Below are 72,089 nucleotides of genomic sequence, written 5' to 3' on the forward strand. Positions count from 1 at the left end.
AGTAAGTCCTCATATAGCTCCCACTTATAAGTCAGAACATTTGGCATTTGGTTTTCAGTTCCTGCATTAGTTCACTTAGGATAATGGCCTGCAGCTCTATTCATGTGGTTGCAAAGAACATGGTCTTGTTATTTTTTCTGGGTACGTAGTACTCCATGGTGTTTATGTATCTCATTTCCTTTAACAGTCTATTGTTGATTGGCATTTAGGTTGATTCCATGTCTTTGAATAACAGTACTTTTAGCCATAGATATGTAAATTCACACATCTTTCAGCAGAAAATAGATAGCAAAGAGCAAATATTGGATATACTGACCATGTAGTCAAAGAAACTACTAGACTGGAGGAGCCTTTTTCTCTCTGAAGTTTAAGGGTATGATAAAGCAATCTAAAGTACAAGAGAAAATACCTTTTTGAAATCCAATTTTGTTTTGACTATAAAATATATGTGTAACTCAGGACCATATATATTGTATATGCTAAAACCAAAAAACAAAAAAGGAGGGGACAGAGAAAACATTCACGCATTACGAAATTGTAAATTGTTCTAATTCCTTAAAAACAAAATAATTTCTTTGCAATATACTAATTGAGAAGCTTCTGGATTATGTATATGTTTGTTAATGTTTTCAGTCAGTTTGGTCTTGGTCTTTTCTACTCATTGCTTCATAAATATTAAGCATACAAAAGATTACCATTTGAAAGTACCTCATAAACAAAATTACTGATTTTATCTAGGAGTAAGAAAAATATATCTTTCTTATCAATCTTTAAAACAAATTAATACATGATGCCCTGAATCTTTAGAGTTGTCTGGTTTCTTTTATAACATTTATAAAAATTAAATTGAAATAACCTTCATGTTTTCTGATTGGGAAGATATATTATTCTACCTCAAGAGTAAGCCAGCCTGTAATCCCAGCACTTTGGGAGGCCAAGCTGGGAGGATCACAAGGTCAGGAGTTCAAGAACAGCCTGGCCAATATGGTGAAACCCCGTCTCTACTAAAAATACAAAAATTAGCCAGGTGTGGTGGCAGGAGCCTGTAATCCCAGCTACTTGGGAGGCTGAAAGAAGAGAATCGCTTGAACCCAGGAGGCGGAAGTTGCAGTGAGCTGAGATTGCACCACTGCACTCCAGCCTGGGCAACATAGGAAGATTCCAAATCAAAAAAAAAAAAAAAGAAAAAAAAGAAAAAGAGTAAACCATTATTATTTGAATATAAATCACAGGAAGTATATCTGTATAGGCACTATTTCTATCTATAAAGACCAATGGCCAGTATCTTTTTATTATCATTGCATTCTGAGTTCTTGCTACCTTAGACAATTTGTGATATATGAGAAGATATTCTCCACTGACATTAATCATTTTGTGTCCCACAGGAAAAAACAGGCTCCTCATTGTAGAACACACATTGCTATAGGAATGGAATATGCTTAAACATGTTCAGAAAAGTGAAACTGCCTATATAAGTAAAAGGTAAAAATAACAAATAAAAACTAAAAACCAATGTCTTCCTGGCAAAAAGAATCATTAACTTGGTAACAGGAATATATGAAAAGTAAGACAAAGTATTACACAAAAGGGAAGCATTATAATTAAATTGCAATAGGTTTAGAAACTATATAATTTACTAAATTCACATGCTCTTCATATTTTAGGAAAAAGTATTAATTACAGAAGTATTTTGTTTTAAATTTTAAAACTATTTTATCTCTGTGTCATTAAAATTTCCTCATTTTTTTCTCATGTACCATTTAAATGCAATATAGAATCTGTCTCCAGGCATAAACATTTAAATAGGTGTCTAGTCACTACCTAATTTTTTTTGTCTCAGAATATTTCAGTGCTATTTAAGCTCATCTTCTAATTTCCCTGTTGGGTTTGAAATAATGATACAAGATGATGTAAATTCTACAATGAGAAATAAAGTCAGTGGGCCATAAGAACCATCAAAAAGCAGCACACTAAAATTGTCACCACAAATATGTTTAGGTTCCATCGTGTTTTACTTTCTTTATTCTACTTTGGATTCCCGTGATTTTGTGTCTTTATCTGACTCGACTGTTATTGGCAGTCCTCAGAGATCCCACTGTTTATACCATGGACCTAGTCTTCACTCAATCTGACAAGTGTTATGAAACTGGGATTAGAGCAAACAACCCAGGTCCCAGGGTTCAAAAGCTCTAATTTGCTAAGTTTCTCTTAAATACTGATTTGCCTTTTGTCTTTTCTGGAAAAAGGTAGTAAATAACTACACACATAAAAACCCACACTCATAGGGCTGGGTGCAGTGACTCACGCCTGTAATCACAGCACTTAGGGAGACTTAGGTGAGAATATTGCTTGAGTCACTTTGGGAGACTGTGGTGGGAGGATCACTTGAATGTAGAAGTTCAAGACCAGACTAGGCAAAACAGTGAGACCCTGTCTCTACAAAAAATAAAAACTTAGCCAGGTGTGGTTGTGTGTGCCCATACTCTCAGCTATGACTGGGGAGGCTGAGGTGAGAGGATCACTTGAGCATGGGAGGTTGAGGCTACAGTAAGCCGAGATCACGACACTGCACACCTGAGTGACAGAGTGAGACTCTGTCTCAAAAAACAAAGAAACAAACTCATACTCATCTATTGCCTATTCAATCATTCATACATTTAATATAATTGACTGAGTGCCAAATATATATGTGGCACTGTAAAGCTAGTCAAGTACTTTGAGAAAACACAGAAGCAATGTTATTGTCCTCACAGAACTTATAGTTTAGTAGGCATAGATTTAATACAAGTACAGTACTTATCTTCATTAATTATGTAAATTTACCAACTTGCTCTGGAGACCTACCTTAAATCTTAAACTGAACTTTCACAGCTGACTCTTTCTGGGAATTTGCCCAGTTGTGCACTATGGCCATCTGCATGCTAAGGTAACAAGGGAATGTCAAGTATGACCATAATAGAACTAAGGGAGAGTGACAAATCTCAGTATTTCTATAGCAGAAGGACAATATAGCTATAACCTACGAGCTGGAGACTGCTTGTCAAGTTCTATGATCCGCAAAAATGCCCCAGTAATTATGGGAACAGAAGAAAAACTTTCTGTTCTTCTCAGCTGAGACTCTTTAAGACCTTCCACAGAGTCTTTTGCTAGTAGTCCATTTATTTTATAGGTACAGTTAGCAAGACAATCTTTCCCTACATGACAGAGTTGGGTACATAGGAAAGTTAGCTCTGGGGTATTATTGAAACCACAGTATTTTGATGGCAGATCTCATATAGCATTCAGGAAACCAAAGCTCAGCTTTCTTTGATTGTTTTCAACAATAGTTATATGGCCCAGAAAATGTGCAAAATAATCCTCAAAGCAGAACATTAAGGTATTTCAATGTAGAATTGAAATATTTTAAAAAATTTATTAGACCTCATATTTTTAGAACAGTTTTAGGTTCACAGCAAAATTGAGAGAAAAAAAAAATTTTTTTCCATACGTCCCCTACTCCACACACAGTCATCCCCATTACCCACATAGTCCATCAGAGGGGTATGTTTGTTAGCACTGATAAACCTATCTTGACACATCATTATTTCCCAGAGTCCATAGTTTACCTCGGGGTTCACTCTTGATATTGTACATTCTACGGACTTGGACAAAAGTATAATGACATGTATCCACCATTACAGTATTTTACAGAGTGCTTTCATTGCCCAGAACATCCTGTGACCCCTCCTATCCCTTCCTCCCCACAATTCCTGGTAACCACTGATATTTTTACAGTCACCTTAATTTTGGCTTTTCCAGAGTATTAATTAAATGGTTGGAAACATCCAGTACGTAGCCTTTTTAACTGGCTTCTTTTATTTAGAAACAAGCAGTTTAGTTTCACCCATGTATTTTCATGGCTTGATAGTTCGTTTTTTTTAGTACTGAATAACATTCCATTGTCAGGATGTGCCACAGTTTATCCATTTCCCTATTGAAGCACATCTTGGTTGCTTTCAAGTTTTGGCAATTATTAATAAAGCTTCTATAAATGATATTGTGCAATTTTTTGCATGAACATAAGTGTTCAACTTTGGGTAAATACCAAGAAGCTCAATTGCTGGATTGTATAGTAAGAGTATGTTACGTTTTGTAAGAAATTGTGAAATTTTCTTTCAACATGGCTGTGCCATTTTGTGCTACCACCAGCAGTGAATCAGAGCTCCTGTCGAACCATGTCCTTACTACAATGTGGTGCTATCAGTGTCGTGGATTTTGATTATTCTAATAGGTACGTGGTGTCTCATTATTATTTCAATTTGCATTTCTCTGATGATTTATTATGTGGAACATCTTTTCAAATACTTATTTATGATCTGTATACCTTCTTTGGCAATGTTTGTGTTCAAATTTCTTGCTAATTTTTAAATGTTTGTTAGTTTTCTCATTGTTATGTTTTTTAAAAGTTTTTGTATATTTTTGATAACAATTATTTATTGGATACATCTTTTGAAAATATTTTCTCCTAATCTGTGGCCTATCATTTTATTCTTTGGCAGTATCTTTTGCAGAAAAAAAAGTCACTTTAATTTTAATGAAGTCCAGCCTACCAATCCATTTTTCATGGATCATGATTTTTGTGTTGTATCTAAAAAATCATCTCCAAAAGCAAGGTTGCCTAAATTTTCTCCTATGTTATCTTCTCAGAGTTTTACAGTTTCATGTTTTACATTTAGATTTGCAATTATTTTTTAGATAATTTTTGTGAAGGTTATAAAGTCTGCATCTAGATTTTTTTTTTTTTGCATGCAGCTGTCCAGTTGTTCCAACATCATTTATTAAAAAGACTTTCTCCATTGCATTGCCTTTCTTCTTTTATCAAAGATCAGTTGACTATATTTATGTAGGTCTATTTCTGGCTCTTTATTCTTTCCTGTTGATATACTTATCTATTATTTTGCTGATACAGCACTGTTTACATTAGCATAGCTTTATGCTAAATCTTAAGGTAGGGTAGTATCAGCCCTTCAACTTTGTTCTTAATATTATGTCAGTTATTCTTTTGCCCAAACATATAAACTTTAGAATCAGTTTGTGTGTGTGTATATATGTATGTATGCGTGTATATATGTATGTATGCATATATATATGTATGTATATTTGTGTGTGTGTATATCTATATATCTTGCCAAAATCCCATTACTGAGATACATTCAAAAGAAAACAAATTATGCCAAAAACATACATGCACTAGCTCATCGCAGCATGACTCACAACAGCAAAGACACGGAATAAACCTAGGTGCCCATCAAGTGTAGATTGAATAAAGGAAATGTGGCATGTATACACCATGGAATACAACAATAAAAAAGAATAAAATCATGTCCTTTGCAGCAACATGGAGGCAGCTGGAGGCCATTGTCCTAAGTAAATTAGCATAGGAACAGAAAACCAAATGCAGCATGTTCTCACTTATAAGTGAGAGCTAAAAGTTGGGTACTCACGGACATGAAGATGACAAGAGAAACTGAGGACTACTAGAGGAAGGAGAGAGGGAGGGGGCAGGGGTTGAAAAACTAACTATTGTGTGCTATGCTCAGTACCTGGGTGATGGGATTATTCATACACCAAACATCAGCATCACACAAAATTCCCCCAAATCCAAAATAAATGTTGAAAAACATAGCATAAAAAATAACTTGCTGAGACTCTGGTTTAGATTGCATTGAAGCTATAGATTAAGTTTGAAAGAACTGCCATCTTGACAATACTGAGTCTTTCTCTCTATGAACATGGAATAATTCTCCATTTAGTTTGACTTTTTTCTACGTTTTGTCATTTTTCTCATTTGTTAGATTTATATCTGTGTATTTCATTTTCAGGAGTGTTTTGTAAACAGTATTGTGTTTTTAATTTCAAATTCCATTTGTTCATTGCTGGTACATAGAAAAGCTATTGACTTTTATATTTTAACCCTGTATCCTTACAACCTTGCTATAATCATTTATTAGTTCCAGGAGTTTTTGTCAATTATTTCAGATTTTCTGCATAGGCAATCATGTCGGCTGCAAAGAAAGACAGTTTTTTTTTCTTCCTTTTCAATATGTATCCTCTTCCTTTTATTGTCTTGTCTTATTGCATTAGTGTGTACTTCCAGTATGATGTTGACAAGCAATGGTAAGAGGGTACATCCTTCCTTTGTTCTTGATCTTAGTGGCAAAACTTGTAGTTTCTTACCAAAAAGAAGCATGTTAGTCGCAGGATTTTTGTATTCTTTATCAAGTTGAAGAAGTTTCCCTATATTCCTATTTTACTGTTTTTTTTTCTTTAATTTGATTTTAGGTTGAGGAGTATATGAGCAGGTTTGTTACACAGGTAAATTTGTGTCACAGCAGTTTGCTTTACAGATTATTTCATCACCAAGATACTAGGCCTATACCCAATAGTTATTTTTTCTAATCCTCTCCCTCCTCCCAACCTTCACCCTCAGGTATGCCCCAGTGTCTGTTGTTCTCCTTTTTAGTGTAAATGTGTTCTCATCATTTAGCTCCCACTTATAAGTGAGAACACACAGTATTTGTTGTTTTGTTCCTGCATTAGTTTGCTATGGATAATGACCTCCAGCTCCATCCATGTTCCTGTAAATGCTGTGATCTCATTCTTTTTTTTTTTTGGCTGCATAGTATTCCATCATGTATACATACTATTTTTTCTTTTTCTTTTTTATTATACTTTAAGTTCTAGGGTACATGTGCATAATGTGCAGGTTTGTTACATAGGTATACATGTGCCATGTTGGTGTGCTGTACCCATTAACTCATCATTTACATTAGGTATATCTCCTAATGCTATCCCTTTCCCACTCCATCCCACAGTAGGCCCCGGTGAGTGATGTTCCCCTTCCTGTGTCCAAGTGATCTCATTGTTCAACTCCCACCTATGAGTGAGAACATGTGGTGTTTGGTTTTCTGTTCTTGCGATAGTTTGCTGAGCATGATGGTTTCCAGCTGCATCTATGTCCCTATAAAGGACATGAACTGATCCTTCTTTACAGCTGCATAGTATTTCTTGGTGTATATGTGCCACATTTTCTTCATCCAGTCTGTCACTGATGGACATTTGGGTTGATTCCAAGTCTTTGCTATTGTGAATAGTGCCACAATAAACATACGTGTGCATGTGTCTTTATAGCAGCATGATTTATAATCCTTTGGGTATATACCCAGTAATGGGATGGCTGGGTCAAATGGTATTTCTAGTTCTAGATCCTTGAGGAATCGCCACACTGTTTTCCACAATGGTTGAACTAGTTTACAGTCCCACCAACAGTGTAAAACTGTTCCTATTTCTCCACATCCTCTCCAGCACCTGTTGTTGCCTGACTTTTTAATGATTGCCATTCTAACTGGTGTGAGATTGTATCTCATAAGGTTTTGATTTGCATTTCTCTGATGACCAGTGATGATGAATATTTTTTCAGGTGTCTGTTGGCTGCATAAACATCTTCTTTTGAGAAGTGTCTGTTCATATCCTTTGCCCACTTTTTGATGGTGTTGTTTGTTTTTTTCTTGTAAATTTGTTTTGAGTTCTTTGTAGGTTCTGGATATTAGCCCTTTGTCAGATGAGTAGATTGCAAAAATTGTCTCCCATTCTGTAGGTTGCCTGTTCACTCTGATGGTAGTTTCTTTTGCTGTGCAGAAGCTCTTTAATTTAATTAGATCCCATTTGTCAATTTTTGCTTTTGCTGCCATTGCTTTTGGTGTTTTAGACATGAAGTCCTTGCCCATGCCTATGTCCTGAATGGTATTGCCTAGGTTTTCTTCTAGGGTTTTTATGGTGTTAGTTCTAACATTTAAGTCTCTAATCCATCTTGAATTAATTTTTGTATAAGGAGTAAGGAAGGGATCCAGTTTCAGCTTTCTACTTATGGGGAGCCAGTTTTCCCAGCACCATTTATTAAGTAGGGACTCCTTTCCCCATTTCTTGTTTTTGTCAGGTTTGTCAAAGATCAGATGGTTGATGTGTGGTATTATTTCTGAGGACTCTGTTCTGTTCCATTGGTCTATATCTCTGTTTTGGTACCAGTACCATGCTGTTTTGGTTACTGTAGCCTTGTAGTATAGTTTGAAGTCAGGTAGTGTGATGCCTCCAGCTTTGTTCTTTTGGCTTAGGATTGTCTTGGTAATGCGGGCTCTGTTTTGGTTCCATATGTAGTTTGAATATGATATGCCCGGGTGAAGGGGTTTGGGGGTACTTATTCTGTTTGGCGTTCTCTAAACTTCCTATATCTGTGTTTTGGTGTCTGACATTAATTTGGGGAAGTTTTCAGAAATTATTGTTTAAAACATTATTTCTTTCTCTCTTTTTTCTTATTATGTTATGCACATTACCTGTATATTACATCTTTTGTAGTTTCCCATGGTTATTGCATATTCTGGGCATTTTAAAGTCTTTTTTTCTCTTTCCTTTTCAGCTTTGGAGGTTTCTATTGAGATATCCTCATTCTCAGAGATTCTTTCTTCCTCTATGTCCACTTTACCAGTTAATCCATTAAAGGTATTCTTCATTTGTGTTACAGTGTTTTTGATCTCTAACTTTTTTTTTTCGAATTTCCATCTCTCTGCTTACATTGCCCATTTGTTCTTGTGTTCTGTCTCCTATATCTATAAGAGTCTTCAGCATATTAATTATAGTTGTTTTAAAATCCCAATCTGATCATTCCAATATCTCTGCCATATCTGTCTCATTCTGAGGAGACTGCTGTCTCCTCCAATTGTATTTTTTGCCTTTTAGTATACCTGGTAATTTTTTCTATGTAGCCAGACATGATGTGTTGGGTAAAAGATACTGCTGTAAATAGAACTTTAGTAATGTGCTGGTAAAGAGTGTAGGGAGGGAAAGCATTCTACAGTCCTATGATTAGGTTTCAGTCTTTTAGTAAGTGTGTGTCTCAGGACTGTAAACTTCTCAAGTGCTTCTCAATCTGCTCCCTTTACCCCTTAATGACTAGAGTGGGCTTGAGTTTAGTATTTTTCTTCTTACAAGTGGAAGGCTACAGCCAGCTGGAATTAAATATTTCCCTTTTCCCAGATAAGTTAGCTCTAGTTAAATACTGTCTCCTGAGGGCAAACCTTGCTTAGGAAATAATTATCTGACATATTTCAAGATGGTTCCTTTTCTCTTCCGACCGCAGGAGTCATGGGGGGATTTTTCTCAACTACTCACTATGAGAACTCAGTAGTTTTCCAGGATAATAAAACTCACAAAATTGTATAGGCTCCCCTATGACTAGGTCTACCGGAAGCTTTTATCTATCATATTTGTTCACACTAAATTTCCAGCAATTAGTCGATTACAGTTCCGTTTTTCCTACCCCAGCATTTGTTCCCATGTAAGTTTCAGCTCATGAGTCGGTACTCCAATAAGCCATGACTCTCTGTCTTTGCCTATTTGTCTTTCCAATCCTGGGGCCACTGGTTTGCCCTGACTTCTCACTTCTCTTACAGATCCAAGAAGAGTTGATTTTTCAGTTCGTTCATCTCTACATGTATTAGGCTGGAGTGGTGACATCCAAGCTCCTTACGTCTTGGACCAGAAACTGGGAGAATATAATTTTTTTCTTTCTTTCTTTCTTTCTTTCTTTCTTTTTAACAAATCTTTAAAGAGTGGAAAATGAAAGTATTAGCATAGTGAATTCACTAAACTATTTGTATTAAAACAAAAAAGGGTGACATATTTGAATTTTTTTTTTTTTTTTTTTTTTTTTTTTTTTTTTTTTTTTTTGTGAGACAGAGTCTTACTCTGTCGCCAGGCTGGAGTGCAGGTGGCAATCTTGGCACACTGCAACCTCCACCTCCAGGGTTCAAGCGACTCTCCTGCCTTAGCCTCCCGAGTGTCTGGGACCAGAGGCCCGCACCACCATGCCCAGCTAACTTTTCCTATTTTAGTAGAGACAGGGTTTCACCATGTTGGCCAGGATGGTCTCTATCTCCTGACCATGTGATCCGCCTGCCTTGGCTTCTCAAAGTGCTGGGATCACAGGTATAAGCCACCGCACCAGCCCTTTGAAATACTATTTTAAAACAAGAGCAATACATTGTTAAACTCAAAATTAACATTCGAGGCGGTGAGAAAAGGATACAGGGGTTGAGGATTAAGGATGGAGTAGAGGGAAACTGTAGATGATAGAGCTCAGTTCCTGATAAACGCAAAATGTACCAAAGTCAAGTACTATGATGAAATCTATTTTGTCAGAATCATTGTGATTCTGATATCAACTCCTCTGAATAACCACACTCAAATTTATCTCTTTTGCTCTTGTCTTCTTCCTAAGGCCCACCTCTAACACACAAATGCACTTCTCTGAGCTTCCCCTCCTCTTGCCAAAATACTTGATAACCACTCTCATAATTCCCTTTTTGCTTCCAGGCTGATGATAATGGTCTACAATCATGTTAATATTATTATCCCAATGTTTGGAAACAAGAAAGCATGGAGTGTTGAAGAATAACAGGTAACAATTTGAGAGCAGAAGGAATGAAGGTGCCTATGAAGATACGTGCATCCACAGCAAGTGCATTGTATTTGCTGGCACACACTTCAAAAATAAGCTTTGCTATGCCCTGATATGTTGTAGGCCACATTTCTTTTCAGTATTGACTTCAATTATTTTTATTAAAATGCAGATTAAATATTAAGTTACATATAACTTGCTTATCCTTATATGTCCTACATAATATAAAACCAAATGATCGAGGAATTAATATAAAATGAAAATAACTATTGAACTACATTCTCTGTTAATGAAGTCACTATGTGGTAAAACGACCATGTAATATAAAAATCAAAAATAGAATGCTCAAATCTTAAGTTTTTTTCTGATTATCTTTTAAATATGGGTTACTATAATTTTGACAAATTAGTGAATCCTTTTAAATTTTGTGTAATGAAAGCTAGTAATAGTTCAAGAACTAATAAAAGGACATTTTTTTCCTAAAGAAAACACAATCAAACAATTTCTGCCACTGAATATACTAAAAGAAATTAAGATCACTATAAAACTAGCTGATAGATTTTTTTCCTGAAGTAGAGACTTTTTTCTTATTATATATGTTTGTATAAAAATGTTACTTTTTTAAAGTAAGATTGAACATATATTAAAAATATGATTGAATCATTGTTGAAATTTGCCTCAAAAATTCACAGAAGTGGAATTAAAGGTCACAATTTTCTTTTTAGTTTGAGATGTTACAATATGACTTTAAATTGAATCAAGAGGTCTAGTTTAAGTACTTTTGGAGACCTTATCACGTCCACTGAATCATAATAAATACTACCCTCATGGCTAAAACTCTGTCTCAAGCCATGAATAAAAACAGGAAAAAAGTATCTTTCACCAGTTATTGCTCCCAGGGAATTGGTCTTTACCCAAATCATTTTACTTTCTTGGACTTTTTCTTTTCTCACCCTATCTCTTACCAAAATGTTATACTTCAAGACAAAGATTGTCCCCCCAAAATAACTTAATACTCTATGTATGTCCGGAATAAAATTAATAAAACTTGAAAAAAATATAAAGGGTGTGCCAAATTAAACAATATAAGACAATTTGGGTGTGCAAATCTCACATGGTTAGGATATTTTTCCAAGCACAATTTCACTGTATTCATTCTGCTTTATTCTGATTTAGAATAATTCATCTTACCTCTATTACTGAGACACTGGCATATGTTTTAAGGCAAAGTAGATCCTTATACATATAATAACTTGTCTTTTTTTACAGCAGTGTAAAAATTAAAGTGTAGTTCAGAGACCTATTTTTCAGGAAATCCACTGGTCAAAAATATTTTAATAATCAAAAAAGGTATTATCTGTGTTTTAACTCTCAAACTTTCTTTATTATACAGTGTAGTTTTTCACAAGCTACACGGTGTGTGGTGTCTTAAAAGAAGAAATGGTGAAGCAGATTAGAAAAATCAACTGTTATGTATTAAGCCAGGCATCAAGGAGATTTACACAAATGTAAAATGATGCACTCTTCCCACTCAAGTTTTTATTTGGGAAATATAGTTACTGCTCAAAAAAGTATGTTATTTTTGTAAACAAAATGGATTTATTATTGACTTTCTTGAGTGAACAAACATATAACTATTTTTAAAGGATCTTAATTTATTAATCATTTTCATTATGGTAAATATCAATGTATTTAACCCACATGATCATAGGGTCTTTGGGATCCTCAATAATTTTAAAGAATAAGAAGCTCTGGGAAGTCTCCAAATCAAGAAGTTTGAGAACTGCTGCCATAGAAGCATTTCATGTAAGCCTTCCCCGGCTTGCACGTTCTACTTTACCCTTCTAGGTTTAGGTTGCATTTTCAATCTTCTTGTGATACTTTAAGAAGCATGTTTATTCTATAAAGTCCATAAGTTTTACTCACTGGCTCTGGGTTAAACCACTTTTGTTACCAATTTGACTGGTATACCTTGATATGTTTTTGGTTAGGCACCAGGGCTTTAAGTCTCAAAAGGTTAAGTAGATCTGTTGACATCTCTAAGACACAATATGTTATCCATAAAGCAACTACAGCAGTACTGTTAAAACATGCAACAGATCATATCTTTCTTCTGTCCAGAACCTTGCTTTAGAATCAAAGGCAAAATGTCTACAATGACCACAAGAGCCCTACATGCACCGGTTCTAATGACCTCTCTGAAAACTTCTCTTACTACTCACCACGTTTACCCCTCCTTCTCCATCTACAATGCCTTCTCCTCTGTTGTGCCTTGAACATGCCAGGTTTGCTGTTACCTTGGGGCCTTTGTTCCTGCTGTTCTTTGTCTAGAATGGTCTTTCACAAGATAGCCACATGGCTGGCTCCTCACTTCCTCAAATGATTATTCAAAAGTCACTTTCTTAAAGAGGTCTTCCCTACATACCCCCTCATAAATTTTAACCTCCAAGACACTTTATACTCCTTTCTCTTTTTTATTTTGTTCTTGTTAGTAGTTATCTCTATCTAATATTTAATGCATTTTTATTTATTTTGTTTATTGTTAAAGCTCCACGATATAAAAAATTTTTCTTCTGTCCACAATAATTTTTAAATATATATCATCTTTTACTGTTTATTATTGCTGTGGTTATTTCTTGATATTAACTAGATCCAAAACAAGGCTGTTAATTTGAAGAACAAGGCTGTTCGTAACCAGCAGATGGCAGTACACATGGAAGGTTGAGAAGCATCTGGAGAAAAGACATAAACAATAGGAATAGAACAGAAGTTCTGAAAAAAGTCCTAAGAGTCTGGGTCCTGCACTTAGTCTAAGAAGAGACTGTGGTGCGCTCACTGGAATGTGGAGAAGGGAAGGAATGCCAAGAAGGCTCCAGGAGTCCAGTCCAAAGAAGGCACTGGCTTGCCTTTCAGGCCTTTTAAAAAGCAATGTCTTGATTTCTTTTTCAGGTAGTTTATTTTTAGTGTATAGGAATGCTCTCCCCAAAATAAAATGAAATAAAATATTTAGGAATAAATTTAACCAGGGAAATAAAATATATGTACACAGAAAACCATAAAACATTGATGAAAACATTGAAGTCACAAGTAAGCAGAACGATATCCTGTGTTCATGGGTTGGAAGACTTTTCAATATTGTTAAAATGTCCATTCTACCCAAAGTGACCAACAGATTCAATGCAATCTCTACCAAAATTTCAATGGCATTTTTCACAGTAATAGAAAAGACAATCTTAAGATTCACTACATATAGAACCACATAAGACTCTGACTAGCCAAAGCAACCCTGAATGAAAAGAGCAAAACTGGAGGCATCATACTACCTAATTTCAAAATCTACTACAAAGCACTAGTAATCAAAACAGTATGGCACTGCCATAAAAAGAGACATATAGGTCAATGAAACAAAATAGAAAGGTCAGAAATAAACCCAGGCATGTACAGTCAATTAATTTTAAACAAGGGCAGCAAGAAGACACTATGGAGAAAGGACAGTCTTTTCAATAAATGGCATAGGAAAAAATGGATATCCACATGCAAAAGAATTAAATTGGACCCTTATCTTTTAAAAAATCAACTGGAAATGGGTTAAAGACTTCAACATTAGATCTGAAACTGTATTTTCTAGAAGGAAAATAGCATAAGAGAAAAGCTTCTTGACATTGGTCTTGGCAATGATTTTTCAGATATGACACCAAAAGCACAGGTAAGAAAAGCAAAAATAAACAAATAGAACTACATCAAAAAAAGAAAAGCTTCTCCAGGGCAAATGAAACACTAAACAAAATGAAATGGCTTGAGTTGGGAAAAAAATATTTGTGAACCATATATCTGATAAGGGGTTAATATAAAAATATGTAAAGAACTCACACAGCTCAATAGCATATAATAGAAATAACTATAACAATAACCTCCTTAAAAATGAGCAGAGGACCTGAATAGACATTTTTCCAAAGAAGACATAGAAATGACCAACAGGTATTATATAAAAAGGTGCTCAACATCACTAATCATCAGAGAAATGCAAATAAAAATCACAATGAGATATCATCTCACACCTGTCAGGATGGCTTTTTATAGAAAAGACAGGAAATAACAAGCGTTGGTGAGGGCATCAAGGAAAAGAAACCCTGTACACTGTTGGTGGGAAAGTTGATTTGTGCAACCATTATGGAAAAAAGTATGGAAATCCTAAATAAATTAAACATGAAGCTACCATATGACCCAGTAATCCCTTTTCTAGGTATATACTCAAAGGAGTAAAGGCACCGCCTGGTAAAGGTATTTGCATTTCCATATTAGTTACAGCAATTATTCACAGTAGTCAAGATCTGAAAACAACTGAAGTATCTGTTGACAGATTAATGAATTAAAAAATTATGTATATACAACTGAATATTATTCAGCCTCAAAAAAGAAGACCTTGCCAGTTGTAACAACATGGATGAACCTAGAGGATATTACGTTAAGTAGAATAAGCCAAACACAGAAAAAAAAAATCCATGTTCTCACTTATATGTGGAATCTTAAAAATAATTGAAGACATAGAAACAGAGAATAGAATGGTGGTTACCAGGGGTGGGTTGGAGGAAGGGAGAAATAGGAAAATATAGGTTAAAGAGTACAAACTTGCAGTTATGTAGGATGAATAAATTTAGAGATCTAATATACAATTTGAGGACTATAGTTAAAAATATTGCATCATATACTGACAATTTTCCAAAAGAGTAGGTTTTAGATACACTTGCCACAAAAAAAGTAATTATATGCTGATAGATATGTTAATTTGTTTGACTGTAGTGATCACTTCATTATGTGTATGTATATCAGGATAATTATACCAAAACATCATGTTGTGCACCTTAAATGTATGCAATAAAAATAATTGAATAAAGGCAAAATCTTGGACCAGAAATTTCAGAAATCTAAAGTTCCCTTGAAGAACTGTAAGCTGCTGAAAAATATCACAAACCAAACCGAAACAAAACAAAAGAAAAAACAGGTTTCAGAATATCAGTATATGTCACTCAGAAACCCAAGTGCTTATCATAAAGGATCAGGGGGAAAAAAGCAAGTGCCAATGATGGAAGAAGGAAAAAGTGAAGTGTATGAAATCCTTAGTATTCCCAAGTTATGGGGAAATTAAATCGTATCCAGGCATGAAAAAGAGCCACACTGATGGCAAAAGTTACATCACTTGGTAGCTATCTGGCAGCATTTGAATACTGATCTGAAATCTTGTTCCTGCCTCTTCTGGCACTGAGGGTAGCCAGTATGGGGTTTCGGCGTGGATACTTACAGTTCTTGCGATAGAATAGTCTCATTTCTTCTTCTTACCTTTCTCCAGCCTGTACAACCCAGGAGTCTACATTTCATAGTTTTCTACATCAAAGACTACGTGGGTTGACTGTTTACTTCATTACCTTCAATTTTCTGTCATCTTCCTTCTCTATATCCTCCTTCAGATAACTGTTACCAATTCTCCTCCCTTTCTCTTTAGCTTTCTTATGTATCTTTTCAAAGTCCTTGGACAATTTAATCACCTGCATGAAACCCTGAAGAAGGTCTCTAATATTGTCCTAAAATCTGAACATCTTATCCTATATTATACATTTATGTTATCAGTACTACACAGTTTGTCTGAATTTTAAAGGCAATTATACTTGTAAAATGCTAAAGATCCCACATTTATGCTTTAACATCCACACTTCTGTGATTCTGGTAGAAGTATTCACCCCAGATTCATTTTCACCCTTAGAGAATATGATACTGCTTCCGTTATCTTCCCTTTGGCATGCCATGCAATAAAGCATCTGATATTTATAGCAATGCCCTTTTTCTTTCTACATACAAAGTGCCTTTAGCTGAGAATTTTGATCCTTGTTCTATGGAACACTGGGTTCTCAGTAGCATTTCTAAATTGAGGAATCAGACTGTTAAACCTTTCTCTATTACCCATGTTCAATGTCACCTTTCAGACTGCTTTTCAGCATGAAAGATTTTTGCCACCTGTCCTCCTGACTGCTGCCAAGTCTAGAATATTAGCTGCTGCTTTCCATTGGGCCCTTTTCCTTGTCCAACACTTTACCTTGCCTATTTTTCTTGGGCTGACCTGCAGCATTCAGCCAAAAAGCCATGATTGTAACCTCTTCAAATGTGGTTTGAATCAAGCATTACAAGTACCAATGTAACTAAAAAGCCTGTGAGTAATCTTAAGTCCTTGTTAAATTAAATGACTATGCATTTGTCTTTGATAAATGATTTTGACCTTGGGTATAATCACTGTACAAACTGACTTTTGGAACAGGGCTCAATCATACCTCCTACACACACGCACACACACACACACACACACACACACACACACACACACACACACCCCTATCTACAGGTGCTGAAGGAGTTTGATTTTTTTTTTTTTTTTTTTTACAGTGAAGCCTTATAGACTCTTTCCACATTATTTGTCTCAGAATCCTTTACTTAGCTTTTAGCACAACATTTAGCTTTTGATACAACTTGTGGTCTTCCACTGCAGTTATATTCTCTGTGATTTTAAAATTTACCCCCTGAAATGTTTCTACAAATACTCAAGTGTAGTCTTCCATCTCTGTGTCCCTTATGACAACACAGTTTCCATTACTCTAATTCAATAGCAGTTCATTAAGTTGATCTTCAGTGCTTGTATATAGCATGAGTTTGACTGAACCTCTTTGGATTATTCCACTCTAGTTGTGTATACAGCCACTGTTTGGTGTCATTCTTCCTCCTCACAAGAGCAGCACAATGAATCCCAGCTCCAAGAAGCCTACCTCAGATGGCAATAAAAAGACTGACAGCTCCATGATGTCATTATATGGTGCCTTGTCCAGTCATTTGATGCTTGCAATGGCAGGCAAAGACCCTGGCAAAACACATTTGGAAGGTTAAATATAATGTCCTATATCTATCCCTATGGTAGACTGAGCAGAACCACCGTTTTGTGACTTCAATACAGAAAAATCTCAAAAAGTAATATATTTTAGATAACTTTCCTAAATTACAAATGTATTTTGCCTCAAACAACCTTTCTACATGACCAATGAATGACAACTCCTTCTTAGCAAGGTTCTGAAAGGCTATGTGGGAGGATTTCAAGACAAATGTCATGTGAGGAAGTAACTAAGTAAGAATGTACAAAAAAAGTAATGGATTTCCTCAAGTCATTTTAGATTTTCACAATGGGACAAGGAAGCCACATTTTTAAAAAGCAAATATAAAAAGCATAAATGTTACTTATCTGATTTCCTGGAAATTCGAAATATTTACAATAAAACATATTTTGAGCAGGTAGCAATTGGAAAATGATTAGCACTCAGCCTGTAGTAGTGGCTATAGGTGCAAAAGCTTTATCTGAACATGTAAAAATCCTCAGCAATGAATCACGTGTATATTTCCATGTCTGTCAGGTTTAGGGCAATTTAAAAAGAAAAGTTTTTAATAAAGGAGTTATTTGTTTTTCTATTCAGAGAGATAAATAAAAGTAAGGACTCCTTTCAGAGAGATATAAAACAAAGCCATGTCTTAAAAACATAGCAACTAGGAAAAGCTTTCAGCTAGTGACCTATGGACAAAAGGAAGAAGCTGAAGTGGGAGGTATCCATCTACTGTCTAGTGCCCTCAGAGAGGATATTCCAGAAAGATCTCTATGAAAAAAGGGAATCATCCCAAATTTGAGTGAAATGGATCAAACATTATTAGACTTGGGAAGAATTAGAATAATGATCTATAATAAATTTCTATTTCTTTTGGGGTAAAAATCTAAGTACCTAATACTAGATCCAACACATAATAAGAGACTCAATAACTATTTTTTGAATAGAGGAAAGAAGAAAAAATTAGAGAGGTACCAAGAAAATATCTCTTTCAAGAATACACAAACATTCTGTGAAATCACTAAAATTTCAGGTAGGTCAGAAGTAATCAACCTGGACTACAGATGTGTCATTGTTTAAAATCATTATAACACAAAGAAGAACCTGAAAAGTATAATAAACACAAAATTAGGCATTATAGAGGAAACTCCCTTAGATTTCCTCTCTGGCCATAGCCCTACTCCCACTACCAGAGATGAAAGTTACCATTACCATCATTTACTTATGCATTTTTCTACATAAATTTGTAGTATAAGTAATATATACTATTACTTCAAATGTTTCAAAACATCTATATAAATTATATACTCTGCAATCTTTTGCAAATTATGTTTACTTTTGAGATCACACTGATAAAATTCCTCCACATTAATAACGGTAGTATATTATTAGTTCATATGTTTTCATGACTATAAAATATTGTATTGTATAAAAATACCACAATCCAATTATTCATTGTCCTATTTCTAGTTGGAGGCCATTGCAAATCACGCAGCTATGAAAAGTTATAATTGATAAGTCATGTAAAAACTATATTTTCTTTATGGTGTTTGCCTTTAAAAATATAAATCTATTCCTACACCATTAAAGGGGGGTCTTAAATTTATTTTTCAAGGTACTCTTCTAAGAATTTGGAAGGTGTCCTTTTTGCATTAGTGGCTTTATCTACCTGGATTTGAGTTTTTTTGTATGGTGTAAGGGGAAAAATGCAGTTTTATCATAAAAGAAATAACTGTATCTTGTCATCATTAAGTATAATGTTTTATAGGTTTTGGCACATACAATTTATCAGGTTAATTTAAATATTTATATTATTGGTGCACTGCTTTTCCATTGCTGCTCTAACAAAGTACCACAAATTAAGTGGCTTAAGATAACAAAAATGTATTCTCTCACAGCTCCAGTGGCTAAGAGTCTGAAATAAAGGTTTTGGCAGGCACATGCTTTCAATGAAACCTGTAGGAGAGAATATTCCCTTGCCTCTTTCAGCCGCTGATGTTTCTCAGCAATCCTTAGGATTCCTTGACTTGTAGGTACATCATTCCAATCTCTGCCTCAATCATCATATGACTGTTTTCTCTCTGTGTGTCTCTGTTTCTGTGTTTCTTTTCCTCTTCTTACAAGGACATCTGTTATACTGCATTAATGGCCTACCCTTCTCCAGTAGGATCTCATCTGAACCTTTATAATTACATTTGCAATAACCTTATTTCCAAATTAAGTTCATATTCTGAGATACTGGGAGTTAGGACTTCAAAATACTATGATTTGGGGAAATAAATATTTAACTTGTAAGTTTTAGTTTACTGAAGAAAATGAACCCTTTGACTCTTTTTTTTGGAGACGGAGTCTCACTGTCACCCAGGCCAAAGTACAGTGTCGCGATCTCAGCTCACTGCAACCTCTGCCTCCCAGGTTCAAGCAGTTCTCCTGTCTCAGCCTCCCGAGTAGCTGAAACTACAGGTGCATGCTGCCATGCCCAGCTAATGTTTTTTTGTATTTTAATAGAGACGGGGTTTCACCATGTTGCCCAGGCAGGTTGCAAACTCCTGAGCTCAGGCAGTCCTCCCGCCTCGGCCTCCCAAAGTGCTGGCATTACAGGTGTGAGCTACTGTGCCCAGCCAAATCTTTAACTCTTAGTGTGAAACACTGGATGACTCAGATATCTTGGCTGCACTCACCAGAGCAGGTGGGCGCACACCCCAGCAACATGGTCAATCCGCATGGCGGCTCCTGGTGTCATGATTTGCATGTACCTCCTTGGCAGATTCTGGCCCTGAGCATGAGAGCAGGACAGGGAATGAGGAAAATGATCTAAAGATCTGAGTTACTGAGGAGAGGTTGGCCCTGGCTGCCACTGGTACCATGTCATCTGGTGCATGTCATCTGGGGGCAATGGGGATCAACCTGCCTCACCTGCCACTGTTGGCTTCCACACACACCATTTGAAGGCCTGCCCCACTTGCTACCATCAGTCTCTGCACATGTTGTCTGGGGCCCTGGGAATCTACTTACTCCATCTGCAATAACCTGTGCCTACATGCACCATCCAGGGTTCTGATGACAAGCCCACCCTGCCCACAGCTGACATTGCCAGGCCTACAAATGTCATGCAGAGCCTGAGGACAAGCTTGCCATGACCACTACATTCTGAACACAAATGTGCCATCTGGGGGCCTGAGCATCAACCCACTGCCACTGGTGCCCATACCACACCCTTGGGAGGTCTGAAGAGAGGCCCACTCCACCTGCTGGCACCTACACAAATCTTATGGGGGCCTAGGAATTGACTCACGCCACTTGCTGCCACTGCCACTAACATACACCCTCCGGGTGTCTGAGGACAGGGTTGCCATGTCCACTGTCATCACTGCCATCACCTGTGCTTAACACCTGGGACCTGAGGACAAGTCCACCTCACCCACTACTTCCTGTGCCCAATCATATTGTTTGGAGGTCTGGGAATTAATCCTACCCATCTGCCACAGTCTGCACCTCCACACATCATCAGGGCCTGAGGCAAGCCCATACTACCTGCTAATGCTGCCACCAGCTTTCACACACAGCATCTGGGGACACAAAGACTGACTCATTCTGTCCACTCTTGCTGGTGCCTATACAAACCATTCAGGAGCCTGAGAACAGGCCTACCTCACCCACTGTCACTGGCACCTGAGCAGAACATTTGGGAGCCTGGTGATTGATCCACCCTACCTGCCACTATAAGCATCTGCACATGCCATCTGGAGGCCTGAGGACAGGCCTTCCTTGCTCACCACTGCTATCGCTGGTGCCCAATTGCCAGCCTGCCTGGCATTCCCATCCCCAGCAAAGTCTAACAATGGCCTCCTCTAACAACTGCAGTGCAAGCCACTGAGGAACTCACAGACACCAATCATGCTGATTACTGCTGAAGAAATCATATGGATACTACACTATAGCCTCCACACAGAATCAAAGCCAAAACACCCTACCCAACCAACACTATAAACCCATCTATGAAAAAAAAAATTTTCCCGAGAAAGCCAATCCATAAACAATGAGAGAAGCAATTGTTACATTAGATGCACAAATATCTACAGAAGGACACCAAAAACATGAAAAAGCAAGGAAACATAACACTTCCAAAAGAACACAATAATTCACCAGTAACAAATTTCTTCCAAAAAGGAAATTTATGAAATGTCTGAAAAATAAATCAAAATAATAATATTAAAGACACTCAGTGAGATACAAGAGAATACAGATTAAAAAATGCAAATAATCAGAAAACTAACTTATGATATGAATAAGAAATTTAACAGAAGTTATTTTTTAGAAAACAAAAACACAGAAATCCTGGAACTAAATAATTCAATAAATAAAATAAAAATACAATTGAGTGCTTCAACAATAGACTAGATCAAGCAGAAAGACTTTCTAAACTTCCTGACAGGCATTTTGAAATAATCCAGCAAGACCAAAAAGAAAGGAAAAAAAAAAGAATGTGGAAAGCCTATACAACATATAGGATACCATAAAGCACCCAAATGTTTGAATTCTGAGATTTACAGAAGGAGAAGAGATAATTTAAAGCACAGAAAATCTATTTAATAAAATTGGAGCTGAAAACTTCCCAAGTCTTGGAAGACATTCAGATACAGGAAACTCAAATGTCCCCCAATAGATTCAACTCGAAAACATCTTCTCTAAGGCACAGAAGTCAAACTTCCAAAAGTCAAAGAAAAAGAAAGAATTTTTAAAACAGCAAGAGAAAAGATTCGAGTCACATATAAGGGAATCTCTACCATACTAACACTGGATTTCTCAGTAAAAACTTTATAGGTCCAGAGAGGATGAGATGATATATTCAAAGTGCTGAAAAAAAAAATTGCTCGTCAAGAATACTATATCCAATAAAGTTGTCCTTCAAAAGTGAAAGAGAAATAAAGCCTTTTCCAAACAAATAATAAAAGTGGAGGGAATCCATTACCATTAGACTAGCTCTACAAGAAATTCTTGAAGGAGACCTACATCTGAAAGCGAAAGAATAATATCTACCATCACGAAAACACAAGAAAGTATAAAACTCACTGGCAGAGAAAAGACACAAATGAAAAAGAGAAAAGAACCAAATGTTACCATCACAGAAAATACACTCACAATGAGAGAGAAAGAAAAAAATGAAAGGATATATAAAATAGACAGAAAACAATTAACAAAATGTCAGGAATAAGTCCTCACCTATCAATAGTAAGCTTGAAGGTAAATGGATTGAATCCCCCATCTAAAACATATAAATGGAATTAAAAGATAAAAACCATAGTTCAACTCTGTGCTGCCTACAATAACTCACTTCATCTCCAAAGACACATATAGACTTGAAAGTGAAGGGATGGATAAAACATTCCACAGAAATGGAAACCCAAAGTGAGCAGGAGTAGCTATACTTATATCAGAAAAACAAACAAACAAACAAACAAACAAACAAACAAAAAAAAAAAAACAGACAAATTACCAACTGTAAAAAGAGACAAAGTCATTATATAATGATAAATGAATCAATTCAGCAAGGGGATATAAGAATTCTAAATATATATGCACCTAACAACAGAACACCCATATAAATAAAGCTAATATTATATCTGAAGGGAGAGAGAGACTCCAATATGATAATAGTTGGGGATTTCAACACCACATTCTTAACATAGGACAGATTATTCAGACAGAAAATTAACAAAGAAACATTGGATTTAAACTGTATTTTAGACCAAATGGACCTAACAGACACTTACAGAGCATTTCATCCAACAACTACAGAATACACATTCTTCTCATTAGCACATGGAACATTTTCCAAGATAGACCATATGTTAGGCCACAAAACAACTCTTAACAAATTTTAACACACATATAAAAATTTAAATCATATCAAGTATCTCTCAGATCACAATGAAAAAAGAACTAGAAATCAATAAGAGGAGAAACTTTGGAAACTGTACAAATACATAGAAATTAAACAACATACTCCTGAACAACTATCTTAGTCTATTTTGCGTTGCTATAAAGGAATAGCTGAGATTTGATAATTTGCAAGAAAAAAAGATTTACTTGGCTCATGTTTCTGATGAAAAGTTCAAGATTAGTTATCTGTGTCTACTGAGGGCCTCAGGCTACTTTCACCCATTGCAGAAAGTGAAGAGGAACAAGCATGTGCAGAGATCACATGACAAATTAGGAAGTAAGAGGGTGAGAGGGAGGCACCAAGATCTTTTTAACAACCAGCTATCACAGGAACTAACAGAATGAGAACTAATCTTTCACTCAACCCCCAAGGGAGGGCATTAATCTATTTATGAGGAATTCACTCAATGACCCCAATGCCTTTTATTAGGCCTGCTTCCAACATTGGGGATCATATTTCTACATGATTTTTGGTAGGGACAAACATCCAAGCTTATAGCAACAAGTATTGAGTCAAAAAATTAATTAAGAAGAAAATTTAAAAATTTATTGAAACAAATGAAAATTGAAATACAACATACCAAAAGCTATGGAATAGAGCAAAAGCAGGGCTAAGAGGAAAACTTATAGCAATAAACACCTACATAAAAATAATTAGAAAGATGTTAAATAAACAATCTAATGATGCACCTCAAGGAACTAGAAATACAACAAACCAAACCTCAAATTACTTAGAGACAAATAATAAAGATTAAAGTATAATTAAACAAAATAGAGACTTAAAAAACAATACAAAGCATCAATAAAACAAAAGGTTGGTTTTTTAAAAAGAAAAGCAAAATCAATAAACTACTAGTTAGACTAGAAAAGTACAAAAAAAAAGAGAAGAGGCTCAAATAAATACATTCAGAAATTAACAAGGAGATATTACAACTGATACTGCAGGATATAAAAGATCACTAGAGACTACTATGAGCAGCTATAATTGACAAATTGGAAAATTCAGAGAAAATGAATAAATTCCTGGACACATAAAACCTACCAAGATTGAATCAGGAAGAAGCAGAAAACCCAAACAGACCAACAACAAGTAAGAATATGGAATCAGTAAAAAAAAGTCTTGCACAAAAGAAAAGCCCAGGACCAGATGGCTTTGCTGCTGAATTGTACCAAACTTTTTTAAAGAAGGACTACTAACACTAATGTTTCTCAAACTATTCAAAAAAAAAAAAAAAAAAAAAAAAAAGAAAAGAAAGAAAGAAAGAAAGAAAATTGAAGAGGAGAGAATCTTCTTAACTCATTCTGCAAGGTCAGCATTACTCTGATATCCGAACTAGACAAGGACACAACAGAACAACTACATATTAATATCCCTGGTGAGGATTGATGCAAAAGTACTCAATAAAATACCAGCAAACTAAATTCAACAACAGATCAGTAATAGACATCTCTCAAAAGAAGATGTACAAATGACCAACAGTTACATAAAAAATGCTTAACATCACTAATCATCAGAGAAATACAAATCAAAACCACAAGATGCCATCTCACCCCAGTTAGAATGGTTATTACCAAAAAGACAAAAAATAACAGATGCTGGTAAGGATATGGGGAAAGGGAACTCTGATACACTGTTAGAGAGAATGTAAGTTAGTACACTCATAATGAAAAAGAGTATGAAGGTTTTTCAAAATGCTAAAGATAGAACTATCGTACGATCCAGCAATCCCACTACTAGGTATTTCCTGAAAAGGAAATCAGTATGTCAAAAGAATACCCATGATTATTGCAGCATTATTCACAATAGCTAAGATATAGTATCAACCTAGGTGTCCATCAGTAGATGAATGGATAAAGAAAATGTGGTATCTATACTGAATGGAATGCTATTCAACCATAAATAATGAAATTCTGTCATTTGCAGCAATATGGTTGGAGCGGGAGGTCACGTTAGTGAAATAAGGCAGGCACAAAAAGACAGTATCATATGCTCTCACTCATATGTGGAATCTTAAGAAGTTGATCTCAAGGAGGTAGAGACTAGAATGATGGTTACCAGAGGCTATGAACCATGATAGGAGGAAGGTGAAGAGGTTGGTTTATGGGTGCAAACATGCCAATTAAATAGAAGAAATAAGTTCTAGTGTTTGATAACACAGTAAGGTGACTAATGATTTCTTTTATATTTCAAAATAGTTAGAAAAGTTGAAATGTTCACAACAAAAAGAAATGATAAATATTTGAAGTGATGGATATTCTACTCAGATTTGACTATTACACATTTTATACAGGTATCAAAATATCACTTGTCATCCCATAAATATGTACAATTATTATATATCTATTTCTAAAATATAGTTCACAAATGGGTGCTGAATTTTGCTGATTTTTTTTTTCTGCATCCTTTGGGAGATCATGTTTTTCCACTTTTAAACTGCAATAATATAATGTGGTAGTAATCTACAATTTGTATCTATATGCATCTATATTCACATTTGGTATTGTCCACTATTTCATTTTTATTGTAGCCCTTGGTCTCTTCTTTCATACCTCTTTCATTATTCCAGTCATTACAGGAGTCCTTTTCCATCTCACATAAAGCTGCTATACAGTATTTTAGTTCTGCCTTGCTTTTTATTATCTACAAATGGTTCTTTTTTTACAGTCAATATTTACTTAGGTTTAAACTCATGTTTGTCAATATTTTACCATCTACTTCTCATACTTCAGGTCCTCCTTCTGGGATTATTTTCCTCCATTCTTAATTGTTGTATTCTTTACAAGTGCCTATAGTAATGTACTGTTAGTAGGAATATCTCTGGAAAGATTTTTGATTTAATTATCATTGTTTCTTGTATCTGAAAATGTTTTTATTTGTCCTCATTCTAAATGGACTGTTTATTTGGGAACAAAGTTATAGATTAGCAATTACTTTCCCTCTGAATTCAAAGGAAATTGTTCTGCTGTCTTCTGATTTTCATGGTTGATGTTGAGGAATCAGCTGCAATTCAAATTGTCAGGGATTTTTTGTTGTTGATGATGATAGTTCTATTCATTCAACTTTTAAGTTTTCTTTGTGGCCTGAACTTTCACTAAAATTTCTACCAAGAAATTTCACTTATCCTTTTTAAAATTCTTTAAACTTTTGAATCTAATGATTCATGGATTAAAAAGTACTAGCAAGTTTTAATCATTATGGGAACATATACTGTTTCCCTCACTTGCCTCATATATATATATATATATATATTATTTGTTTTCTATGATACACATGCAAATGGTTCACAACTTAAGATGGTTTTGACTTACAATTTTTCAACTTTACAGTGAGTTTATCAAGTGAACTCAGAAAAGTCAATAAAAACCCATCATAGATCAAGGAACATCTAGACTTATGATGGTTCAATTCACCTTTTTTTCACTGTACAATGGGTTTATCGGAGTATTAAATGCATTTTGATTTATGATATTTTGGCTTATGATGGGTTTATTGAGATGTAACATCATTGAGCTACATTTGTATATGCAAGATAGTATAAATTATTAATAGACAAAGCTAGGAAAATATTATAGAGGTGTTCTTTGTATTACTTTATCTTTGTAATCTTTTATAAGTTTGAAATTATCATGTAAACTTAAAAAAGGTCTATTTTGCTTATATTCACTTGTTTTTTGCTGCTATTATTTTCATTCCTTTTAAAGTTTACCTATTTTGACTAAACTTTTTTTTTTATATATTCTAAATATGTCCTATCTTCTCATCTGTAAAATCCTTAGGATAACTATTTTGACATTTATTGTTTCTGCTCATACTTACTTGGTTTGTTTCCTTATGTGTTTTGCAATTCTTTTTAATGGAGAGTTTATTCAACTGCATGATGTAAATTCATGGATATTTTTAAGGCCTGTGCTGAAGTTACTTTATTTCAAAGAACAATTATATGTGCTTTATTGTGAAGTGAATTGTGTCCTCTAAATTTATTTATTGAATCCCTAATGCCCAGTGTGACTATCTTTGAAAAGAAGGACTTCAAAGATGCAATTAAAGTTAAATGAGGTCATATGGGTAGGGTCCTAATCTGATATGACTGGTGCTTCTGTAAGAAGAGAATAGATACTCTAAGAGTTTGTACATGTATTCTCTAAGCCATGTGAGGACACAGCAAGAAGACAGCTGTCTACAAGCCAAGAAAAGATATCTCAGGAGGACCCAAACATGCTAACACTTTAATCTTGGACTTCCAGCCTTCAGAATGTGAGAAAATAAGTTTCTGTTGTTAAAGCCACACAGTTTGTGGTATTCTGTCACAGCGATCCTAGCAAACTAATACAGTCAGACCTTCACATCCACAGGTTCTACATCCACGGATGAAATCAACAGCAGACTGAAAACATTCAAAGAAAATTAATAAAAATAACAACAATAAAGATACAAATGAAATTATAGTATAACAACGATTTTGATAGCATTTACATTGTTATTGAGTATTATAGGTAATCTAAAGAAGATTTTGAAATATGTGGGAGATATGTGCAGGTTATATACAAATGCAACATCATTTCATATGAGGGACTTCTAAGAATTTTGGTATCCACAAGAGTCCTGGAACCAATCCTTCATGCATACCAAGTGATGACTATACAGGAACCCCAGGACTCTACTAATCCCGGACAATCTTGAGTTCATATTTCAGCTTAGGCTCTCCTACAATGTGTGTGACATACAAAGTGAATCCTAACCCATGTGAAGCCAAGATTTCATTTTATCTTTCAAGGGTAGATGTGTGTGTGTGTGTATGTATGTATGTATGTATGTATGTATCTATCTATCTATCTATCTATCTAAAGGGACAGCAGAAGCCACAACAGTTAAGTATCGATTATCGTGGGCATATTATTTTCTGCTCCTTTTTTCTTCCAAATATGCTTTATGTCTGTTCTGAACTTAAAGTTTCATTTCCTTTCTTCCGTGCACTTCGTAAAACACCAATGCTGGAGGTTACTAATATCAGCAACATTCTCAGGCAGCTGTATTTTAAGAGCTTATTTATCACTGTTTTTAAAAAAGAAAATAGATAACTAGCTTAGAATGGGATGTTAATAGCAGTACACATTTGTAGAAAAATGTATACTCACATATGTGGAAGTTTGGGTTTGATTTTTTACCTCCTAAATATCTATCTACCTCCTAAATATCTATCTAAGCCTGCACATCTTTGTCATTATGGTTGTGGCTACTATCACAATTAAAAGATTAAAAAAAATAATAACAACTTTCAGAATGTGCCCTGAACATTTGGCAACTATTTATGACTCCATTTTTTAAAAATCTAAAATGTATTTTTTCACATTTTAATTTTTCTGAAATTGGAATAAGCCTTACCCAGTCATATGAATATTTGATGTTACAGGATTTTTCTCAAAAATTTGAAAGCTCACCTAGTACAAAATTTTTTTTTGTTATCGATATAGTTTCAATCTTCCTTTAGGGTTAGTTTCTAATTCTCTTTGGATGCCCATAGAACCCAAAATCTGGTGTTAATGATGGACATTAATAACAAATAAGCTAACTTGAGTGGTATGACAGTGCAGACTCAGGACACTGTGGTACTACAGGAGGACTTTGCCAAACCTAGGTCAGAAAATGCACTCCAGTAAAAGGTGAGACCCTAGAGAGAAAAATCCAATGCTCTAATTGAGCCCTAACTAATGAGTAATTGTTAGCCATTGTGAAATATGGATAAGGATGTTAGAGCAAACAGCATTCTCAAAAACTCCCAGGCAGAAGCTAACATTTCAGATCTGCATTTAGTTCATGGAGTTGGAATGAGAGAGAAATAAGATGAGACCTGGGAGTAAATCAGGGACCAGAGTGTGTAAACCAGGGATAGATCAAATGTCAGTTAATTGTGAGCCATGAAAAGGATTTGGACTTTGAAACGACAGACAACAGGAACCATTCTGTAAATCGGGCTGCTTTTGTTTGAAGCAGTAGAACTTCAAATTAAATTTGAAGCACTGTAGAGACCAGTTAAAGTAAGGGCCCCTGAGTCAGGCAACCTAGGCTTGCGCCCCAGCTTCCCTAGTTTTAGGGTGAATTTGGCCAAATGTTTAATTTCTCCACGTGTTAGGCTGAGTCTGAAAAAGAAAATGACAATAGTACTCCGTCTTAGAGTTTTTTAAGATAACTTACCTGGTACCAAGTAAATGCAGAATAAATTCTGACCACTATTATTTAAATATTTTTAAAGCCACCTAATAGAAGGATAGAAAATTGTTTGATAATGTGTCCAGAATTGGTTTCTTTCGGTGGGTTCTTGGTCTTGCTGACTTCAAGAGTGAAGATGCATGCCTAAGCAGTGAGTGTTACAGGTTTTTTTTTTTTTTTTGAGACAGAGTCTTACTCTGTCGCTCAGGCTGGAGTGCAGTGACACAATCTCGGCTCACTGCAACCTCCACCTCCCAGATTCAAGCAATTCTCCTGTCTCAGCCTCCTGAGTAGCTGCGATTACAGGCAAGCACCACCGCGCCCGGCTAATTTTTGTATTTTTAGTAGACACGGGGTTTCACCATGTTGGTCAGGCTGGTCTCAAACTCCTGACCTTGTGATCTACCCACCTCGGCCTCCCAAAGTACAGGGATTACATGCATGAGCCACTGCATCCAGTCGTGTTACAGCTCTTAAAGGTGGCGCACCTGGAGTTGTTCATTCCTCTGGGTGGGTTCGTGGTCTGGCTGACTTCAGGAGTGAAGCTGCAGACCTTCATAATGAGTGTTACAGCTCTTAAAAGATGGCGTTTCCAGAGTTGTTTGTTCCTCCCAGTGGGTTCCTGGTCTCACTGACTTCAGGAGTGAAGCTGCAGACCTTCACGGTGAGTGTTATAGCTCATAAAAGTAGTGCAGACCCAAAGAGAGAGCAGCAGCAAGATTTATTGTGAAGAGCAAAAGAACAAAGCCTCCACAAGGTGGAAGGGAATCCAAGCCTGTTGCCCCTGCTGCCTCCGGTGGCCAGCTTTTATTACCTTATTTGGCCCTGCCCACATAGTGCTGATTGGTCATTTTTACAGAGTGCTGATTGGTGCATTCACAAACCTTTAGCTAGACACAGAGTGCTGATTGGTGCGTTTTTACAATCCTTTAGCTAGACAGAAAAGTTCTCCAAGTCCCCAGGCAACCCAGAAGCCCAGCCAGCTTCACCTCTCAGTAAGAATTCAACTTTGAGGTAGAGAAAATGGCTAAAAGACTATTTGAAGTATTTTCATGTTACAGAAGATACTATTATAAATTAAGGTTGACAGTATGGATGCAGAGAAAATGGCAGACTTTAGAGATAACTTTACATGCCACTCATTTATTATTTTAATACATACTGTCTTTTGATATATTTTGTATTGAAATATTGTCATTTAGTGTGACAATTCAGGCATCTTGGTGACACGCATTATGTAATTTATTTAGTTGTATCTGTCCAGAGCAATCTAAGGACACTGTGGCTACTCAGTAAATAAAGTCTTGCAGAAGGAAAAAAAGGAGTGTGGGAGGCAGAGAAGGGAAGGAGGGAAAGAAGCAAGAAAAGGAAGGGAGGGAGGTAAGGAGGCAGAGAAGTAAGAAAGATTAGTATGTATCAGGTTTTTCTAGCATTTTAGTCTTCAAGGGGATGGTATTAGGAAATGAAGACCAGGAGTCTGATTAGATTGTGGTTGAATTTCCTTTAAGAATTTGTATTATACTTTAGATATTCAATTTGACCTAGATTCTGTGAGAATACCCTATAAAGTATAGAAAGGACTCAATCATCCAGAGATACCCCAGTGTGTGTGAGAAACCCCTAGAAGAATTCTAGGCTATATCAGTCCAGAAGCCAATCTAGGCATCTCCCTGCCTGTCCCAGTTAATAATGGTATGGGTTACTCACTCCCTTTTCCCTCACTTAAGCCTACGAAAAATAAAACTAAGATTTATTTTGAAGATATATAAGATATATTTTCTTCTCTGTAAAAACATGACCAGCAGGAAAATCTTGTAAATTGCAGTGATTATCTATTTCAATAATGACAAAATGTCCTAGTGACTAATTTAGAATTATTTTATGTTAGTGAAGCGTCACAAAATTAAATAACCAATTCTTTATACCACTTTTTTCTAAGATAGAGTGTTTTGATTAACATTTAGTTTAACTGGCCAGGTGTGGTGGCTCACACCTGTAATCCCAGCACTTTGGGAGGCTGAGGTGAGCAGATCACTTGAGGTCAAGAGTTTGAGACCAGCCTGGCCAACATGGTAAATACCCAATCTCTACTAAAAATAAAAAATGTACCCGGGCGTGGTGGGGCATGCCTATAATCCCAGCTACTTGGGAGGCTGAGGCAGGAGAATTGGTTGAACCCTAAAGGTAGAGGTTGCAGTGAGCTGAGATCACGCTGCTGCACTGCAGCCTGGATGACAGAGTGAGACTTATCTCAAAAAAAAAAAAAAAAAAAATTAGTTTAACTAATTTTAAACTCTGAACAAGTAACTTAATTATCTAGGCCTTGAATTCTCACCTCTAATATTCTTTGGTTTATTATAGTGAATACACAACAATACTAAACGTAAGCTGAAGAGGAGCATACATGCTATATTTTTTGCAAATCATTTCAAAAGTGGACAAAATGGTTATGTACAACTCGAGCCCTATATTCTAAGAAAGCTAATTTAAAAGATGTCGTTTGCCCCGCTGGACTTATAAAGCTCACTGAAACCGGGAGTTGTTACCTTGCTTCTTTTGGGAGGCGTGACTCTAACATCCAAAATCCCTATGGCATAGTTCTACAAACATATGAAAACAAAGGTCTCATTTATTTAAAATATAGCCAAATTACCAGTGAAAATTCTAGTAGTAAAATGTAGTCCTCATCAAAATGTGCTTAAGCTAACTCTGAGTGTTTTCCAGTGTTTTATTTTGTGAGTCTACAAATAAGACTTTTGGTATTTTGGCCCCATTTCCACATTTTTCTGCCACGCTGGTAACTTTGTTTCTGTTGGTCAAAGCTTTCTCCTACTGGTGACCATCACTACTACTTGACTAGTACCCAGACATCCACAGTCCCCCTTACCTGAACAAACCCTTGTTAGTATCCCAGCCTTTCTGAATGGCTAGGAGAAATTCACCACCATCCCCAGTGACATTAGGTCTCTCTACTCCTATTAATAATAACTGGAGCTGGGTGCAGTGGTTCATGCCTGCCATCCTAGCACTTTGGGAGGCCGAGGCAGGTGGATCACCTGAGGTCAGGAGTTCGAGACCAGCCTGGTCAACGTGGTGGAAACCCCGTCTCTACTAAAATATATGAAAATTAGCTGGGCATGGTGGCAGGCGACTTAATCCCAGATACTCAGGAGGCAGAGGCAGGAGAATCGTTTGAACCCGGGAGGCAGAGGTTGCAGTGAGCCGAGATCGAGCCATTGCGCTCAAACTGGGGAATAAGAGCAAGACTTCCCTCAAAATAATAATAATAATAATAATAATAATAATAATAATAATAATAATAATAACTGGACAGGCCGGGTGTGGTGGCTCACGCCTGTAATCCCAGCACTTTGGGAGTCCCAGGCAGGTGGATCACCTGAGGTCAGGAGTTCGAGACCAGGCTGGCCAACATGGTGAAACCCCGTCTCTACTAAGAGAAATAAAATTAGCCGGGTGTGGTGGCGGGTGCCTGTAATCCCAGCTACTTGGGAGGCTGAAGCAGGAGAATCGCTTGAACCTGGGAGGCGGAGGTTGCAGTGCACCGAGATCTCGCCATTGCACTCCAGCCTGGACGACAGAGCGAGACTCTGTCTCAAAATAATAATAACAATAACTGAACAATACTCTGCTCAAAGACCCTAAGTTTCCCACCTCCCCCCCACTTCTTGACATTCATAGTTTAAATTCTGTCCGTTTAATCCTTCCTTACAAATAACGTCTTCCCAGTAGAACTGAAAGTGAAACGGTTTGCTCTCCTAAAGGCAGCTCTAACCTCCCATATCCCCATGGATGTGATCTGATTCTTTGGTCCCAACCAGTCAGTCCCAAAAGTAGCTTGATATGGTACATGTTCCTAATCTTTTACATGGTCCTCTTCTTATGTTTCTTTGGCTTTCCCCCCCAACATACTTATAAAGAAAACATCACTTTTCCATACTCTGTCTCTCCCTTCAACTACTATAGTTATATAATTAGTAAGCCAATACAAAAATTCACTGAAAACCCAAATAGCAGTTGCTTTAAGATTCCTTCTTTTAAAAATGTATAAGAAGCAATAACTATCAGATTTGAATATGTAAGAAATATCTAAAGGTACATATATGTACACATACATTTATAGCCTATATATATTAATATAAGAATATATATATATATTCAGTATAATTGAATTATTGTAGTTACTCTGGAAGGAACTGTGTAGTCAATTGTTTCCAGTTATCCTCTGTAAGTTTCCAATGCTTTTCCTTCTAAGAGCAATGCTTTTCTCCTGCAAAATGTATGTAACTACTGGAGATACTTCAAAAAATATTAGAAACAAAAACTTAAAAAAAAATTCCTTTGTACAATACAAATTATTTTCCTGATGTTCTAGTAGAATAGTTCAGACTCTCAAAGTATTTTGTATATACTATTTAATAGCAAATTATAAATGATAAAAAAGACATATGCTCTGTAATATAAAACTATTAATGTTAATGTTGACTGGTTATCCAAAAATTTCTACATATGCCTAGAATTAAGGTTTTATGGAGCACCAGAATAGATGACATGAATGCACTCAGTTGATAAGGTGGCTAGAACTCAGAGGGTATGATGTCTAGTTCTGGTATTGTCCTTTGCATTGTGTATAAGACATTTATTTTACCTTCACATTGCTGTTGGGTGAGTGAAGTGAAATAACATTTAAAAATAATTTGTAAAGCATAATACATTGTACAAATAAAATGCATTATTATTATAAGAGAATGTTTTATGAGCTATAAGCCATTCAAGAAATATATTTTCATTATTTTCAGCACTCCATATAATTAGATGGGCTTGATGCTTTGGATGTAATTTCAACCATGAAATTTTGTTCTTGTTGGACAGGTGATTCTCAATTATTACAGTTGTTATTTAAATTTCTACTCTAGTAATGACTCTGTCCATAACCAACACTTAAAATCTGAAGCAAAACTGTATACCTTTGTTTGTCCTCTCCTTCCTTGCTGTCTTGTGGGAGCATCACATCTGTATAGAATTTAGTGGAGAGCATGCGGGAATCCCAGTGACTGGTCCCCACAGGAACAAATCAGCCGAGCTTTGATAGAGCAGTGAAAATCAAGGGGTTTTATCACATTGGTTTAAAATTTTCTCCAAGATATAAAGATGATCGCAATCTAATTTGAGTTTATGTTTTGTCTCATACTATTCAGTGACTACAACTTTTAAAAACTTAGATTCGTGAATCTGAATGTGAGAACAGCAAGACCTTTACACACACAATAAGATGTACTGAGATCTTAATATGTGAAAAGCCTTGTTCTAAGTGCTTTACGTATGTTAACTGGCTTAATCCATAAGACTTTCATAACTGAGAATAAATAATTTTCATTCCCAGTTTAAAGATGGAAAATAGAGGCATTAAATGATTAAATAGCTTATCTGAGATCACACATATTGTAGACAACAGAGCTAGGCTTCACACTTCACTCACACAGTTTGGCTCCACAATCTATACTCCCCAGTCGCTAAACTGTACTTTTTTTTTTAAGGGAACTGATTTTTTAAGGGAACTAATGATCCAACTGACAAAGGATTCTCTATCTTGTCTCAAAACATCCACTGGATGGTCCAGAGAAGCCACTGCTATGTATACACATGACCCATTATATTTCTGAATATCTGCTGCCATCTCATTATCTCAAAATGGCATTTCCACAAGTAGTTTTGAAACAAAGCATCTGTACAAATGGCTGAGTCATTCATCATGAAAATGATCAATAAAACCTGGTAATTTTCATCAAATGAATGAAGCATTAGAAGTAGAACTGTGACAATTTAAAAGTATATATATAAATTTACATTCTTTCTGTAGATATGTAGGACAGTATGAACAAAAATAAGGGGTGTTAAAGCTGACAGTCACAGTCACCACTGAGAGGAAATGGGTGTCACAGAACACCACAGACTATAGTGTAATTTAATATTTTAAGTAAAAAATTAGAAGGATGAATCATTTTATCTAGTGCCAGATTTCCTAGATGCATAATAGAATATGACTGAAAAGTGACTCCCTAAATTCCACAAAGTCACAAAGCCACCACATGAGAGAACCTATTAATGAACTTAAATGTGGACACCAAGAATAGTCAGAAATGAGTCACAGTCTCTGGGAAAAGAAAAAAGAAAGAAGAGAAAATCCTTATTCAGAAAGAGTTTTGAGAAACCTGTGACATTCGCTGCCACCTTCCTTTTTGGGGTCTGTAAGAAATTACACAGCATTTCAGGGTTTCATTCTGCACAGTTTTTGTAGCAATATTAAGTTTTCAAAGTGAGGGTGAAAACTGGGATTGTGTAGGCTACGTGGATAAAGAAAGACTTGATTCCAATGATCTAGAAGGCCAGCCCCATTGAGGTGACATGCCCCTTTGGAGACCCAAATCTTCCTTTTGTCAATGATTCTCCACCCTGTTGAACACGAGAAACCTTTCAAGAGATTTTAAAAATCGCAATGCGCAGGCTACACCTAAGAATAATTAAAAACTCTGAGGTTGTGACTCATGAGTCAGTATTTTTTTAAGGCTGTCAGGGTTGAAACTCTTCTTGTGTGTTTCTCAAACTTTAGCTTGCATCACAATCACCTGGAGGGTTTGTTAAAACACAGACTGCTGGGCCCTAAGCCCCAGAGTTTCTGATTTAGTTCTGGGCTGGGATCCAATAGTTTGTATTTCTAACAAGTGTTAAGCAGTTGCTGCAGCTCCTGCTGTTTGGAAAAATGAAAGATAAGAATTTGACCTCTGTTACCGGGGAACAGAGCTACTATAAGATGTAATCACACTGAATTGAGATAGGCTTGCTCCTAGGCTGGTCTTGCTCTTTACCTAAATGCTTTGGAAGCCCTGTAGAGCTTAGGGACTATGTACCTAGTATGCTTCGATGATGACTAAACCGTAACCTCTCTGGGTAACCTAACCTGACCTATGATTGACATCTACTCATGATACTGATCTTCCAGCTCATTGTCAACTAGGTGTTATTTACACAATGTTGGTAGTCTTATTGGAGATCACAGCTAGTTTAGCTCAACTATGCCTTGGCTTTCCATGACCTTCTGGAGTAATGATGATGTATAAGTTTGAAACTTTACAGTTTCAGAGAAGTTTGATGTAAAAAAAATCCTGTTTCCCTTTCTTCCACTTAAGGTTAAGGCCCCTCCCTCTTAACCTCTACTCTCACTCTGCCTTGCCCCCCACCATTCTCCCATCTCCCCAACTCGGCAAAAGAATTAGCTGCCTTTAAAAAAATGTATTAAATGAAATAATATCTAATCTGTTATTTCAGATCCTCTGCTGCTCTGGCACTTTTTGAAAAATACATTGTTCTGTTTTTTATTTAGAAAATTAAAATAATGGTGAACAAGAATGCCACTGTGATGTGTGTCTTTATGAAAACATTTTTTCTACACTCAGAAACAAGTTTTTAAAATAAATTTTCTTTACTTCTCTCACAAATTATTTCTGGTATTTTGAAATGTGCACCAGGCTTCCTAGAATAAACACCTATTTCTCTGCCATTTTAAAATCTCTGTGTCATCAACTGCTCTATATATAGTCTAAGTTTTGTGGAGAATGAGTTGAGAATAAATTTAAAACTATTTTCAATAAAATCAAATTTTTAAAAGAAATGGCTGGGCGTGGTGGCTCATGCCTGTAATCCCAGCACTTTGGGAGGCCGAGGCAGGGCGGATCACGAGGTCAGGAGTTTGAGACGAGCCTGGCCAAACCCCGTCTCTACTAAAAATACAAAAATTAGCTGTCCATGATGGTGCACACCTGTAATCCCAGCTACTCGGGGGGCTGAGGCAGGAAAATCACTTGAACCCGAGAGGTGGAGTTTGCAGTGAGCTGAGATCTCACCATTACACTCCACCCTAGGCGACAGCAAGACTCTGTCTCAAAAAAAAAAAAAAAAGGAAAGACAGAAAGACAAGAAAGAGAGAAAGAAAGAAAGAAAGAAAGAAAGAAAGAAAGAAAGAGAGAGAGAGAGAGAGAGAAAGGAAGAAAGAAAGAGAGAGAGAGAGAGAAAGGAAGAAAGAAAGGAAGAAAGGAAGAAAGGAAGAAAGGAAAGGAAGAAAGGAAGAAAGGAAGAAAGAAGAAGGAAGGAAGGAAGGAAGGAAGGAAGGAAGGAAGGAAGGAAGGAAGGAAGGAAGGAAGGAAGGAAGGACGAACTTGATTCTCCATTGGGTTATGGTATTTTAAAAGAATCATAGAGTGTTTGAATAAATTGTACTGATTTGGTTCTCAGATTTTCGGAAAGAGCTTTCTCCTTGAATAAGAGTTCTATTTAAAGACAAAATGAAAGCGAATGGCACTATTTATATTCATTTTGCCTTCCTACACCGTTTTCTTGAAAGGGGATGCTGCTTTTTATTTTCTTTCAAAGAGAGAGAGAAATGAGAGAATTAATAATTTATTTTCTTCAATCTTTAATTGAAGAAAAATGTCCTTAAAAATAAGCTAAAATGCAGTTTTATTGACTAAGTAAAACTTTCTTTCTCTTTGGTTTCAACGATGCTGTCCTAGCTAGAATGAAATTCCAAAGTAAGCAGGTAAGAAATACTATTTCTTATTACACTACAACAGCATGAATATAAGCTTTAAATATATTTAAACTAGTTTGGCACATCTGAAATCCAAGAAGATATTTTAATAGTGATTCTACTTATAAGAAGGCCATGGCTTTCATTTGGGCCACTATGATGAATGCTTTACACAATAAACTCTAAGTTGAGGTAATACATTTTTTCTTGTGAGTGAAAAAATAAATGTTTTAAGAGTTGCATTCTAAAGGGATGTGTTTTGTTTGCATGTGTGTGTGTTTTATAGAGAGTTTCAATTCAGTATTCCTTTCCTTTTTGACTAATAAGATGTATCCTTATTTCTCAGTTGTATATTTAATTTTTATACCTTAAGGAATTTTGAATGTGAGCACATAATAACTGAGGAACAAGCATCAACATCATGAATAGTGTTTTCATTTATTTAGACATATTTCTAGAAGAGCAAAGAACTGTTCTTCAATTTATTGGAGAGGTACATAAAATATGGGATTCTTCAGTGGAAGATTTTGTAATTCCTATGAAGTGTACTGCCACATCTCTGATACCTAATTTATCAGTAAGTCCATTTAATTCTATTTCCAATAGTTGCTCCATCCACTACTTACTTCTACAACCATTTCTTCTACACAATCGCTTTCTTACTTTAGAATATTTCTGGAGCCTTCCAGCCAGTCTCCTTGACTGTACTTTTCTGATTCATTTTTCACACAGAAAGCAGAGCGACCTTTCTAAAACATTATTTTCCTTTGTTTAAAACCTTTAGAAGATCTCCCATTGGGCTTAGCATGAAATCCTACAAGGCCAAAAAGATCATCTTTCTCCCTGTCTTTATAATTTTATTTCAAACCACATGAGTTCTCACTCTTAGTGAGAGCTCCTGTTCTTTTTCAGTTTCTAATTTCTTTTTTTTAACTCAAGACTTTGTTAGGAGCACTCTGTCTTCCACTCTTTGCTTGGAGGGTTACCTCTTATCATCCATAACTCAAATTAATTATCATCTCTGATTTTTCTTGATCATGCCATCCAATATATTTTCCTTTACATTCTACAGACCACTAACGTCCTTTTATAGTTTCTTTCATAAAATCTTTCCCAAGTAGCAATTGCATTTTTATTATTTGACCTTAGAAATTATACTCCTAATATCATCACTATGGTAGAGCTTACCACAAATTTTAGTTATGTATTGTTTGGTTATTTGTTAGTCTTCTCTTCCATTAGATTACACAGACTGTGAGGTAGGGCCCATGCTTGTTTGCTTAGCCTATTTATTTACAATAGCCAGCATAATGTAAGGCCTAAAAGAGGAACCTACGAAAACATGTTTAATGTATGAATAAATGTGATGATACATTAATAACATCTACCATATAGCCTCTTTTTGCTCTTAAATATTAGAAACATCCTCAGTTTGCAATCATCTCTTAAGCATTAATTTTATAGAACATCCTCAGTTTGCAATCATCTCTTAAGCATTAATTTTATAGACAAATGAAATTGTATCAAACTAAAAGGTTTCTACACACCAAAAGAAATAATCAACAGAATGAAAAGACAACATAAGGATGGGAGAAAATATTTACAAACTTTTCATCCAACAAGGAAAGAAACAGCAGCAACTCAACAGCAAAAAAAAAAAAAAAAAAAAAAAAAAAAAAAAAAAAAAAAAAAAATCCACAAATAATTCAGTTAAAAATGAACAAACAATCTGAACAGACATTTCTCAAAAGAATACACACAAATGGACAACAAATGTGTTTTTTAAATGCCTAACAACATTGCATTCAGGGAAATGCTAACAAAACCACAATGAGATATCATCTCGTGTCAGTTAAATGGCTATTATCAAAAAGACAAAAAAAAAAAAAAATGCTGGTGAAGATGTGGAGAAAAAGGAACTCTTATATACTATTGGAGGGAATGTAAACTGGTACAGCCATTGTGGAGAATGATATGGAATTTCCTCAGAAAACTACAACTAGAACTATCAAATGATCCAGCAATTCTACTACTGGGTGTATATCCAAAGAAAAGGAAATCAGTGTATTGAAGAGATATCTGCACTCCCATGTTTGTTACAGCACAATTCACAATAACTAAGATACGAAATCAACCTGCGTCCATCAACAGATGAATGGATAAAGACAATATGGCGTATATGCACAATAGAACGTTGTTCAGCCCTGGGGAAGAATGAAATGCACAGCAACATGGATGAACCTAGAGATCATTATGTTAAGTGAAATAAGCTAGAAACAGAAAGTGAGAAAGCCACATGTTCTCACTCATATGCAGAAGCTAAAAATGTTGCTCTCACAGAAGTAGACAGTAGACTAATGTTTACTAGAGACTGAGAAAGTGGGACTGAGGAGAGGCTAGAGATAGATTTGTCAAGGAATATAAAATTACAATTAGATAGGTGGAATAAGTTCTAGTGTTCTATAGCACTAGAGGTTGACTATAGTTAACAATAATTTATTATATATTTTCAGAGAGCTAGAAGAGAGGATATTGAATGTTCCCAATACAAAGAAATGATTACTGTTTTAGGTGCTAGATATGTGTATTGCCCTGATTTGGTCACTGTACATTGTATATATCAAAATATCATTTATGTACCTCCTAAATATATATGTGTACTATGCCGATTTTAAAAATAAAAAATGTTTTTAACAATGAGTTAACAACTTCGAAGAAAAAAAGTTTAAAAATAAACCACAGAATACCTACTTGTTATCAGCTGAAAAGTGCATTAACCAAAATTTCACTGTTCAGATTGGTATTAAAATGTCCTAAATAACCAACAGATACAACCTAATGTAGTTAAAGCTACTAGGTTACAGAAAAGTTTCACATGGCATTAGATAATGGTTTCATTCTCCTGAAAGTCTGTTTCTCTAAAACAATGCCTTTATGTCTTGATATAAAAAGGCATATTAATAGGATTTACTAGCAAATCCAATTTATATAAACAATTCTTCAGTTGAAATTATTTAATGTAATCTATTTGTGCTCTGAGGAAATCCATTAACGTATCAAATGAAAAACAGTAAATAGCTCTCTAAAGAAGTTATTACTTCTTTATAGTAAACAAAATTTGAAGTACATTCTTATATTACACTATTGATAGGGATGCTATTCTACAAGCAAATTTCTCTATAAAAGCATATCATGACTAACGTTTTGAAAGGTTTCTGAGAAACTCAGCAGGGAACTTCTCAAGATATTTTAAAAGATCACTTCCATGAAGGTTCTGTGCTTCAGCTTTGCAGATTTGGAAATCAGATAAAAACATTTATTTTTAAAAGATCTAATATATAGATTCAATGAAACTTCTGTGCTAGGCATGTAATAAAACAAAAAGATAAATTAGTCTCAATTCCACATCTCTCATTCTCTACTTTAAACCTATTTTAATTAGACTTTTACTTCCTGTCCTATTTCATCAAAGGTTCCTTGATGGTGTCACCAATGATCTCCACATTTCTGAATATAATTAAAAATCCACAGTCTTCAACCTGTTGCATAATCAGGGGCATTTAAAACAATTAATTAATTACTCCTTTGTATAGAAAACAATTTCTTGACTTGGTTTCCAAGATATCTCAATCTGTTAATTTCCTGACTGGTCACTCTTTCCCAGTTTCTTTTGTTGAGACATTTTTTGTTCTTATCTCCAACCGCTAAAAGTGAAATTTTGCAGGGGCTTGTTTCTTGGATTCCTTCTATTCTTTATCTGCAGTCATTCTCTTTGTAATCTCACCCAGTTTAATATCCTTAAATACCCTCTGTATGACAATGACTCCCAAGTTTGCAAGGGCTGCCATAATAAAGCAACACAAACTGAGTGGATTAAACAACAGAAATTCATTTTTCTCACAATTCTGGAAACTAGAAATTGAAGATCTAGGTATCAGTAGGGTTGGTTTCTTCTGAGACCTCTCTTTTTGCCTTGTAGATGGCTGCCTTCTCTCCGTGTGTCTGTGTCCTAATATCCTCATCTGTGACACCAGTCATTGGATTAGGGCCCATCCTAATCACTTCATTTTAACTTAATTATCTATTTCAAGGCCCTATATCCACCTAACTTTATAATTTATGTGGGGGGCTAGGTGTTCACAATATGAATTTTGAGAAGACCACAATTCTTCCCATAGTAATGTCCAAAACTGATTTACTCAAATTCTCTCACAAGCCTGTGATGTGCCAGTCTTTACCAAGAAGAAAGTGGCAATTTTATCCCTCTAGTTGCTGTAGTCATAATCTTTGGAATCATCCCTGACTCTTCGTTTTCTCTTATTCCCACATCTAGCTCATTAGTAAATCCCATTGGTCCACACTTAGAAAATATACCCAAAGTCTGATATTTTATCACTGTCTCTACTGCTGTCACATTAGTCGAGCTACCATCATCTCTTACCTTGATTATTTCAATAGATTTTTAACTGGCCAACTTTCTTCTACCTTTATCCTCCTATATTCTATTCCCAGCTCAACAGCTAGAGCAAGACCTTTGACATGAAGTGAATGTACATCATTTCTCTTCTCAAAATCTTTCAGAGACTCACTTTTCACTTAGAATAACATCAATCCTTAAAATGGCCAATAAGGTTCTTCATGGTGTGTGCCTCTTACCTTCTCACATTATTTCCCACTATACTCCTTCTTATTCACTCAGCTTCAACCACACCAAACTCCATGTTTACACTTTAAAAGTCTAGGCACTTCCCTGAGCATTATGAAGTCTCCTTACAGAGACCATCAGTGAAAGCTGTTGACCACATGAAGCTGAATTTATTAAATGTGTTGAACATTGGAGAGCGCTGTTTTGGCAGAGTCTCAGAAGTGTCTCAAAAGAGGAATTTGAGGTTGTGGTTAGTCATATAGAGTGGTTTTAGGGAATTTGAAGGTTGAGGTTAGTCATATAGAGTGGTTTTAGGGAATTTGAAGGTTGGGGTTAGTCATATAGAGTAGTTTTAGGGAAAAAGTTATTAAGGAAGATCTAGCAGAGATTGGTGAGAATTTGTAAACTACTCAAGCTGCTCAACCAGTCAGTGGGCTTTGGAACACATTAAGTCCTGTTATATCAGTTTCTCTTTTATTTTATCCTGTAATATATGGGTCTGAACTGTTGATGTTCAATTGGAACTTAGTTTGTGTTGTATGTCAGCTTCATCTAGTTCTTCTGTTTTACAAGTCAGTATGAGTTTAAGACTCACTTATTGTGATGACTAATGCCTCTTAAAAAGCAGTTTTTGTTAAAACTTTCACCCTCAAAAGTCTCCTGGTTTATGTATTAAATAATAATATAAGCTTATACATAGATCACATCTGTTGATTTTGTCTTACAGGGACCCATTCATTCTTCATGTAAGTAATAATTCCAATTTTTTGGGAAAGCATTTCTTCCCATTCTTAACCCCCAAAATTCAGAGAGCTTGCATCACTCCTAATCCACAGTTATGGTAGACACTGAAATGAAACTGGGACACCTCTTAGGAGGCTGCTAGCTATCCCCTTCCAAACACAAAAATTTGAGAAAAAAAAAAAAAAAAACTTGAATTTTTTCAAAGGAAATTCCAGACACCTAGCAAGCCCCACAAAATAAATAAACAAAAAGATAATAGTAGCTTAAAATAATAGCCAAAAAATAATAGATTCACAAGAATGATTCCCTACAAAAACTAAAGATAACATCTGAACATATGTCTCTGAGCTGTTTTTCAAAAAAACTCAGATCCCCATCAAACACATATCTCAGATAAGGACATTTGTATCTTTATGTGCTGACACATAGACCTCAGATAAGAGAGAACTGAAGAATAAACTTTGACCACTTTCCTTTGTTCTAAATTACTTCCTGTGGGGGCCCGAAAAAGTCACTCTCACAAGCCAGAGCTAACATTATCTTCTGCTAATTCCAAATTTTTAGACGAAGCTTCACTTCCATAACCAATCTCAAATCAAAAAATCTAAATCCACCTATAACCTGTGGACCTGTGGTTCCTCGCTTTGAGATGTCCCACCATTTTAGGTCAAAACAATGTGTAACCTCTATATGTTGACTTATAACTTAGCCTATAACCTCTGCTTCTCAATCTTTAAAAGTCCTTATCTTTTTTTTTTTTTTTTTTTTTTTTTTCAGATGGAGCCTCGTTCTGCCGCCCAGGCTGGAGGTGCAGTGGCACCATCTCTGCTCACCGCAAGCTCTGCCTCCCTGGTTGACGCCGTTCTCCTGCCTCAGCCTTCTGAGTATCTGGGACTACAGGCGCCTGCCACCATGCCCGGCTAATTTTTTGTATTTTTGTAGTAGAGACGGGATTTCACCATGTTATCCAGGATGGTCTCGATCTCCTGACCTCATGATCCACCTGCCTTGGCCTCCCAAAGTGCTGGGACAAGCCTGGCCAAAACCCCTTATTTTATAAGCCATAGGGGAATTTGGGTCTTAAACATAATCTGTCCAACTCTCCTTACTTGGTGCTCTCCAATAAATGTCTCGGTTTCTGTCACTTTAATGCCAATGTCCATGTTTGGCTTTACTGCCTTGAGCAGGCACACCTGAGTTCAGTTGGGTAACATGTTCCCGACTAGGCCACTCAGGGATTAGGTTAAAGACCAAACCTAAGAATTACCAGCATTCCTGAGGAAGAAGAGAAATCTAAAAGTTTGGAAAATGTATTTGGGGGAATAATCAAGGAAAACTTCCCCAGCCTTGCTACAGAAATAGAAATCCAAATGAAAGAAGCTCCAAGAACATCTGCGAAATTCATCGCAAAAAGATCATCACCTAGGAACATTGTCATCAGGTTATCTAAAGTTAAGATGAAAGAAGGAATCTTCAGACCTGTGAGGCAAAAACACCAGGTAACCTACAAAGAAAAACCTATCAGATTAACAGCAGATTTCTCGGCAGAAACCCTATAAACTAGAAGGGATTGGGGCCTTATCTTCAGCCTCCTCAAACGAAACAATTGTCAGCCAAGAATTTTGTATCCAGTGAAACTAAGCTTCGTAACTGAAGGAAAGATACAGTCTTTTTAGGACAAACACTGGATAATTCACTGCTACCAAGCCACCCCTAAAAGAACTGCTAAAAGGAGCTCTAAATCTTGGAACAAATCCTGGAAGCACCTCAAAACAGAACTTCTTTAAAGCATAAATCTCACAGGACCTACAAAATCAAAAATACAATTAAAAAAAAAAAAAAACAAGGTATACAAGCAACAAATAGCATAATAAGTGGAATGGTATCTCACATCTCAATACTAGCACTGTATGTAAATGGTCTAAATTCTCCACTTAAAAGATACAGAATTGCAGAATGGATAAGAATTCACCAACAAACTATCTGCTGACTTCAGGAGACATACCTAACAAATAAGGACTCACATAAACTTAAGGTAAAGGGATGGAGAAAGGCATTCTATGCAAATGAACACCAAAAGTGAGCAGGGATAGCTATTCTTGTATCAGACAAAACAAACTTTAAAGCAACAGCAGTTAAAAAAGACAAACAGGGTCATTATATAATGATAAAAGACCTTGTCCAGCAGGAAAATATCACAATCCTAAATATATATGCACCTAACACTGGAGCTCTCAAATTTATAAAACAATTACTAATAGACCTAAGAAATGAAATAGACAGCAACACAATACTAGTTGGGAACTTCAATACTCCACTAACAGCACTGGACGAGTCATCAAGACAGAAAGTCAACACAAATCAATGGATTTAAACTATACTCTGGAACAAATGGACTTAACAGATACGTACAGAATATTCTACCCAACACTGCAGAATATACATTCTACTCAACAGCACATGGAACTTTCTCCAAGATAGATGATATGATAGGCCACAAAATGAGCCTCAATAAATTAAAGAAAACGGAAAATATATCCAGCACTCTCTCAGACCACAGTGGCATAAAACTGGAAATCAATTTCAAAAAGAACCTCCAAGACCATACAAATACATGGAAGTTAAATAACCTGCTCCTGAATGACCACTGGTTCAAAAATGAAATCAAGAGGGAAATTTAACAATTCTTCTAGCTGAATGACAATAGTGACACAACCTATCAAAACCTCTGGGATACAGCAGAAGTGGTGCTAAGAGGAAAGTTCATAGTCCTAAATGCCTACATCAAAAAGCCTGAAAGAGCACAGACAATGTAAGATCACACCTCAAGGAAGCAGAGAAAGAACAAACCAAACCCAAACTCAGCAGAAGAAAGGAAATAACCAGGATCAGAGCAAAACTAAATGAAATTGAAACAACAACACAACAACAAATTAAAAAGATAAATGAAACAAAAAGCTGGTTTGTTGAAAGGATAAATAAAATTGATAGACCATTAGCAAGATTAACAAAGAAAAGAAGAGAGAAAATCCAAATAACCTCACTAAGAAACGAAACAGGAGACAACTGACACCACTGAAATACAAAAGATCATTCAAAGCTACTATGAACACCTTTATACACATAAACTAGAAAACTAGAAAACCTAGAAGAGATGGATAAATTCCTGGAAATCTACAACCTTCCTAGCTTAAATCAGGAAGAATTAGATACTATGAACAGACAAATAACAAGCAGTGATATTGAAATGGTAATTTAAAAATTACTAACAAAAAAAAGTCCAGGACCAGATGGATTCACAGCAGAATTCTACCAGACATTCAAAGAAGAATTGGTACCAATCCTATTGACACTATTCTACAAGATAGAGAAAGAGGGAACCCTCCCTAAATCATTCTCTGAAGCCAGTATCACCCTAATACCAAAACCAAGAAAGGACATAACCAAAAAAGAAAACTACAGACCAATATCCCTGATGCACATAGATGCTAAAATCCTTAACAAAATACTAGCTAACCAAATCCAACAACATATCCAAAAGATAATCCATCATGATCAAGTGGGTTTCGTACCAGGGATGCAGGGATGGTTGAACATATGCAAGTCAATAAATGTGATACAACACATAAACAGAATCAAAAACAAAAAATCACATGATCTTCTCAATATATGCAGAAAAAGTGTTTGACAAAATCCAGCATCCCTTTATGATGAAAACTCTCAGCAAAATCAGCATACAAGGGACATACCCCAATGTAATAAAAGCCATCTATGACAAACTCACAGCCAACATAACACTGAATGGAGACAAGTTGAAAGCATTCCCTCTGAGAACTGGAACAAGACAAGGATGCCCACTCTTGCCACTCTTCTTCGACATAGTACTGGAAGTCCTAGCCAGAGGAATCAGACAAGAGAAATACATAAAGGGCATTTAAATTGGTAAAGCAGAAGTCACACTGTCACTGTTTGTTGATGATATGATTGTTTACCTACAAACCCCTAAGGACTCCTCCAGAAAGCTCCTAAAACTGATAAAAGAATTCAGCAAAGTTTCTGGATACAAAATCAATGTACGCAAATCAGTAGTTCTTCTATACACCAACAGTGACCAAGCAGAGCATTAAATTAAGAACTCAACCCCTTTTACAATAGCTGCAAAAAAATAAAATACTTAGGAATATACCCAACCAAGGAGGTGAAAGACCTCTACAAGCAAAATGACAAAACACTGCTGAAAGAAATCATAGATGACACAAACAAATGGAAACATATCCCATGCTTATGGATAGATAGAATCAATATTGTGAAAATGACCATACTGTCAAAAGCAGTTTACAAATTCAATGCAATTCTCATCAAAATACCACCATCATTCTTCACAGACTTAGAGAAAACAATCCTAAAGTTTATATGGAACCAAAAAAGAGCCCTCATAGCCAAAGCAAGACCAAGCAAAAAGAACAAATCTGGAGGCATTACATTACCTGATTTCAAACTATACTATTAAGGTCATGGTCACCAAAACATCATGGTACTGGCATAAAAATAGGCAAATAGACCAATGGAACAGAATAGAGAACCCAGAAATAATCCCTTATTACTTACAGCCAACTGATCTTTGACAAAGAAAACAAAAACATAAAATGGGGAAGGACACCCTATTCAACAAATGGTGCTAGGATAATTGGCAAGCTACATGTAGGAGAATGAAACTGGATCCTCATATCTCACCTTATACAAAAATCAACTTAAGGTGGATCAAGGACTTAAATCTAAGACCTGAAACTGTAAAAATTCTGGAAGACAATGCCGGGTGTGGTAGCTCATGCTTGTAATCCCAGCATTTTGGGAGGCCGAGGTGGGTAGGCCACTTGAGGTCAGGAGTTTGAGACCAGCCTGGCCAACATGGTGAAACCCCATCTACACTAAAAATACAAAAAAATTAGCTGGGTGTGGTGGCAGGTGCCTGTAGTCCCAGTTACTTGGGAGGCTGAGGAAGATGAATCACTTGAGCCCAGGCGGCAGAGGTTGCACTGAGCCGAGATGGCACCACTGAGATTCCATCTGAGAAAAATAAATAAATAAAAATAAAAATAAATTCTAGGAGACAACATTGAAAAAAACCCTTCTAGACATTGACTTGGACAAGGATTTCATGACAAGGAACCCAAAAGCAAATGCTGGGGCTTAATTAAACTAAAGAGCTTTTGCATGGCAAAAGAAAGTCAGCAGAGTAAACAGCGCATGGAGTGGGAGAAAATCTTCACAATCTATACATCTGACAAAGGACTAATATCCAGAATTTACAATGAACTCAAATTAGCAAGACAAAAACAAACAATCCCATCAAAAAGTGGGCTAAGGTCATGAATAGACAGTTCTCAAAAGAGGGTATACAAATATTCAGCAAACATATGAAAAAATGCTCAACACCACTAATGATCAAGAAAATGCAAATCAAAACCACAGTGCAATACCACCTTACTCCTGCAAGAATGGCCATAATAAAAAATAATACATGTTGGCATGGATACAGTGAAAAGAAAACACTTCTACGCTGATGGTGGGAATGTGAACCAGTACAATCACTATGGAGAACAGTGTGGAGATTCCTTAAAGAACTAAAAGTAGGACTACTATTTGATCCAGCCATCCCACTACAGGGTATCTACTCTGAGGAAAAGAACTCATTATATGAAAAAAGATACTTGCACACACATGTTTATAGCAGCACAACTTGGAATTGCAAAAGTGTGGAGCCAACCCAAATGCCCATCAATCAACACGTGGAGTAAGAAACTATGGTATGTATATATGATGGAATACTACTCAGCCATAAGAAGGAATGAATTAATGGCATTCACAGTGACCTCGATGATACTGGAGACTATCATTCTAAGTGAAGTAACTCAGGAATGGAAAACCAGACATTGAATGCTCTCATTCATATGTGGGAACTAAGTTAGGAGGATGCAAAGGCATAATAAAGACACAATGGACTTTGGGGACTCAGGGGGAAAGGGAAAGAAGGGGGTGAGGGACCAAAGGCCACAAATTGGGTGCAGTGTATACTGCTGAGGTGATGGATGCACCAAAATATCACACATCACCACCAAAGAACTTACTCATGTAAACAAACACCACCTGTTCCCCAATAATCTATGGAAATAAAATAATTAATAATAATAATAATAATAAAGAAAACAAAACACTATCCACTCACCCCTTTGAGACATGGCTACACTCTCCTGAGTTCCTAGAATCTGTTTCTTTCAAGGGGACTAGACCCCTACATGACAGTTCTCTTGGGCCTTGTATTCTTTGAATGTAAAAGTTCTGCTTTGCCTATGAAATTTAGAAAACGAAAGCATTAAGTAACTGCAGAGTCACATTCAGCCTCAACCCACAAATATTTGCAACATTTTGGAATGTAGAAAATATTTATCTTTCTATTAAAATCACCTAAAACAGTGAGATAAAGAAAAAATAATTATTATTTCAAAAAAAAATCGTTCCAAAATGTCACAAATTTAATTTGTTAACAAACTGTCTAAATATTTCTTGCCTAGTTCAAGAATGGGTAAAGAAATAAACCATGTTGCAGCCAAGACAATATGTTCTACCAAATACAAATAAATGACTAACAATGTAAATATTCATAGAAAGAGCACAAAAATACACAAGTGGCCAGGAACACAATAAATGGAAGAAATTAAAATGTGGCAAAATTCCTATTTCCAGGCAAAGATAATTGTACATTTTTGAAAAGATTACAAATAAAAATAAACATTTGCCAAACTACCAAATGAGATTAAAGCAAATGAATCCTATCATATAGTTCACATGCCAAAAAAGAAAATAAGGAAAAAAGTTGAAAATAGTAATTACTGTGTAAAATACAGTGAAAACAATAGCTCATGATTACTATCACATATATTATAGCTTACACTGTAAAGTATAAGATGATCTTATTATACAGTGTGAAATACCTAAAGAATAAATTATAAATTACCATTCAGAATATTACTAAAAGCTTGAATAAAATGAAAGAGACAGCCTAGTAGACTGCAAGAGTATTGTTACCCAATGTGTTCTCCATACCTACTACTTGGATGATACTTGATAAAATGTGTTCCGTGAATGATAAAATAGATTAATGAGAAAAATACAAAAAGTGAACTGTTACCAAGATTTAAAATATGTATTTCTAATGAAAATATCAATAAGACACATCTTAGAATATGATTAAATGATTATTAAATTTTGTCTATGTGAAAAATAGGTAAGAATGTGAAGATGTATCAAAAGAAGAATGGTAATAGGAATCTTGACCTATAAGGTATTAAAATATAATATTTAATGAGATTATAATAATTAACATAATATGCTGGCAGTATGAAAACCAACAGGCAAATTAATGGAATGGAAGAAATGAAAATATGCACGTGCAAGCATACATATACTGTATTAGTCCATTCTCACACTGCTTTAAGGACATACCCAAGTTTGGGTAACTTATAAAGGAAAGAGGTTTACTTGACTCACAGTTCAGCATGGTGAGGAAGGCCTCAGGAAACTTACAGTTATGGCAGAAGGGGAAGCAAACATGTCCTTCTTCACATGGTGACATCAAGGAGATATATGAGCAAAAGGAGCAAAAGCCCCTTATAAAACCACTAGATCTTATGAGAACTCACTCACTATCACGAGAACAGCATGAGGGCAACCACTCCCATGATTCAGTTACCTCCCACAGCGTTTCTCCCATGAATGTGGGGATTATGGGAACTACAATTCAAGATAAGATTTGAATGGGGACACAGTCAAACCATATCATACACACACACATATGTATAATTTGACAGAATTCTTCCATAGATACTGCTCAAATACTAGGTTAAGCACGTATCTTAAAAAAGAATTTAAAACTTCATCTTATAACAAACTTCTGGTTGAAGTTTACAAATAAGGCTATTTTTAAAAGATGAAAACACAAATGATCTCTGAGTAAAAATCATACTAAACTTAAAAGCAATGAATGATGTAGAAGATGTGCAGAGGAAAGGGTCAATTTACACTAATTAACTGCTTCCTGATAAATGACCATAAATGTAAAAGGTGAGTGAGAAGATGGGTAAAATGTGCATACTCATTCTAAGATAAATACTTCATCTCTTTAAAAAAGAGCTTCTAGAAGTGGAAAAGGGAAGTTCTAAACCCATGCTAGAAAAAAAGCAAAACATACAAACCTCAACAAGATTCACTTAGATCTAAGATGTAAATCAAAATAAAATACCATTCCTATTAGATTGGAAAGATACTTTTACCCTTCTTTTTAGTGATGCTACCTAATTTTGAATTAGATTTAACAAAGTACCTCATGTACTAGTTTTATAAGAAATACAGATTGATCTAACCCTTCTAAATAGAAAATAATTTGTTAAAATCTACCCAGAGTTTTGAAAATGTTTATACACTTGGATTCTATATTTTTACCTCTACAAAGCCATAAGAAATTGAAAATTTTAACATGTAACACATAGAGATATTTTGAGTTTTTAAATTACCCTTTTTTAATAAAAATCTTACATATTTAAGGTGTACAACAGGATGTTTTGATATACACATACATAGTAAAATGATTACTGCAGTTCAGCAAGTTAACATATCCATAGACCCACAGTTACCGTTTTCTGTGGTGAGAAGACCTGAATTATACTTTTGTAGCTAATTTTCAGTATACAATGCAATACTATTAACTGTGATCATCACCTTGTACATTATATCTCTTGGCTTATTCATCCTAGGTAACTGAAACTTTGTACACTTTGACCAACATCTTCCCATTTCCCCCACACCCAGACCCTGGTAGCCACCATTCTACTTCCTGTTTCTACGTGTTTGGCTTTTTTAGATTCCACATACAAGTTAAATAATGCACTATTTTTCTTTCTGTATCTGGCTTATTTCACTTAGCATCATATCCTCCAGGTTCATTCACGTTGTCACAAACACCTTCTTTTTCAAGAGTGAATATATTCGTGTATTATTATTATATATATGATATATATATCACAATTTCTTTTTCAATTCATCTGTTGATTAACACAGGTTGTTTCCATATCTTGGCTATAATGAGTAATGCTGCAATGAGTGTGGGAGCACAGGCATCTCTTTCAGATACTGACTTCATTTTCTTTGGAGATATATCCAAAAGAGGGATTCTTGCATTATAAGGTAGTTCTCTTTAATTTTTTTTTAGGAACCACCACACTGTTTTCCATAATGGCTGTACCATTTTACATTATCACTCACAGTGTACAAGAGTTCTCTTTTTTCCATGCCCTTGCCAAGATTTTATCTCTTCTCTTTTTCATAACAGCCTTTCTAATAGGTATGAGGTGATAGCTCAATGTGGTTTTGATTTGCATTTTCTTAGTAATTAATAATTTTGAGCACCTTTTCAGATATCTGTTGATCATTCATATGTCTTTCTTTGAAAAACATCTGTTCCAGTCCTTTGCCCATTTTTAATTGAATTATTTGATTTTTTTGCTATTGAGTTGTGTGAGTTCCTTATATATTTTGGATATTAATCCCTTATCAGATGTATGGTTTGCAAATATTTCTCCTAACCCATAGGTTGCCCTTTCATTTTATTGATTTTTCCATTGCCATACAGAAGCTTTTTATTTTGATGTAGTTGCATTTGTTTATTTTTGCTTTTGTTGCTTGTGCTTTTAGTGTCATATTAAAAAAAATCATTGCTAAGGCCAATGTCAAGGAGCTTTTCTCCTATGTTTTTTTTCTAGAAGTTTATGGTTCAGGACTTATGTTTAAGTCTTTAATGCATTTTGAGTTGATTTTTGTGTATAATGTAACGTTAATGATCCAACTTTATTCTTATTGAATATGGATATGCAGTTTTCTCAAGGCCACTTGCTACATTGTACTTTTTTGAGAAAAAACAAATATGCAATAATGAAAAAGAGCAAGTGGCTCTAGTACATTCATATGATAAAATATTAGGAAGTCATTAAAAATTACCTTTCTTCAGAAGCAAAGTTGTAGAAAATTCCTAAGTATTAAATATATAAATATATAAGAACAATTATAGTTTCAATTATATAAAGTATGTGTGTACAGATGTGTGTATTTATATAAAATATTTTAAAAAATATACCAGATTGTTAAACACTGAATTACCATTAGGGAGATGAAACATAAAATATTTATTGTAACTTTTTATGTTTTGTATTTACATATGTTCCTAAAGTAGCTAATTTGATAGAACAAGAGTATAAAATATGTTATTTCAATGATCAAAAACAAATATTATTTAGCAATAATGCCAACAAAATACCTCTCTGCTAACTTTTAAGATTCATTTTTTAAATATAAGAATAAATACTTGTCATGTGGGAAAATCATTGTCACCACTTGTTTAACAGAAAGTATTAAAAATAAAGCAGGAATAAATATATTTTACAAATAAAATATAATAACAGGAGAATATTAAGAAGCAACTCGGCTGTGTGTGGTGACTCATGCCTGTATTCCCAGTACTTTGGGAGGCCGAGGTGGGCAGATCACCTGAGGCCACAAGTTCGAAACCAGCCTGACCAACAGGGAGAAACCCCGTCTCTACTACAAATACAAAATTAGCTGGGTTTGTTGGCGCATGCCTGCAATCCCAGCTACTTGGGAGGCTGAGGCAGAAGAATCACTTGAACCTGGGAGGCAGAGGTTGCGGTGAGGTGACATTGAGCCATCACACTCCAGCCTGGGCAACAAGAGCAAAACTCCATCTCAAAAAACAAACAAACAAACAAAAAAAAAAAAAAAAAAAAAAAAACAACCAACTCATTCCATTCAGCTGACCACAGATAACTATATTTTTTCCCAGTGTCTTAACCACAGAGTTTCTTTTCTCCATTGTTCTCATAGGAAAATTGTTTTGTGCTATAAGTTTTCTCAATGAATTGGGGGACTTTATTATTTAAAAAATTGTATTAGAAGCACAAGAAATTGTGGCACACAAATTCTACAATAAGACTTTCAGCCATAAAAATGATTTCCACCTACAGTTTGGAACAAAGCAGGGTGGTCTTCTTTCACCACACCTATTTAAGTCATATTGGAAGATCTCACTATTGCAATAAGAAAAGAAAAAGGAGTAAAATATTTACAGATTGAAAAGAAAAAAGTGGTTTTACTTACAAATAACTGATGGTCTATGTAAACAACTTCAAGCAATTTACAGAAAATCTCCTGAAATTACTGAGCATAGAAAGGCCATGGGGCCGGGCGCGGTGGCTCAAGCCTGTAATCCCAGCACTTTGGGAGGCTGAGACGGGCGGATCACGAGGTCAGGAGATCGAGACCATCTTGGCTAACACGGTGAAACCCCGTCTCCACTAAAAAATACAAAAAAAAAAAAAAACTAGCCGGGCGAGGTGGCGGGCGCCTGTAGTCCCAGCTACTCGGGAGGCTGAGGCAGGAGAATGGCATAAACCCGGGAGGCGGAGCTTGCAGTGAGCTGAGAACCGGCCACTGCACTCCAGCCTGGGTGACAGAGCGAGACTCCGTCTCAAAAAAAAAAAAAAAACAGAAAGGCCATGGGATACAAAGTTAATATTCAAGAGGCAAGTGTTTTACTATATACCAGTAATGAACAATTGAAATTTGAAAGTAAAAACAAACAACAAGAATATTTATAACAGCATCAGAAAAGGAATACTTATGTAAAAATCTAAAGAAAAAAACAAAAACAGAACGATATGCGTAAAACTACAAAACTTGGATGAAATAAATCAAAGAAGACATAAGTAAATGGAGAGATATTCTACTTGATGGATTGGAAGACTGATTATTAACATGTCAATTTTTCTTAAATTAATGTCTAGAGTCAATGTAATCCCAGACAAAATCACAAGTTTGTTTGTTGGTATAAACAAACTGACTCTATTAATGAGGTTTACAAAAAAAAAAAAAAATTAAAAAACTGAATACCTAACAATATTGAAGGAGAGAAAAAAGTTGGTGGACTGATACTACCTAACTTCAATAATGACTATTGAGCTACAGTAATCAAGACAGTATAGTATTGATAATATAGTATTGGTGAAAGAATAGATACATAGATTAATAGAACAGAATAAGGAGCCCATAAATAGACACCAATAAATATAAGAAACAGATTTTTGACAAAGACACAAAGGCAGTTAGATGGAGAAAGGAGAGTCTTCTCAAGAAATGGCACTGAAACAATGAGACACGCATAAGCATATCTCAAAATAATACTAAATAAAAAACCTAGATACAGACCTTATAACTTAATAAATAACTCAAAATGTATTTCTGACCTAAATGTAAAATATAAACCATAAAACTTACAGTTAAAAACATTTGAGAAAATCTATGTGAGATTGGGTTTGGGGATTAGTTTTTAGATACACTCGAAGTATGCTATAAGAAAGAAAAAGTTGACAAGTAGGGCCTTATTAAAATTAAACATTTCCTCTGTAAAACATACTTTTAAAACACACAAAAAAACAAGTAACAGACTGAAAGAAAATATTTACAAATTACAGGTCTAGTAAAAGACTTGTACCCAAAATATAAAAACACTGTTAAAAACTGGGAAAATAAATCAATTTTTTTTTTTTTTTTTTTTTTGAGACGGAGTCTTGCTCTGTCGCCCACGCTGGAGTGCAGTGGTCAGATATCAGCTCACTGCAAGCTCTGCCTCCCAGGTTTACGCCATTCTCCTGCCTCAGCCTCCTGAGTAGCTGGGACTACAGGCGCCCGCCACCTCGCCCGGCTAGTTTTTTTTTGTTTTTTTTTGTTTTTTTTTTTTTTTTTTTTGTATTTTTTAGTAGAGATGGTGTTTCACTGTGTTAGCCAGGATGATCTTGATCTCCTGACCTCGTGATCCGTCCGCCTCAGCCTCCCAAAATAAATCAATCAATTTTTAAAAGGAGGAAATAGATCCAAATCTCACCAAAGAAGATAAACAGATGGCAAATAAGCATGTTAAAAGATGAACAAAACCAGCTATGACTAGGAAAATGAAAATTAAAACAAGATACAACACACCTATTAGAATAGCCAAGATGCAGTACACTGATGATACCAACTGCTGGCATGGACGTAGAGAAATAAGAACTTACATTCATTGTTGGTGGGAAGACAAAGTGCCAAAACCAATTTAGAAGAAAATTTTGTAATTTCTTTCTACATTTAGTCTTACAATATGATCCCGCAATCCTGCTGCTACGTATTTATCTAACTGATATGGAAACTCACGTCCACACAAAATCTGCATGTAAATGTTTATAGCAGCTTTCATTATAGTCACCAAAAACTGGAGGTATAAAAAATTGTCCTTAGATATGAATAGACAAACTGTGGTACATCCATACAATGGAATGCTATTCAGTGATACAAATGAATGAGCCATCAAACTGTGAAAAGATATAAATGAATGCCAATGCATATTATTCAGTGAACAAAGTGTGAAAATGATTTAATCCATGATTCTCTTTATTGGACAATCTGGGAAGGCAACCAGTGATAATGGTAATGGTAACTTGATCAGTGGTTGCCAGAGATTTGGAGAGGGTTAATAAGTGTCACATAGGGGATTCTTAGGGTGGTGAAACTATAACTTATAAGGCAATAATGTATGACACAAAACACTAAGCATTTGTGAAAACAATTTGTAAAATAGAAATTTACAACAAAAGAGTGTATCTTAAAGTCTACAATTTTTTTCATGTAGGAAGTCAGCTGATCCCAGTATGAAATGCAGACTATGACAAAAGAATTTAGCTATTATTTAAAATATATAAAAAATAGCCTAACTGAAAAGAATAGGAGAAAAATGTGCTGACTTTGGAAATAAGTGGAGTTTGTGAGACTATAGGTAAAAGAAGCTGTATTACAAGCCTGTAGTCTAGTTGATAAAGTTGTGTTTCATGGGAGAACAGGTTAGCAACTCTGAGACTGTTATACATGTATACTAGAATTGAACAATTAGGTAAGTGGACAATGAGAACCCCGAGTGTGAATTTATAGATAAGAATGAGGAGGGGGCTGGAATGATCTGTATGGTAATAGCTTAGCACTGAAGATATCAGTATGAACTCTGAACTCATGTTTAGTTTAATATAAACACAGATACATAAAGAAATATTTATAAAGATGTACAGGTACAAAGGTTAGTAGATGCACATATATTTTCTTGCTCGGTCAGCTGAGTGGGCCTAGAAGCAATGCCACCCTAGTAATATCAAGCACACCCAGGACTCAGATTTTGGTTTCTAATAGAATTTTCCAATAAAAGAAACTTTCTTAGTCAGTTTGGGCTGTTATAATATACAATGGACTGGGGGCTTATAAAAAACAGAAATGTATTTCTTACAGTTCTAGAAGATGCAAGTCCAAGATCAGGGCACAAGGATGGTTAGGTTCTGGGGTGAGGCCTCTCTTGCAGGTTGCAGAATGTTGATTTCTCCTTGTATCCCTCATATGGTGGGAAGGGAACTAGAGAGTTCTCTGTGGTCTTTTTTATAAGGGCACAAATCCCACTTACAAAGACTCTTCCCTTGTTACCTAATTACCTCTCAAAGGCCCCACCTCCTAATACTATCACATTGGGTATTAGAATGTCAACATATGAATTTTGGAGGGAACACAAACATTCAGTCCATAAGAGGAATCTTAGAGAAATGCCTAATTCTAGAACTGAAGCAGGAATAAAAATGCAATCCTGGAGCAACTTGTAAGTGCCAAAACATAAGGAAGTACTTACACACACAGTCAAAGAAGCACAGGAGCCAACTAAAAAAGCTCCCAGTAAACAAAGCTGGAATAATTTGAGCAATAAAGTATATAAATAGTAGTGGATCATAATCCAAACTATAAATACCCATGAGTTCACACTCATAACCTAAATAATTGAATAAATAAATAAATGGGAGTGAAGAGACAAATTCCCTGTGCAGAAGAATGCTCAATATCTGATGTAGATTTCCAGTCCTTATAAAAGCATAGCTACTCACTCCTTAAATGTGGCCCTCACACAGTAACATCCTTCCAAAGAACAGCATATGGAAAGGAGCATAAAATATTAACTTTACAGTTGATAAATATGACAAACATTAACTCTGTCACGGATTAAGGTTACCATCAATTGTGATGTCATTGACAGCATATCTCCTTGAAATGATGTGTTGAGAATGGCTTTTTACCTCCTCCTCCACAAAACCCATAATCCTACCCTAATCATGAGAAAAGCATCAGACAGATCCTAATTGAGAGTAATTCTACAAACTATATACACTACTACTCAAAAGAGAAACAGTCATGGTCATCGAAATCAAGGAAAGTCTGAGAAACTCAACTCTCCTTAAGTCAAGAACTTAAGAAGATATAACAAATAAATGTAGTGTGGTGTGTTGGATGAGATCCTGAAACAGAAAAAGAGCACAAGGTTTAAACTAAGGAAATCTGTGTAAAGGATGGCCTGTAGTTAATAACACAGTATCAATATTCATAAATTAACTGTAGCAACTGTACCATAATAATGTGAGATATTAACAACAGAGTAAACTGAGTGTGGGGGATATGGAAACTTTCTTCCCAAGAGAAGAAACAGGGAGTTTCCTTTGGTAGGACCTTGTGCCCATTTTAAGGACTTTGGTATTTAATCTAAGTGATATAGAAGCTATCAGAGGGTTTTGAAAAGAAGTATGACATAATCAGATGGATTTTTTTTTTTCTTTTTTTTTTGAGACAGAGTCTCGCTCTGTCACCCAGGCTGGAGTGCAGTGGCCAGATCTCAGCTCACTGCAAGCTCCGCCTCCCGGGTTTACGCCATTCTTCTGCCTCAGCCTCCTGAGTAGCTGGGACCACAGGCGCCTGCCACCTCGCCCGGCTAGTTTTTTTGTTTGTTTGTTTGATTTTTTGGTATTTTTTAGTAGAGATGGGTTTCACCGTGTTCACCAGGATGGTCTCGATCTTCTGACCTTGTGATCCGCCCGTCTCGGCCTCCTAAAGTGCTGGGATTACAGGCTTGAGCCACCGCGCCCGGCCTGGATGTTTTTAAAGAATCATTCTGACTGCTGTATTGAAAAAAACTGTTGGGGGAAGGCAGTTATGATGGATGCAGTGAAAGCAGTTAGGAGGCTCTCAGAATATCCAGGTGAGTGACAATGATGCCAAGAGGCTGTCTGATGGACCAGGTAGGCAGGATGAGAGAAAGTGAGGGGTCATGAAGGCTCCAAAGCTTTTGGCCTGAGCCAGCTGGAAGGATGGCATTGCCATCGACCAGCATGGAGAAGTTTGAGAGTGAAGAAAGTTTTAGGGGTACCATGAGGACATATTAATTGGGGCTATTAAGACTTCAGGTGTCAAGTAGATAGCTGGATGTTGAGTCTATAGTTCAGGGAAGATTTCCAGCCTAGAGATATTAATCGGGGAGTGCTTAACAAATGGATGGTTTGTTCAAGTGTGAGAGACATTGTGTCTACCAACAGATTTAACTTTCTGAAAATAAAACTTTTTACCTACTTTTTTGTAACTATGAATGAGTCTACAATACAGATAGAAAGTGCATGTCAGACTGAATTAAAGATTTGGATCACAGCTGTTTCTCAAACAAAATTTGATCAATGAGATTATGCTTGCTTTGTACTGTGATTTTTCTCTTTCCATCTTAGTCATCAGGGATTGTTCCAACCCTCATAGTACACTGACCTTTGCAGATACGAGCATTTGCCAGTTTGGGGTGTGGTATGTGCCAGAGTCCAGAAAGGTCTGTTCTAAAGATTGTTGAGCCCTGGGCCAAGCAACAGGGCTTTATCTCCAGCACTCAAGATTTATATACAGGGGACATAAATGGCATTGCTACAATTCTTAAGAGAAATTTAAAAATTCTATTTTTTCTTCACATTTTTATCAATGCAGAGGAAAGCTTTAAAAGGCACAATGTATTTAAGAGAAATAATGTCAACATTTGATTTCTCTTTTATAAGATAAAGGCAAATTCCTAATAATTACTCAGTGACTTATAGTAAATATATATATGGTTTATCAGTCAGCCAAGATTCAATTTACTGTCAAATACTTTATTTTGCACATAGCAAATTTTCTTCCTTGCCTTGGCTGCCTATGAACTTAGCTGTGATCCAGCTGCAAGAAAAAATGTGGATCCTTTAAGAAAAACTTGCCATTGAAAAAGCTAGAGTAAAAACCACATTAAAAAGGACTCTAAAAATAGTATATAGCAAATATTTAATAACTTAACATTTTGTTTTATTTTCAGATAACGAAATGCTTCTACAAATCTGTTGCTGGTTAAAATGCAACACATATTTCAATGTACGAACAGCTGCAATTTTTAGAGTATAAAGACAACAAATATTACTCTTGCTATCAGTCCACATATGTCAACCTCACAGTCTCAAATATCAAAGAGATGTTTAATTTACCCTACAATTTAATGCTATCATATTCATTACATATTTATCAAAACATCTATTTAAATAGATATTAATATCAATGTATTAATTAAATAATAATCACTTAAATTTTAATTAAATATTAGTATTTATTATTAATAGATTGAATCAGATGAGAACTGATTATGCTAGATTACAATCTAGTATATGCTAAAATAGTTTTGTAACAGTATATTTCTCCTCACACAACTCTGTTCATGATGTTGGTTTTTCCGACTAGAGAAAATAGATATTTACCAAAATATCTACTTAAATAAATATTTATTTACATGTGTAAATATGTATATAAGCATTTATTTATTTAAATAGTAATTCTAACATTAAGACTGAGTTTTAGATATTAAAACTTTTTTTGGAAAATCTTGACAATATAACAAATGCCAACTTTTGTAGTAACTGTCTTTAATCCATCATGTTCTGGCAATGAGTATACACACACACTGATGCTTTAAAATAACAACCTGTCAGATTTAATACTTATGAAATACTTAATGGTCTTTTCTATATTTGTCAATAGTAACCAAAAAGAATTCTACAAAATACTTATGCACCCAGGACACAAAATGAAGTACAAGTAAAGCACATGGTTTTCAATTAAGTTTGTGTTTAATGAGAATGAACAGTTTCTTTGGGCAAGTTATCATATTTTGTGCACTAGTGGGGGTGGGGGATCAACTATCTAGGCGGATGCCACCTAACACGCAATTTTTCCACCTTAACTCATTATCTCACCCTGACTAAATTTCCTCTTACTCAAGTGGCAGAGGGGACAAACGTGTTAAGGAGCTGTGTGTGTGTGTAATTGTTTATTCATCCCATCTGCTGTCTTGTCTCCTCATTGACTCATTACAGCAACCCTAAGCAAGATAATGAGTTTAGAGTCTACTCTGAAAGCAGGAGTTGGCACACCTCATGAGGAAGCAGGGATGAGGCAGTAGTCTTTTATATGCATTCTTCTCAAACTGTCTTTTGTCACCCTCTTGTGCCTCTTGTTCTTCTACTCTGCTGTGGACTTGGTTATGCTGTTTATTAATAGATTGGATCAGATGCCAATTTACTGTACTGCATAACAGTCTATATGTAGGCTTTCCAATTATGCTGGGATGGTTCTGAAATAGTATATTCCTCTTCACACAACTCTGTCCATGATGCTGGCTTTCCTAACTAGAGAAACACGGAGAACTTCCAGCTGGCTTATGTTTTCATTAAATGAACAGTGAAAGGCAAATATGCATAAATTAAAGTTAAAAAATGAACATGGCATGACCTAAAATTTCTGAAATGCAATAATGTAAGCTTTGCAAAATCCAATTTGGCTGATATCAGTGGAAGACTATAATACAACCAGAAGGAAACTATGCATTCCAAATCTTGCTGTGTCTGCCTCAGGCTAAATTAAAATATGAATAACCTCGACACTAAAATTTAAAACTTTCTTATAAAATACAGGAGATGGAAGAATACGGAAGAACTTCAAATCAGTAATATGTGTTTTCAGCACTGCTAATTGCTAAGCACATTTGCACCTTTAATTTACTCACAAACTTTTAACATTATAAATGTGATGCTTGCCCTTTAATACTCCAAAGGCACAACTAACATTTAAATAACTATCAACAGCTAGTATTTAATACAAGTTTATTTATCTGCAACCCAGAGAGCTATTCCCTCAACTTCTTTTTATTTCTGAGGCACCATACTTTAGTGTGATCTTCTTAAACTTACTTTATCTGAGCATATAGTCTTCAAAGCGTGTGTGATTCAAGCCTCCTACAAGGCAAGCTAACAGCATAAAAAAACTAAATAAGTTAATAGTATTATTTGATTTATCCAATCTGAAGACGAGTAGAACATTTTCTGAATATGTAACATTTTATTTTATAGTATAAGAACTGTAGTATACATTCAAATAGACTTATCTAATGTAACTTGTAATTGTGTACACATCTAGCTAAAATTGGATATCAAGATATTTTAAAAGTTAAATATGTAAACAAACTCATACCTAAAAAATAAATTTTCATTTTCAGGAAAACGATAGCCATTGCAAATATTACATTGAGAACGCTTTAGTAATACATTTACTATGGAAATATGTGTCAAGTTCTTTAGCTAGAAAGAAATATCATTTCAATAATGTTGGCTTCTTTGTAAATTGGCAATTCCATGAACTAATGCATGTGGCATCTTGGCTCCTAAGTTACATATCAATGTGTAAAAATACCATGATCCTTAAATAAATATTAAAAATCTCCGTAATTAAAACAGTGCAGTATTAGCAGATGAACAGGGAAAGCGAATAGATCAGAAATAATAAAATAAATAATTATAGTAAAATTAAACAAGAAGATAAAGTAAATAGAATAGAAAAATTTTTAAGACTCAGAACTCATGGAAATTTTTACATTAAAACTGTTGGTATAATTAGTGAAAGAACTATGATTTTTTTTCCACTTAAATTGCTTTAATTGGGAGAAATATAAACAGATTAATTTGTATGTGTACATATTAAAATATATTCTGAAATTTATATATATTCTAGTCATTTAAGTTATAAAATAATTTCAAATTAAGCAATATGTAATTTTATGGGACAAGATAAAGGAAAACAAAGATTCACTACTATTAACAGCTACTAAGTATTTTTGCCTGTCTGTTTGTTTTGAGACATGGTCTTGCTCTGTTGCCCAGGCTAGGAGTATAATGGTAGGAAGCTACTAAGTTTTAAATCAGCTTTTTAAAAACTGAGTAGACTATTTTTAGAATGATTTTTAAATTACAGAATAATTAAGTACATAGTACAGAGTTTCCATAGATGCCCTCACCACACATACAGTTTCCATTATTATTGCCATATTACATTAGTATAGTACATTTGTTACCACTAATAAACCAATGTTTTCTTATTAAATATTGTACATGGTTTATTCAGATTCCTTAGTTTTTATCTACTTGTGCGTGTGTATGTGTGTGTGTGTGTACGTGTATGCACGTGCTAGCATCTCATCCCATTATATCTAGTCATCATGTCTCCTTTAGGTTTCTCCTGGGCTGTGACAGTTTCTCAGAGTTTTTTTTATTTTTGATGACTTTGACAGTTTTGAGAAATACTGATCAGGTGTAATGCAAAATGTTCCTCTATTGGAATCTGTCAGAGAAGAAAACAATAATTCCATCTGACTTAGATCACAGTGTCTTCAATGGGATATATGTTAAAAAAAATTAATCATATTTCAGTTTTTTCATTGGTTTCTAGTTATAATGAAATCGTTATTTTGAAATTATTATATATGTTATATGATAAAGAATTATGCTAACAAGGAAGCATACATTTTTAAAAAGAGCATATTCTTAATATGACTGTAAATATTAATATAAACCCATATTTTTATCTTTTAAAAAATACATATTGCTAAATTTCTATTTCTGATCATAATAGAATTTTAACAGGGACTGTATTCATTCTCCTACCTTTCAAACAACTAAAAAAAAAAACTGGATAAAAATATATGAAGCCATAGTTTTCAGATACTGGACATCAGGAAGCATGGAGTTGTGATCCCTGACAGCAGAAAAACAAATGAGATGAGCACAAGGCTTGTCCCAGCTTAATGCCTGGAGGCAGTTTCCAGGCTGCAGTGCAGAACAGGGAAATCCAAACAGAGCGTGGCAGTCTCACTGAGTTTAGAAGACAGAAAATTCTATTTCAAAAAGGTGAAAGAAGCTAAATCTTATGAAACAGAATAACAGAGAAGGAAGTCAGCTGCCCAGAGAAGAGTTTCAGAAATGATAGAGCGCGTTCTTGGGTTCTTTGCCTGGGTAATGATGTGTACATATTCGTGGAAAGAACTTGCCTCATACCCTTAAAAGAACCAACCGGAAATCATTAGGGTGAAACAGTGCTAGGAATAGTTTCTACAGGCAATGGCAAGGGCAATGGCAAGGGCTGGCCACTGAAGGGCTTCAATGTTGAAAACTAAGAAGCTTGCTCTAATAATAATGTAGAGGACAACATGGAGGGAGAACTAGATTGGAGGAGGGAAAAATTAGAATACTGATGCAATATAGCCAAGAGAGGATTAGGAATGTATTTAAGGCAGCAGCAGTGAGAATGGAAAGAAGAGGTAAGATATAATAACATTCAAGAGTTGACATTGATAATACTTGTTCACAAATTGAATATTAAGTAATGAGGAAAAGTAAAGACTCTAGAATAGCCTCTAAAAGCTCTGATGTGGGTACTACTGTGGGCTAAATTGTGTCCCCCCAAAATTCCTGTATTGGAGACCTACCCCCTAGTATCTCAGAATGCAACTGTATTTGGAGCTTTTAAAGAAATTATTGTAATCCCAGCACTTTGGGAGGCCGAGACAGGTAGATCACGAGGTCAGGAGATCGAGACCATTCTGGCTAACACGGTGAAACCCTGTTCTCTACTAAAAACACAAAAAATTAGCCTGGCGTGGTGGCAGGTGCCTGTAGTCCCAGCTACTCTGGAGTCTGAGGCAGGAGAATGGCATGAATCCGGGAGGCAGAGCTTGCAGTGAGCCGAGATCGCAACACTGCACTCCAGCCTAGGGGACGGAGCAAGACTCCGTCTCAAAAAAAAAAAAAAAAAAAAGAAATTATTAATGTAAAATGAGGCCATTAGGGTGGATCCTAATTCAGTCTGATTGGAGGCCTGTAGAAGAGGAAATCTATCTAGGCACACAAAGATTCATGAGGGATGCACAGAGATAAACATCAAGCAAGAACACAGTGAGAAGGGAGTCACCTGTAAGCCAAGAAGAAGAGCCTTGGAAGAAACTAAACCTTCCAGTACTTTTACCTTACTCTTGTAACCCAAACACGTGTTATTTAAACCACCCAGGCTGTCGGTACTTTGTTATGGAAGTTTTAGCAAAGTTACAGAGGTACCAAGATGGATGATGAGGATATTCACCAAGTATTGGATTACATGAAGAGAATCCAAATTGAAGAACAATGATAACAGTTTCAGATACTTTGAATTTAGTTCCCAAAGAGTGACATTTAGTTGCCAATATCTAGTATCAATTTGCATATATAGTTGTAGACTTAGGAAAAATTGTTAAACTGTAGAATTTATTATGGGTCATCGACTTACAAATGGAAGTGAAGTCTGATGATGTTTAATATAGAAGCACCACTTCACAAGCAGTTTCTCAAAACGGTCAAACAGGAGGGAGAACTTGTGTTGCACAAGCACTAGGAACTATAGAAGATTTTTTTGATTGATATACAATATAATAATGTACATATTGATGGAATACCTGTGCTTTTTTGTTACATGCATAGAATGCATAATGACCAAGTCAGTGTATTTAGGCTATCCATCACCTCAAGCATTTATCATTTCTATGTGGTGGGAACATTTCAAAACCTCTCTTCTAGCTATTTGAAATATACAACACATTGTTGTTAACTATGGTCACCCTACTCTGCTATAGAACATTACAACTTATTCTTTCTATCTTACTGTATGGTTGTACTTATTTATCAACTTCTCTTAATCTCCTTCCAACACACACACTCTTCCTAGCATTTGGTGAATACTCTTCTACTCTACCTCCAGGGAGATTAACTTTTTAGCTCCTACATATTCTTATTGAGGTAAACATTCTATTGGAGAAGGTAAATTGAGAAATCCTGGTGTGAATGAAGCACCACAAGTGTGTGTGTGTGTATATTACATACATTCATTCATACACGCATATATGTACATGTGCGTGCATATATAGTAAATGATAAAGACCAAATGACCATATTTAATTTCTTGTACTATGCCAACATGAAAAACAGCTAAATATAGTCTCAGTAAATTCTTACTAAAAACATTTAGGCTGGGTGTGATGGCTCAATGTCTGTAATCCCAGCACTTTGGGAGACCGAGGTAGGTGGATCGCCAGAGATCAGGAGTTTGAGAGCAGCCTGACCAACTTGGTGAAACCCCGTCTCTACCAACAAATGCAAAAATTAGCTGGGTGTGGTGGCGCATGCCTGTAATCTCCCCTACTTAGGTGGCTGAGGCAGGAGATCCACTTGAAACAGGGAGGTGGAGGTTGGAGTGAGTTGAGATCGTGCCACTGCACTCCAGCTTGGGCGACAGAGTGAGACCGTGTCTCAAAAAAAAAAAAAAAAAAAAAAAAAAAAAAAAAAAAAAAAAAAAAAAAGCTTTGGGTTGGGCCAGGATGGCCAATTAAAAGCAGCGGTGCTTGGAGTCTACTACAGAAAAAAAAAAAAACCATAATAAGTCTGTGAAGCCTTCACCGGCAACCAAGGTATCCAGGTTCTCGCATCAAAATTGACTAGAAGGCTGGCGTGAACCACGGATAAAAGGAAGAGCAGTGTGGTGTGGCAACCTACCTGAAAGCGACAGGGGGAAGGGGTACCCTATCCCGTTCCCACAAACCAAGGAAGGCGGTGAGTGAGCGCGCTACCCAGCCGGGGAGACTGCTTCTTCCACGGAACTATGGAACCCTTGGATCGGAAGATCCTACTCACGAACCCAAGCCACTGGGAACTAGCGTCCCAACCCGGGAGTGTAAAGATTCTTCAGCATCTCAGCTGGGATCTGCTTAAGCCTACCAAGCTCCCAGGGGGAGGGGCGACCAGAACCAGCTGCAGCAGCCTGCTGTCTAAGCCATTGGAGCTCCTTGTGGGAGGTGCAGCAGCCAGCACTGGGACCTGCAACTGCCTCACACGCTGAGCTCCCTAGGCGGGGGAAGGGCAGCACCCATTTCTATAGTTCCTTGCTGCACTTTCCCCTTCTGGAGCCAGCAAGGCTGGATGGCTTGGTCCCAAAACTTGTCCCCACAGCCCAAAACACTGGCTGTGGCTGTCTGCAGTTAGAGTGCCTCTTCAGGTCCAGCCCTGACCCATCCTTCCTCAGTGGGTGGGGCTTCCCTGCAGGATCTCCAGTAACTCCAGCCAGGGGCTCAGTGACAGAATTTGGCTCTCCCTGGTCTTGAGCCCCTAGGGGCAGGGGTGGCCACTGTCTCTGTGGACCAACAGACTTAGCCTCTACTCCTGGTAGTTCTGAGGAATCCAGGCAGCCCAGACAAGTGGGTTTCCTCCAAGCAAAACACACCCTCTCCACCAAGGGACAAAGTACTTCATTGAACAGGTCCTGCTCCCTGTGCCTCCCAACTGGGCAAGACCCTCCAATGGGGGTTGTCAGACACCCTATACAGGAATGATCCTACTAGCATCAGATTGTGCCCTTTGAGGTCAGAGGTCCCAGAAGAAGAAGCAGGCACCCATCTTTGCTGCTCACCAGCCTTCTTGAGTGACATCTCCAGGCACGGGAGCAAATCAGATGAATAAGGCCTGAAGTGAACCCCCAGCAAACTGCAGTAGCCCTACAGAAGAAGGATCTGATTACTGAAAGAAAAACAGACAAGCAGAAAGTAACAGCAACAGCATCAACAACAATAACAAAGGCCTCCACAAAAACCCCACCCAAGGGTCAGTAGCTTCAAAGACCAAAACTAGACAAACTCATGAAGACAAGAAAGAATCAGTGAAAAAATGCTGAAAACCCCAAAGTCCGGAGTGTCTGTTCTCCCGGAAATGATTGCAATGTCTCTCTATCAAGGGTGCAGAACTGGATGAATCAGATGGACGAATTGACAAAAGTAGGCTTCAGAAGATGGGTAATAAAAAACTATGATGAGCTAAAGGGGGCATGTTCTAACCCAATGCAAACAAGCTAAGAACCTTGATAAAAGGTTAGAGGAATTGCTAACTAGAATAAGCAGTTTACAGACGAACACAAACAAGCTGATTGAGCTGATTGAGCTGAAAAACACAGCACGGGAAATTGGTGAAGTATACACAAGTATCAAAAGCTGAATCAACCAAGCGGAGGATTCATCAGAGTCTGAAGATCACCTTACTGAAATAAGACTTACAGACAAGAATAGAGAAAAATGAATGAAAAGGAATGAACAAATCCTCCAAGAAATATGGGACTTCATAAAAAGACCAAACCTACGATTGATTGGAGTACCAGAAGGAGATGGGGAGAATGGAAACAAGCTGGAAAACACACTTTGGGATATTATCCAGGAGAACTTCCTTAACCTAGAAAGACAGGCCAACATGCACATTCAGGAAATACAAAGAACCCCATTAAGATGCTTCACAAGAAGCTGAACCCCAAGACACATAATCATCAGATCTCCAAGGTCAAAATGAAGGAAAAACTGTTAAGAGCAACCAGAGAGAAAGGCCAGGTCACCTACAAAGAGAAGCCAATCAAACTAACAGCAGACCTCTCAGCAGAAACTCTACAAGCCAGAAGAGACTGGGGGCCAATATTCAACATTCTTAAAAAAAAAAGAAAAAGAAAAGAAAAGATTTTTCAACCCAGAATTTCATATCCAGTCAAACTAAACTCCCTAAGTGAAGGAGAAATAAAATCCTTTCCAAACAAACAAATGCTGAGGGATGTTGTTACCACCAGGCCTGCCCTGCAACAGCTCCTGAAAGAAGCACTAAATATGGAAAGGAAAAACTGGCACCATCACAAAAACACACCAAAATATAAAGACCGATGACACTACAAAGAAACTGCATCGACTAGTGTGCAAAACAACAAAATAGCATCATGATGACAGGATCAAATTCACACATATATGGGGCATGGTGGCTCATGCCTGTAATCCCAGCACTTTGGGAGGCTGAGGCAGATGGATCACTTGTCAGGAGATTGAGACCAGCCTGACCAACATGATAAAACCCCATCTCTACTAAAAACACAAAAATTAGTTGCGTATGGTGGCACACGCCTGAAATCCCAGCTACTCAGGAGGCTGAGGCAGGAGAATTGCTTGAATCTGGGAGGCGGAGGTTGCAGTGAGCCGAGGTTACAGTGAGCTGAGATTCTGCCATTGGATTCCAGCCTGGGCAACAACAGCTAAACTCCATCTCAAATAAATACATACATACATACATACATACATACATACATACATACATACATAAACAAATAAATAAAATTCACACATAACAATACTAACCTTAAATGTAAATTGGCTAAATGCCTCAATTAAAAGATACAGACTGGCAAATTGGATAAGGAGTCAAGACCCATCAGTGTGCTGTGTCCAGGAGACCCATCTTACATGCAAAGGCACACACAAGATCAATATAAAGGGATGGAGGAACATTTACCAAGCAAATGGAAAGCAAATAAAGCAGAGGTTGCAATCCTAGTCTCTGAAAAACAGACTTTTTTTTTTTTTTTTTGAGATGGAATCTCGCTCTGTCACCTAGGCTGGAGTGCAGTGGTGCGATCTCGACTCACTGCAAGCTCCGCCTCCTGGGTTCACGCCATTCTCTTGCCTCAGCCTCCCGAGTAGCTAGGACCACAGGTGCCCACCACCACGCCAGGCTAATTTTTTGTATTTTTAGTAGAGACAGGGTTTCACCGTGTTAGCCAGGATGGTCTCAATCTCCTGACCTCGTGATCCACTGCCTTGGCCTCCTAAAGTGCTGGGATTACAGGTGTGAGCCACTGTGCCCAGAAAAACAGACTTTAAAACAACAAAGTTCAAAAACAACAAAGAAAGGCATTACACAATGGTATAGGGAACAATTCAACAAGAAGAGCTAACTATTCTGAATATATATACACCCAGTATAGGAGCACCCAGATTCATAAAACAAGTTCTTAGAGACCTACAGAGAGATTTAGACTCCCACACAATAATGGTGGGAGACTTTAACACCCCACTCTCAGTATTACACAGATCAACGAGACAGGAAATTAACAAGTATATTAAGGACTTGAATTCAGCTCTGAATCAAGTGGACCTAGTAAACGTCTACAGAACTCTCTACCCCAAATCAACAGAATATACGTTCTTCTCAGTGCCACATGGCACTTATTCTAAAATTGACCACATAATTGGAAGTAAAACACTCCTCAGCAAATGCAAAAGAACTAAAATCATAACAGTCTCTCAGAGCACAGTGGAATCAAATTAGAACTCAGGATTAAGAAACTCACTCAAAACCACACAATTTTAAGGAAATTGAACAACCTGCTCTTGAATGACTCCAGGGTAAATAATGAAATTAAGTCAGAAATTAAGAAGTTCTTTGAAACCAATGAGAACAAAGAGACAACATATCAGAATCTCTGGGACACAGCTAAAGCAGTGTTAAGAGGCAAATTTATAGCACGAAATGCCCACATCAGAAAGCCAGAAAGATCTCAGATTGACACCCAAACATCACAATTAAAAGAGCTGGAGAGGCAAGAGCAAACTGACCCAAAACTAGCGGAAGACAAGAAATAAATCAGAGAGGAACTGAAGGAGATAGAGACACGAAAACCCCTCCAAAAAAATCAACAAATCCAGGAGTTGTTTTTTGTTTTGAAAAAATTAACACAATAGACTGCTAACTAGACTTATACAGAAGAAAAGAGAAAAGAAACAAATAGATACAATAAAAAATAATAAAGGGGATATCACCATTGATCCCACAGAAATACAAACTACCATCAGAGAAGAAACACCTCTACACGAATAAACCAGAAAATCTAATGGAAATGGATATTCCATCAGAGAATGGAATACATTCTGGATAAATGGATAAATTCCTGGATTCATACACTCTACCAAGACTAAACCAGGAAGAAGTTGAATCCCTGAATAGATCAGTAAGAAGTTCTGAAATTAAGCCAGTAATTAATAGCCAACCAACCAAGAAAAAGTCCAGGACCAGACGGATTCACAGCTGAATTCCAGCAGAAATACAAAGAAGAACTGGTACCATTCCTTCTGAAAATATTCCAAACAATTGAAAAGGAGGGACTCCTCCCTAACCCATTTTATGAAGCTGGCATCATCCTGATGCCAAAACTCAGAAGAGACAGAAAAAAAAAAAAAACTTCAGGACAATATTCGTGATAAACATCAATGCGAAAATGCTTGATAAAATACTGGCAAACTGAATCCAGCAGCACATCAAAAAATTTATCCACAC

The sequence above is a fragment of the Rhinopithecus roxellana genome, chromosome 4 (assembly GCF_007565055.1).
Source record: "Rhinopithecus roxellana isolate Shanxi Qingling chromosome 4, ASM756505v1, whole genome shotgun sequence".
Taxonomy (NCBI): Eukaryota; Metazoa; Chordata; class Mammalia; order Primates; family Cercopithecidae; genus Rhinopithecus; species Rhinopithecus roxellana.